This window comes from Amphibalanus amphitrite, unplaced genomic scaffold (genome assembly GCF_019059575.1).
Source record: "Amphibalanus amphitrite isolate SeventyFive unplaced genomic scaffold, NRLGWU_Aamphi_draft 002171F_arrow, whole genome shotgun sequence".
Taxonomy (NCBI): Eukaryota; Metazoa; Arthropoda; class Thecostraca; order Balanomorpha; family Balanidae; genus Amphibalanus; species Amphibalanus amphitrite.
The window spans coordinates 1-58,111 of NW_024883664.1; the positions used below are offsets into that span (position 1 = coordinate 1).

The 58,111-nt window shown below is 45.8% G+C and overlaps 1 protein-coding gene across 1 annotated transcript; it reads left to right on the forward strand.

Moving 5' to 3' along the window:
* Positions 1-10,907: 10,907 nt before the first annotated feature.
* Positions 10,908-52,507, forward strand: LOC122376504 (guanylate cyclase 32E-like; the record flags this gene model as incomplete). Its single annotated transcript, XM_043356394.1, has 12 exons — positions 10,908-11,030; positions 11,453-11,632; positions 13,866-13,983; positions 16,142-16,294; positions 36,071-36,191; positions 36,520-36,604; positions 37,045-37,197; positions 39,701-39,865; positions 40,229-40,407; positions 50,288-50,399; positions 50,692-50,775; positions 52,406-52,507. Coding segments are annotated over exons 1-12 (1,575 nt in total), but the record flags the coding sequence as incomplete, so codon positions are not given.
* Between the last annotated feature and the right edge of the window lie 5,604 nt (positions 52,508-58,111).

The window sequence follows — 58,111 nt, forward strand, 5'->3', positions numbered from 1 at the left end:
TACTACAATATTGACAATGATTAATGATTAACCCTCGCCCGCACATGCCATTTTCCCATCCTAGAACGCACAGGGGGGGGGGGGGGGTGGTTGCCACCCCCCCCGCGCCATTTCGTTCCTGTTGGAGATAGAGCTTAGCAGTAAGACCAAAAAGATTCTTTGGGAAGAGACGAATCCAATGATACCCAGTTTTACCTTCTCAGGTCAGTCATTGACCTTCCAGTCAGGTCAAACTAAAAAATGATGCTGTTTTGGGTCACCGTTGGATATCAAGTGCGCTGCTTATCAAATACCGATGACGATGCTGTTTTCTGGTGCCAAGCCAGCTAGAACCTCTTTGTCACACTATCCGACCAGAATTTTGCTGCTGAGGTCATTTCAGGTCAACTTAGGTCAAGGTCAATTATATGTTTGTATGTCTGTGTGTGTCTGTGTGTATACTGATGTGTGCACCGATGTTTTGGGTCCATATCACATGAAATCATGATCTGAGAAGCTTTTACCAAAAATGCAGTCAAAAAACTACACAAAAAGTAAATTCAGCTTGCCTAAAACGCAATTATCTTAGATGACCTAGGTTGACCTTGACCCTGACCTTGACCTCTGTACATCGTCGAACAACATGTTCCATGATAGGTGGGAGGTAAGACTGGCAAAAAAGGCCGAAATCAGGGTGTCAAAGCTCACAAGGCCCATGGCAAACGCAAGATGTTGAGAATTGGCCATTTGGGTCATGACATGACCTAAAAAACAAGGTCATATCTCCGAAACCAAAAATCACAGAAACTTGAAATTTTCAGTGGACATTAAGAAAGGATAGACGAGCAGCTATACGAAAAATCAGCCTTCTAGCTTTAAAAATGTTGAGTGCAGAGCAGAAAGACTGCCTGGGGGGGGGGGTGGCAACCACCCCCCCCCCCATGTGCGGGCGAGGGTTAATGACCTTACCCTCGTAGTTTGAAAAAGTTAGATCAAAACACTTGTTTATTAATAATTTCGAGCACAGCTCTTCATCAGAATACAAAGCTAAAAATGTCACGATAAAAATCCAATCTTTGACTGTTGGATTTTTATCGTGACATTTTTAGCTTTGTATTCTGATGAAGAGCTGTGCTCGAAATTATTAATAAACAAGTGTTTTGATCTAACTTTTTCAAACTACGAGGGTAAGGTCATTAATCATTAATCAAAATGCTTTAATATGATCCTCGCACAAGCACTGAGAAACTTAACCCTATTCCTGGCGGGCTCCGCCGGGACAAGAAACTGGCGGGGGGGGGCCGATTCGGCCCCCCCTGAGATCTCGAGAACGAAGCAAGATAGCGACAAGCGGTAAACGGCATCGGATACGCACGGCCAAGATCTACAATTTTTACTAAGGTCATTTTCAGGTCAGGTCAAAGATGACGTCACAGGGGTCGAAAAAGTCAAAATGGCGGCACTAGATATGGAGAGAGTTTTTCTCGAATAACTTTCGAATTAGTCAAGATAGGAACAAACTAAGGGCATCATCGTGATCCTCTCGTCAATCCGCATCGAATGATATATATGTTGACCTCGAAAGGTCAAGGTCAAAGGTTGACCTCAGGTCACGTGACCTCGAGGTCATCATGTATATCATTCGATGCGTCTTGACGAGCTGAACACAATGAGACCATCCACGCGTCTGTATCTTGTTCCTGTACGGAGTTATTGGCCAAAAACCTTTGGTGACCTTTGATGACGTCACATGACCTCACAGCTGCCCAACAGCAAAACAGACCTCAAGGTAGTGAAGGTTGATCGTATATGAAGTCATGTATGGTATATGGGGCCATTCCGACCCGTTTTAGTGGTAAAAACAGGGAGTTGATTTTTCCCCCATTGACTTATAATGGGGAGGTCGCGAAATTGACCTGACCTTAGGTCACCGATATCAATTAAATTCCGAGATATACAAATTGCACATACTGGTACCCTAACTAAACCCTGAAGAGAAGAAATTGATCGGTCAAAAACTCTAGCTCTGGCGTGATTGCAAACTTTTCTGAGGTAGCGTCACCAAACCGCCTCTGGTGACCTGACCTGAGGTCAGATCAACTCAAAATTTTCAGACATGTTGCGTAGAAGCCTTTTAGGAAAAGTCAGAAAATTTGAGCTTCCTAGCTCAACGCGTTTGGAAGATATAACCAAAAAACCTCAGGGGGGCTCCTGAGGCCCCCCCCCCCCCCCGCCAGGAATAGGGTTAAAGAATATTGACAATGCTTTTGCTTACAACACTTACAATACTTACGATGAGACCAGCAAGCACTCTGCCGTTACAGTTCTTACTTCTGCTTCGAAAAACGACGTTACACACATTCGCTGCCAGCATAACATGTATTGTTTGACAGTAACAAAATACAATTGACATCTGAACCCCAAACGGACCGCCATCCACTCAAATTTTATAACCCTGACCGGTCAGGGGGCGAATGGAGGTCATTTCCTGGGCATTACACTCAGCCCTTGCACAAAATATCTCACCTCACAGTTATCATTACCTACAACAATAGCACCGACTTGATAGTGGATTTCAAAGTACTTGCATCAGCTCTTCCTGCAATTGCAGACGATCATCTCCTCAGGGTAATGTTGTTCGGGACATGAACGAAGATCGTTTTCGGAGTTTCATAAGTGCTACTGCAACAGCCTGGCACAAACAGGACTTGTACGCTCTTCTCTGTACTTTGCCCTTCAGTATATCACAAAAGAATTGTTCAGAATCCATCTTACGCTTCTTTCACAGTCTCCCTTGCCACCGTAGGGCGTAGATAGATTGCTGTTGCTGGTAAGTTAAGGCACGGTAGATAGAAATTACCTCGGTTCTCAACGCCTTAAGTTATTTTCATAAAAAAGAACAAATAAATGATCAATAAGATGACAGGAATGTAAACATTTTAATCGTAAAGTAGTCCAAATATTGGAATGAGCTTTTGCTTTTCAGCATCCTCCGATTCATCATCTTTATCATTTGAAAATTCGAGGTACATAAAATGTTTATCACGCGCTCATGTTAAGTGGGAATATAGTACACGGCAGACGCATCAATTTTTGACACTGAACATTTCATCCGTAATGTTTTAGCATAATTTAAAGTTAAAAACAGCGCGAATGGCAGAGTGAAGCAAACAACATCTTTCACCCATTGATATAACATGTAATCTGTGGTGCGCCAGATGCGCCATTATTTGTCAACCGCAGAAGGTGACATGTGACGTAACAGCATCAAGAGCATCTTTTTTCAAGAACTTTTCAAAACAAGTTTCCTATCTTTCTTCCCCCATTTCTCTCAGCTTATTGATTTTATGAGGCAATGGTATGCACCATAAATTCTGTGAAAATAGTTTGATCATTTTCATGCATTCTTAAAAAATCGAGTTCCCAACCCCATTGTCTGACCGATGCGGTACTGGCTGATCAGTTGATGTCCAACTATCCGACCGAGTGTTGTCAACTACCTTGCTGGCTAGCTCTGACGCTAGAGCTATTTATATTATTTATAGTACCACAAAGTGCCTGATACTGGACATCAAGACGCAACGTAGAAATGGTGAATGCAGAATGCATATTGTTTTTACACTCACTATGAAGACGGATGTATGTGCGTTGTGCATGCCAGCGTTCAACATGGTGAAGGTGTGATCTGCTATATACGGTTTTGAGAATCACTTTAACCCTCGCCGGCACAGGGTGGTTGATGCAACCCCCCCCCCTAAGGTTTTTCGCGAATAACTCGCGTAAAAAGCGGCCGATCGCGACGAAACTTTCAGTACCCTCGCATTTATCAATTTTACACCTACCCTGAAAATTTCATGACCCTGACCCCAATGACCTTTGACATGTGACCTCTTTTCCGAGACCATGTTTGGCCGGAATCGCGATTCGGCGTATGTCGGCTCACATTAGCCGCGCGTTTGCAAGCTTTTTGTGGTTTCAAACTTTCAAACATGTAATTTGATGTCGCTTCCATACATTAGGGTGGGTGTCAAGGTCACCTGAAGGTCAGGCCAGGTCATTGACCTTTGGTGACCTCGGGTGACCTCGGTTCACTTTTTCGAGTTTTACATGTTTCTAGGCTAGTTTTTGGAGCTGAATTCGAATTTGGCAACCATTTGAACATTTACAAAGTAGTTTTGGTGCCTTCGTAACATGTTACGAAGCTGTCAGAGACGGTTGACACGTATTACGAATACCCGTCACAACCCCTACCGGTTGACCTGACCTGACCTGACCCGACCTGGTCTAAATGCTCAGAGACATCATCTCTGGTCAAAACTAACACGATATTCGTGATCAGCATCCCGGAAAACCACACAGCAGCCACAATTTACGACTTTCTAACAGGTCCCGATTTTCCCGGTTTTCGGGTCATTGACCTGACCTGTAAGGTCACCCGATGACCTAGGACCTTAAAATTGGGTATCATCGGCTTCGTCTCGTGACGGGCAACACGCTCGTTTTTTACGCGAAGCTCTAGCTCGATCAGGGGCCAAACGCGAGGGGGGGGGGGTCGTACCAACTTGTGCCGTCGAAGGACGCAAAATGGCCTGTGCCGGCGAGGGTTAAACTCACTAAATGTTGTCGAAGTAAACGTCAGCCTCAAGTTTTCGTAACGTTTTCGAAATTAGCATAGCATATGATTTTCTAAGTTCATTTTGTCCTTAGCTCTATAGATTTAAACGAATCAGATTTTCTCGAATACTCCTTCCGGCTAACTTCTAGTCATTCACATTGAAGCGATTTTTTGCAATGACCGATCGCCACCATTACCACCTCTGCCGCCACCATCACCGCCGTCACCGTCAACCGATCACCACCGTCACCATCGACCGATCACCATCTATCCCCCGGCTTTGGGAAGCACGTCCCAGCGGTGACCGAACACTGATTACTTCCCTGGAGAGATACGGTCGGACGTACGATCAGATGATGTCGGACGTTGGTGGCAATCGGCTGCTCGTGCGGCGTCAGCTTAGTACACAAAAAGTCGGGCTCAGAATTCAGATTATGGTAAGAAAAACGGAAACGGCTAGCATTTTGAAGTAAATTTTCAAATTTATTTTAGGACAATAAATCAAATGCCCTGCTATTTTGTAAGCATGGTTATGCATTGCATGCTATTAACTTTGGACCGTAACTTGCACCCGTTATCGAACGAAGACTAGACATCTTTAAAGTTTGAACCAGATTTAATGATACTATTTTTCTTGTTTCGGTCGGATAAGACACAGCATGCATTTTTTGTGGCACTCATAACTTACCAACTGTCACACATAATTCACACTGAACACGCAATTAGCAGGCGATACACACAACCACAGATAACAGTAGTACTAACTAAAACAGAACTAAACAGAACTAAAACCACCGTTTCTATGGGTACCTAGACGTTACGTCGATCAGCGCGTGCTTCTGCGTCTGACCACAGGACCACCCCGGGGGCGCCAGGTATGGATCCGCGCCCACTCTTTGTCCAGGATATCGGTGCTCGGGCCAGCCTGTCGGCGCTCGGGACCATTCTGTCGGCGCCAGAGGCGGGAAGAGGCTGGTGCATCGATCTCCGTCATGGGCAAAGGTGGTCGCCGGTTACGATGGCGGCAGCTGTGGCCATACGGTGGTGATGACAGCACGTTCGGACGGCGATGGGCTTAGGAGGATAGCCTCTTTCTCTTCCAGAATTTCCTGGAGCTGACAAAATGAATATTTTCTGGGTAGAAATAAGAAATGATCGTGTCAAAGGCATTGTGCAAAGACTTGCTGATAAATGCTGAAGGGATGAAAATATCTGTGATATTTGTTGACTGTTAGATGTTACTTCAGTGCACCCAATACCTATCCGCTCAGACCGGCCGGAGCTCGCTGGCACTGTTCCATGTTTACAGCTATTGATGTTCTTCGTCAACCTGTATTGATCAACGATTACATACAACTTTCAGAACACTTCACAAGTTCCGGAGTCATCTAGCTAGCTAGAAATAACATGTGCTTAATCAAAAGGCCAGGTGAGCCGTTCGGAGCAGGGTTTCGGCCTGAATCCACGCACGCTTCGGATGCTTGATGTCACTGTACTTAATACCCTGGAAATTTCGACTAATGGTGACGAAGGTATGAATCAATTATTCCCTCCTATGTGTCCACCTGTGTGAATGTCCCGCCTTGTAACCACTTAGCCCGTTGTTTGGGCGCCCATTGTCAGGAGCACGATGTAGGCCGACCCATTGTTACACCAAGTGGTGCCCGAATCGCTCGATTGGAATGCTGAGAACGCAGACAGAAAGAAATGCGTATTTAGGGCAGTTCTTTAGATGTTGAACTCCACTAGCTTCCAATTGACTTGAACTACTTCAGCTGCTGTGACGTTTTGCGTCTTCCTGGTAAGCACGTTGTCATGCTTCCTGGTTAGGGGTAAGGAAGCCTTTGATCCTCAGAACCCAACCTTTTAGCGCTCAAATACACCGAAACAACTCAAAGTCAAACTCAAATACAAATTGAACGGGTGATCATCAAAGACGACGAGAGCCAAACGCGGTCAGTCATTTCTTCACGCTGTAAGTTGTAACTGATGCACTGATATGTATACAAAACGCCCACTTCTCAAGCATTCGGACGCAAGCAAACAAGCTGCGTCACCTGTTGAAGTGCCTTTCCTGTTCGCTCCATCGTGCTATATTTTTGATTTAATGTTTTCTCGGAGACAATGACATTTCCGCTCAATGAAAGCGAGTAAGCCTTGAGGATTAGGGTATAAATAAAATGCAAATGCTAATGACTCAAGCTCAAATGCTGGGACGACAGGGGCTTCGCAACTTCGGCAGCAGTTGGGCAGTTTACGGCGCCTCTTCCGATCAATATGTTTCCTCACGCCGAGATCTGTAGACCATCCTTTCAAGATCAAAGATCGTTCTTCCTGCCGACTGGTCCAGCATAATTCCCCTATCTGAGCACGTCATCGGTCTCGCTAGGCTGAAGTTAAATCCAACAATGGTCTCTTTTATTGAACCCAGGAGCACTAATTTCAACTGAAGCGTGGTGTAATATAAGCGCCCCATCAATTTGCTTTCAATTTCCACAACAGGTTTCGTCAAATACTCGTACAAACGTTATTGCAATGGGAATTATGCCACTGTAAAAATACAAGAATCATGATAATTTATAATTGCTTGCAATGTCTTTTTCAGCCTATGTAGAAACTTCTTGCGCGATAAGTACACTTTTATAAGATATTGAATTAGAGATGGAGAGTATTTCAGGAAGACAGTGCACTAATGAAGATCGTGATGGCATAAAACAATCTGCTAAGAACTGGATTTGTTAAAAAAAAACGTAACATCTTAATATCACAATAGTTTGTTCATCATAAAAAAACAAATTCAAGCCATATCAATAAGGGAACAATGAGGGTGTGTGCACTGTAAAATGTACGTGGCTTCTGTTTGAGTGTGTTTTTAGGAAGGTGCGTGTTTGTGTGGCTAGACATTCAAGGCAGGTATATATTTATGGTTAACGGATCTTACCCTGAACGTTTCCTAATGGCGCTTGCCCCGGTGACAATTTTCCTTTTACGAGTTTTCCGATCAAACTCTCTCGGTCGTTTCATCTGACTCTTGTATCCAATTAGCGCGCTGCGGCCGGCGTAGTGCTGGTCCGGTAAACAGACTGCAGCGTGCGGTCACACATCTGACCTTTACCGCGCGGCATTAGGGCATGCAACAGGGCGACGCGCCGCCGACCTAACTACCTGACCTGGCGGCGCCCCACCTGCCGCTGACCTACCTGACATTGCGGCACCCGACACTCCAACCCGACCTACCTGACCTGGCGGCGCCCCACCCGCCGCCGACCTTCCTGACCTGGCGGCGCCCCACCCGCCGCTGACCTACCTGACCTGACGGCGCCCCACCCGCCGCCCACCTACCTGACCTGGCGGCACCCGACACTCCAACCCGACCTACCTGACCTGACGACGCCCCACCTGCCGCCGACCTGCCTGACCTGGCGGCACTCGATGTTCCACCCCGACCTACCTGACCTGGCGGCGCCCCACCTGCCGCTGACCTACCTGACCTAGCGGCACTCGATGTTCCACGGACTTACCTGACCTACAACCGACGCTCCACCGACCTGCCTACCCTGACGGCACCCCCGATGCTTCCCTTGGCGCTGGCCTACCTGACCTGGCGGTACCTCCGACGCTCTGCTGGGCGCTGGCCTTCCTGAACTGGCGTCGCCTGACGCTCTACCAACAGCCAGCACGGATACGATGAGATGAGTGATGACTGCGGATCATCTCCAATTTATAACCTTATAAGTGTGACCGTATTATTTGATTTGAGAGATACAAAATTGATTGCTTCCATAAACGGAGAGCTCGCAGCTTCAATTGCCTTGCGCTGACGGATCAACACGATTAATCTTGTCTAGATCTTATGATCTTATTATTTTTCAATGATCAATTCAGTGTGCAAATGCGAACAAAATCATCATGTCAAAGCCCGTGCTTATCTATGCAGGAGCTCTGTAAAGTACGTACAGGTAAAGCGCGAATTGGTCGGCTCGTCGGAGCCTTCAAGGGACCAGCAACTACAAAATGCCTACATCATTCGCTTGGCTCATGACGACCACTTCTACTCGTTTCTTTTTCTACTCGTACATACCTCGTTTCTGTTATCATGTTCAATGCTGATACATTCTGCCAATGTTGTGAGCAAGATATCGGTACAGATATAATTAAATAAGGTATTTTCATATTGTGCTGGGCTTTATCCGATCTAAGTAGATGCAAAGTACGCTTTTCTACAGCTAAGAACGGAATGGTGATGTGTTCATGGCCGTTCCGTGTTTGTAGGAAGCCTTTACATAGGTGCGCACTGCTCGTTAATCTAATTGAATCAATACACTCACTTTCCACACCGGATCCAAGCAGCTGATATTTCGTGAAAACTATCGACAGCCTCCGCTCCAGCCGGCTGATTCCCGTTTTAGGAGCGGCGAGCTCTGCTGGCAATCACCGGCCGACTGTGGTGCAGACCCGGTTCACAGACCTGCAGCTAACGCAATTTAGACGGCGCTAATGTCGCACTGGGATCGCGGTGACCGCCAGTGCCGCCCCCCGGGGCGCAATCGATTCATTGATGAGAGCGGGAGATAACAGCGGGTAGGCAGAATGGTGGATGAGAATGGGTTTGGGCACTTACTGGGCTACTACATATGTTAGGTGGCGCGGAGGTGGCCGTGCGTATGTGGAAATGTGACCCAGGCTTGATAATTCATCTGTTGAGACTGTTGCTGCTGTCAATTGGCAGCTATTTTATAATTTCTGCTATGCTATACATAAATGGGAATGCGGATAAAAATAGCTGAAGCTAGATCCCTGGAAATGCATAAGCACATGGGCATAGTCATTTGTGGATTGTTGATCGAGTTCCTACCTATGCCTCGCTATGGTGTTTGGGCGCATTCGCTCTGCACGCCGCAGTGTGAGCGCGTTCGGGTATTTCCGTTGACCGGGCCATGCCGCTGTTTATGCTGGCCTTATAGGCGCCCTGTCGCCATCCATGATAATGCGTCATTCCCGTAAGTTGATTACGCGTGACACCAGCTGAGCCCGCGGTGTGCGGCCCTCCTATCAGTCTCCACACTGCAGTCACCAAACGACCGCAAATGACTCTCTCAATATTGTGCGGACCGTGAACACCTCTGGATCAAACGTGCTAATGGCTAATTCTGAAAAGTAGCCGTGGCCCCAAATATATAAGCAAGTAAATGCATATCAGGAACGGATTTTCCTATCAGCTCCAAATTGTAATCAGCTTGTAATGCGCTTGTTCATGTGTAATTCGTTTGTAATACTTTGCCCATATATCTCCGATCATTGAATATGGTTTGTTGCCATTGGCGATGTTCTTCTTCATTATTATTTATTTTGTTTATTATTTTATTCCTCTAACTGACGTGACGCTGTACAACGTGTGCGTTATAGGTAAGGTATGTAAGGTAGTAGGTACGTATGTTAGACGGGATTTTGCAGGATATGGGGAAAATAGATCATTTTGGTTCGCGGAGACGTCTCTTTTATGATTTTTCGCCGCAAGCTATTTCAGCCATTTTGTGGTTAAGATGGCTGAAGTGGATTTGAGATTGATTCCAGAATGCAAAGGCGGAGCTGAGACGCCTGTTACGGAATGGCTGGCAAAGTCGGGCTTGTATATAAGCCGCGCGGTGTAACTGAGGAGCTCCACGAAGTGATACCGTTGAGACTGACGAGAGGGACGCTCGCCCGTCTTTCAGCAACTACCGGAATGTGTTATGTGATAAGGATGAAATGTAGAGAAAATTAAGGCGGCGCCTAGGACAGCATTCGTTGATAATACCTTTGTTGCTTTAGAAAAAATCGTCAGCTGTAAATTATCACCATCTGAATCAGCTGACGTCTATCTAGCGGAACTGCGCCGACTCTAGCTTGTTTGGAGGGTTTGCTAAAGCGTGGGACACATCTTTCAAGCGTGCATATCGCAAATTGACTCATACACACTAAGCTGCCAGTCGCGGGAGCGGAAAATATGCCACGTTTTTCGATGGAAAGTGCTGAGAAGGCATGTACCTAAATAGCGAAATGTGAAACAAACTGATCTCACTAATGCCCTATCTATATGAACACAATCGAACCAATTCTGCTGTACATCATTCCATAGAACTTTCCAGCTCAGCTCTTTCTTATCTTTTTACGCCATTGTACGTTCATATATTGAGTTGGTCTTCATTATTGTTTGTGACATGAGAGAGGCCAGCCTGGTGGAATAATTGTGTTCATAGCATGCTTCATGCTCCTTGCATCCTGGGACGGCACCATAGCGTGATCGTGTCATGGTGAGTTCCGTCCTGGCTGCATGGAGCGGAAGCTTTTACACGGTCTCTCAAGAGGCCGCGGCCTGATATTCAGACAGCAGAAAGATGGAGCGGCTGAGACAATCTCTGAGCAGAAAACGAAAAAGCAGAGGAAGGACATGAAAGTGAGAGGGATAGAGAGGGAGAGAGAGAGAGGGAGAGGGAGAGGGAGAGGGAGAGGGAGAGGGAGAGGGAAAGGAAGGGAGAGGGAGAGGGAGATAGATAGATAGAGAGAGAAAGAGAGAGAGAGAGAGAGAGAGAGAGAGAGAGAGAGAGAGAGAGAGAGAGAGAGAGAGAGAGAGAGAGAGAGAGAGAGAGAGAGAGAGAGAGAGAGAGAGATAAAGGGAGAGAGAGAGAGAGAGAGAGGGGGGGGGGAGGTTCAAGGGTGGTCGGAGAGGTGAGTGTTGTCGAAACTAGATCTGCTTTTTATTGCCATTTTCCATTTTCTAGTGCACATGCTCAAAATGGGTCAGGGAATCCAGAAAGCCAGAGGACTGCACCTCACCGCCACCAGCCGTATAACCCCACCCCCTCCCTGTACCCACAGCAATGCTCTGACCCGCGCGTCTCAGACAAGGAGACCTACCCGACGACGGCGCGCACCCGTCCGCCGTCCACCAAGATCTCCAAGTCGGTGGTGTCTCTGCTGCTGCGGTTCGGCTGGGACCGCATCGTCATGGTGCGCTCCACGAAGAAGGAGTGGAGCATGATCGCCGACGCGATCAGGGTGAGGATGACGTAAATTATCCCTCGGTTATATACGTAAATCACAACAGTTTGTTATCGAGGTACGTTCATTGCCACTTAAACCAACTTGCCACAAACACCAAACAAACAAACAAACCTCAGTTCATGGTATCTTGTTTTGTTCACTACGTTTCATTCAAACTGCGGCGAGAGAACCAGACATCGATCTTTACTCAAGTCCTTAATTACCCCAACCTTGGTCAACCTCTGGCGCAAGCGTTTCATCAGCGTTTTGTGTAACTACACACAAAAGCTGAGCAATCTGCGCCTGACGTGCGCAGACGCAGAGCCAGTGGCCATTCTATCCCCATAAGGCATGTACAGAAGCTCTGTGTGCGTCCTGTCATCTGCAGTCTCGTGCCAATGCCCGGTGACGTCATAGAATTGTTTGCCTCGCACCTCAGTAGATGGCTCTGTCACCTCGGGCACAGCTGCAAAGGCGCTACGCAATTGTCATATAACTAACATAAACGTTTTTTGTTCCATACTTCTTGTTAGTTTTTGGCCAGAAGTCCCTCCAACTGTTGTGTTTTTCACCATGTTTTTCACATAACTTTGCGCACTTTTAGTAAACTCGAAGTTCTGTTTCGCTTTGTTCACATCAATCTTGTGTGTGTGTGTACCTACTGCATTAACAACAACATATATAATCAACACAGTACACTATTTATCAGAAAGCGCGTTGTTGTCCTAATGCCAAGACATCATCGTCCAGGCTTCTGCTGTCATCATGTTTTTATTTTCTATGTAACGTTGGATAATTTTTGCATCCTTTAGTACGCAGCTGATAAAGAAAGGCTGCAGTGGCATCTGCGTGTCCAATATTAAATCTGTTAACCCTATTAGTGGCAGGCTCCTGGCTACCCCATATTAGTGGCAGGGGGGGGGGCTGTTTACGAACCCCCCCCTTGATATCTCGAGATCTAACCGGCTGATTTTCAAAATTCAAACGGCATTCAATTTGGCTCAACGAGATCTACATTTCTAAAAAAAATAAAATTAAAAAATGTCAATAGGGGGGTAGAGGGGGGTAAAAACGGGCAAATTGCAGATACATTTTAGACTGTTTATCACGGCCAGGTTTCTGAACCAATCTTAACGCAACTTTTGCCGATCGATAGAGAATGAACCAGGAATTCACATGGATCCTAAAAATATGCATTTTCAAAAATCATAGGCGGATACAGATCATTGAGATTGGGGGTACACAAAAAGTATAGTAAATAAGGTTTTTGTTGGTACTGTTTCTAAAAAGGGTGGCAATGGTCTTGTTATGTTACAATTTTCTTATGAGAGAATGACTAAAATTGTATTGGTCATGCATAGGCGGTGTCAGGGCACCTATGTTGGGAGGTAAAACATAACCCCCCTTTTTGGACGCCTGGATCCGCCTATTATAACAAAAACGTGTCAAAAGAGGATGCACAATAACTTTGTATATGTTATCACATGATACCTTTCATTCACTGTTCGTAAAACTGGTGCAGCATCGTGATCTTCGCCCAAATGACTCGCTTCACGAATAGGACCCCCAATTCCCAGTGCTCTGGAGCCGCCCCTGGTAAAGTTATGAACTTGAAATTTTCAGGGAATGTGCCCAATTTAGTTTTAGGAAAAGTCAGAAAATTTCAGCATCGTAGCTTCAGCTACGATGCTGAAATGTTTCGGAGATATTCCCGAAAAACCTGAGGGGTGGATAAAAACACCCCCCCCCCCCCCTGCCACTAATAGGGTTAAATCCTAAATGCAGCAATTAATAATCACCAGGTCTCTCCAAACACCAGGCAGGTGCTCAGCTGATAAAGACACCTGAAACCTTACTATCTCCAATTGAAGCCTATTTTCCGAGCCGTCCCGCCGAAAGAAATGCAAAACGCTGTTTTACTTGCCGGAAAAAAGGAGTTGCTTTATCCCCAAGAGGCAGCTCAGATTGAGGAAACAAAAGTCAAAACGGTTGCTGAATCGAAAGAATATCGTGGTAAATTAGCGTTGCTTACTCTAAAGTAGCTTTCTTATCTTTCTTGCTTTGGGACAAACATTTTCACCTGACAATAAAGTTCATAGAAGGTTAGTTACTAACTTATGCATGAAATCACAGTTTATAGCTGGCCTGTTTTGAGACTGCAATCCGACAAAAGTTCCTGTATAAGAACGCGCGGTAATGCTGAAATGGTTGCGGCGATGTCATATTTCAATGTGTCTCTGTTTCGCAGGATCTGGCACTAGCCCACGGAGTGGACGTTCATAAGTCTCACAACATCGGAAACTACCTCTCCTTCTCACACAAGGACACGCTGAATGAAATCGCTCGGACCCGGGAGAGCACTCGAGGTGAGTCTGAATGATCCCCCCCTCTCTCTATCTCTCTTTCCCACTCTGTCTTTCTCTCGGCTATCGATTGAAAGACGCAATTATATAATGCTGCATGACGTTAAATTGTTTATGCAATTGGCTGCGTCTGATGTAAGAGGTTTGTTTCCCGAAACCACTCTCATAATGTTTATCCGTCTTTACTCCCTATGTCTATAGATTCTCTTCTTTTTATTTTTATTATATTGTATTATTTTATATTGTATTATTTTTTCTTCTTTTTTTTGCTCCGGAATGCGGAGACCATCGTAATCGCTATTTTGCTCGAAACCGTACTCGTAATATTAGCGGGTTCCATGTTATATTTTAGCCATAGATACCAGACGATATCAGTCTGCAGTTGTTTCGTCCCTGGATGACTCTTCAGGACGCGTTTGCGGCTCACGCATTCAGTGATCGTATCGTTATTCATGAGGCGACCCTCGATTGGCGCAGCTCGAGCCCGGCGGCCGTGCGTCACGTCTTTCGTCAGGTGTGTGCTGCTATTTCAATAGCGGATCGGTGATCTACGGTGGCCCTACGGCACTTGGCATGCATTTGGTTGAGCCGTCCAGCGAAAGTGGAGATTTAGCCGATCCGCATCGATTGAAATAGATCGAGACGCCGCGAGGGCGGTCAGAGGTGTGAGATGGAGGATTCGGGCGCCGGAACTTTTAGTTACATGTCTGTGCAATATGCTGTCTTCATTTTGACGGATTTATGTTTTTATATCGTTTGCAATCTCGCAGAATTTCTGATTTTTGCGTGTAACATTTTCTTTATGACTCTCCTTTCTTTCAAACGATATTTTATTTTCCTGTTTTAAAGTTGAATGTTATTTTGTGATGTAAGAAGAGTGCATTACAATGATGGGATTCATTCTCATATAAAGCTGAATCTAATTTTTAAATATGCCTGCTGAAATTCGACAAATAATGTACGAAATATGCGTCGTAGGCTGTACCCAGACGGCACCAAGTGCAGGGCACTGTATGCCACTAGTACCAGTCGTCGCGTTTCTCTAAAGCATTTACCACGTGGAGAACACGTGGTGGCGTGTCCCATGGTACTGTAACATTCTGGGACTCGTACTCTATGCATGTCATGGGAGCATGAATCAAACCACATCAGCCCCACACGTAACACTTACAGGGTATATCTGCAGTAGTATTCCAACAGCCCTGAGTGGCTTGTGTTAAAACTTACATTGAAATACGACGTTCATGTGTGTCATGTCCAAATATATTTATGCATTTATGTGCTTGTTGACAGATCAACAACGCATATTGCATAGTTGCTAGAATACAACATTGAATAGGGGCTCTCGTTAACAAAAAACACGCACAAACAATTAATGTCTGTGTGCCTGCTATTATACATATGGTTATGAATAACTACCTTTACGTAAAAGTAAATATTCAAACAGGAAAAAACAGCTAGTTGCCGATAACCTACCAACCTAATCATTGGTTGTGATCTATTGATCACGGGTTTGGCCATGATGCCCCAAATTGTTTGGTTTCAGTCATTTGCTGTTTCAGTCATCGCGTTGGTCTAAGACAGGATGGCCATGTCCATTCTCGACAAGAATGGACATGGAAAAGCACATATACATTCAACATCCACGTGTGCAGCGTGCATTCTACAAGAGCACTACCACTGCGCAGTCAGCAGTGAGAAGACGGATTTTCTGCCATTTGCTAAAAAAACGGCAATGTCCATTGCCACCTTTCAGACGGAAAAGGTGGCGGAATTCTGGCCGTTTGTCTCCTTCAATCAGTCGTGTTCAGTCTGCACTCTATTCAGCAGTGTTGTGCTACCTAACGAACGGCTCAGAGGGGCCACACGCGTCCGGTAGCATTTCTGAGCCATTCACCGGTCACGGCACCATGATAAATGACCGCCCATTGCCAGGAGTGACCTTGTGACCGACCTCCGTAAAGACCGCCTGTGACCACCGCTGGCATTGTGAGTGGCCTCCGCAGCGGTCGGTGATGGTATTTATGAACATGGTAGTGACGGCATCCAATGACATTTCTGGTAAGGTAAGCGACCTTTGTAACGATGACCATCGACAAAACTAAACGAATGGTGAGTTGTCTGCGATATGTTCCCTCTGACAAATGTCTCTCCCTTTCAGTGTACGTTTTCGTTGGCGAACATATTCTCCTGGTGGACTTTGTGGAACATATGTACGTCTCCGGCTACTTGTCCACTGGAAAATACGCCATCATAGCAGTGGATGAGGAAATCTACGTACCTGATGTCAACCCTGAGTGGTACATGGTAAAAGGTGGGTAGATACCTGGTGAATACGCGGTGAAAGGTGGGTAACTCAGTGGTCAATGCGTGGCAAAAGGTAGGGGGCTCAGTGGTACTGCGAGTGAGAGATGTGATGGAATACAGGCCAAAAGATAAGTTCTCTAACGAATAACGATGCAGCGCAAAAGGCACAGGTAGCCCAAGTGAACTTCTTTTCAATTAAAGATGCGTATCGAATGCCCTGTACGGAATGCAGCATGCGCTGTCCCGTCCAAATTGTACTGTAAACATTTACAATCCTTGGCCAGTCGAGCGTTGTCACTCCATAGATGGGTATCCGTATGGTACAGTAGGTCTACTAAAAAAGTCCCCCGCTCCAGAGGCGGCCGGCCGGCCGAACCCCCGGATTCCAGCCCCGACTCTATTGTGCAGGCCGCGGCAGCGACACGGGTCAGGTCGCGGCGCCCGGCGAGTGGGTCAGTTGGCGGCGGCCGGCCGTGGAGTGAGGAAGCCGTGTGTGGGGCGCAGAGATGCTGCAGTGCAGAGGATTGGAAGATAATGCAAGGCCATATATAGGAGATAATGACTCTGCACGATGCCGGAAATGATGCCTTTGTGATCTAAATTAAACACCTGCAGTGCATATCCTCCCTTGCCCCATTCCTATTTTATCATAATCCTTCAATAATCCGTAATGGCCATTTAACGCAGGCAAGCAAACAAAACAACCCGTTTAGCGGCGACATCATCTCGTATAAAAAAGCGACAGTGATGATTAGAATAGACTTAGCGCGAGGGCAAATCGAGGGGTATCATAGGTGGAGAATTGTGACCAGCTGGGGGTGCTCGGACGCAGCAAATCCGCCGCCGCCTAGCGGTGACCTTGACCCGCGCCGCCCGGCCGCGGCTCCAAAGCCAAGCCGGCGTGGAATTGGAAGAGCTCGAGCACCCCCAGTCCAGCACAATTCTCCACCCGTGAGGGGTATAACTATATGTATCACATACCGAGTATTTTATTCCCATCTAGCGAATTCATTAAGATTGGGGATCTTGTCCAACAAGTCAGCGGCCGTTCTAGACACAGATAAATGCTTTTTTTTCGGTCGCATCATTATCTGCAAAAATTCGAAGCGAGGTTTAATTAACCCTCGCCGGCCGAGAAGAAGGGGTGGATGCCGCCACCATGTATTTTTTGCGGTAGCTCAAAGCACACTGAAGATAGACGGCTGACATTTCACACGCCTTACATTTCATTCAAGCCGGATCACTTGACATCAACCACGTTTTCAGGTCAGGTCACTTAACTATGACGTCTTAAAGGGACCCTCCCACCTTCAAAAAAGTTAATGAATTGCCATGAAAGTGATGTCGCTCGGTTCAGAAAGAGCGAAAACGAATATCTACCAAATTTCATCGAACAATATTCACCAGTTTTCAAGATATTAGACTTTTACTTTTGTTTACTTTTTGGGATCTCCGCTGTTCCTAGCGACTTTATTTGAAAGTGCGGCACTTGTTGCGCGCAAAGCAGCATATACCACCGCGTGCTACCAAACGCTTTAGTCAGGGTTACTTTTACAGGAAAAGTTGAGAGGGGGAATAAAGTTCGGGGCAAAGGCGGATCCAGGGGCATCTGAAAGGGGGGTGGGCGGCAATACCATTAGGTTTTTCGTTAGGATGGAGCCCGCAGAACCTTACCTACCCCCAAATCCTATTCTTTCCTCGGGTTTCAGCCACTTTATTTTGGAAGGTTGCCAAAAAATAATTTTGCTAAAAAATATACGCACCTACCTTGGCTGTAAGGGGCGGGGGAGGTCCCAACTTGACTGCGCCCTTGCAAATGCCAATCAGTAGTATCAACCTATCAGTGGTATCAATAACTAGTAGGTATACCCCGGCCAAACATTAAGTAACGCCTTTCTAAAGAGAGAGGTTAATCCGCGCCCTGATTGGAGGTCATTTTGGCCCCCATGTGGGTTTTCTTGAAAAGCGAAAAACGGCGGCGCGCAGCGCCGCCAAATTTTTAGTACCTTACCGGGCATCAATTTGAAACCTTCGCACAAAATTTCAAGTCTTAGGTCACCTTAGGTCAGGAGTAATTGATGTCAAACTGTTCGAGCAAAAATGAGCAAAAAACATGAAATTCTTAAACGCTCACAAAAGCTACAGTTAACGAGCAATTCCAAAGTTCTTTGTGTGGTCGTGTATGTAGAGAAACGACGGCGCTACAAAACTGCAATCTCTTCAACTACAAGGTGGGCAGTGATATCCGAACAAAAACTAATGAAGCACAAAACTTGAATTATTACTATTAGTATTAGTGAGCAGTGAAAGTTCCATTGGGAAAGCCGGCTGTGATGAGGTACATTTTTTTTGCGCCCTGCTCTGCATGCAAAGCAGATGAACGTGAATGCTGCATAAAGAGAAAAGTCATTTATTACTCAAAGCTTTAATGCCTATGGGCATAGGCGCGGGAGCCGGGGGGGGGCAGTGGGGGCAGCTTGCCCCCCCCAACTCTGGGGCCGGGGGGGCGGTGCCCCCACAGCTTTGAGACGGAATACCACACTTTTTTTGCAAATGTTTTCTTTTTTTTGTTGAAAAAGCCGAGGGGTAAAAAATAAGTGGCCTAAAACCGGTGAGAAAACTAGATTTGGGGGTACCCTAGGTTAATCTCTATTATGGTGTGCCCCCCCAGTCGGAAAGTAGTTCCCGCGCCCCTGCCTATGGGACAAAAATAACGTTGTTTTTCCTTCAATGATTCCGGTTTGGAGGATGGTTAAACACGGCCATTGTCATATTGGGACAAAAATTTTAGATGTCTGGCCTTGGCGTCGATGAAAAAGTGAAAATAATCGTGAATAAATGGGTCGTTTCTGAGAAAGAACACAGAATATAAAAGGGGCTCCAAAAGGGGGTCACCTTCTTTTTGCGTCAAAGGAGGGGCCATGGCCCATTGCCCCCCTCCCCCTGTATCCACCCTTGGTTCGGAGAGGTAATCCCGTCCCCCGCCGGTTTCTACGCCGACGCCTGTACCGATATGTCAGTGATTTACCCCGTTTACATGAGTCATTCAGCCTAAACGGAAATATCCGATTAGCCAGGGAACGGAAAAATGCGTTTCGGTGGCCCCGTTTACATGAGCCTTATCGGAAAAATCCGTTCCGGAACGGATAATTCCCTTTACGCCGGCAGCCCGAAAAATACGGATATTTTGCGCATTTTTACATGTCTGGCGCAGCTCCTATCAAGCATTATTTGTGCTTGTTTTAGGCTTAATTTACTTGATTCTTAAAAGTTTTGTATGTAGAATTGGAAATAATCATGGCACAAGCCATTATTTTACTTGTGTGCTGTAAAAGAAGTGTGATTAACTGTCAGAAAGCAAGTAAACAATTGAGGTCTTGGACAACATTGAAGAGCACATCTATATTGAAAGTCTTTTTGGTTTCAGAAAAAGGCTAAGACAGCTCATAATAGTCATAGCTCATCATGATGGACCTCCAGTAAGTTGACAAAATGAAAATGCATGAAAGGATGTGCAGGATGGTGCCACACTTCAGAAAACATTGGTATGAAAGTGGGTGATGCGGGATTGTGTATACATTTTTGGTTGACACATTTGAAGCACTTGAATATTTCAGCATTTTATTTTCATTTTTTGCTTTTAGCTGCTCAGTTCTTCAAAGACAGGGGTCAGATCAGTACTAGGTGAATTGTGTATAGTAGATGTGACCTGTGGGTGCATTGCTTGACTGTCGGGTGCAACCCAATATCCATCATTTCCAAGTGTTAAGTCATAACAGAAATTACATCTACTCACCACCAAACTTTAAGACACTATCAGTGCAATTTTCAAAATGCATAGAATAATCCACTCAATCACACCAGGTATAAGATGTGAAGATGAAGTCCGAGTGGTACCTAGGTATGTGATTTGGTAGGTTGGTTCACCTTGTAGAATGGTAGGAAGTGGTTTGGTATAATAGGTTGTAGGCATGTAGGCGTGTTTTTAGGATGGTAGGTTGAAAGTTAGGTTGGTAGGTAAGGTTAGGTATGATTCTACAAATTCCACAAAACTTGCCAGTTGCCTGCTTCCACCATCCGAGATTAACCAAACTTTCAGAGACCTTCCCACCACTGAAGAATCTACTTCTTTGGAACAATAAGGTGAACATTTAAATATTGCTGGGGGGGGGGGGGGGCAGATGGCAGTATCACTGAGTAAATTTTGTCTGTGTGTCTTGTGTATACTTTGGCATGCAGCCAAGTTTCTGTCCCAACCAGCCTGCATGCCCTGCCGTCTGGTGGCTGTTCGCTGAAGCATAAGCTATCTGAATCACTGCCAGAGGTGGAGATCTCGGGGGGGGGGGGGGGTCGGGGCCCCCCCTGAAAACGAATTACTGCTATGTAAGTTAATGGTACTGCATTCAGTCCGCCTCCATCTGCCCGGCCTGGACCCCCCCCCCTTGACAGATCTCCACCCCTGATCACTGCTAGGAAGTTTGAAGTACCAAGGTGGAGAAAATTGTTTGGGAGCATGTAGGTACTAAAGCAAAATAAATCAAGCACTATATCCAGTGTACCAAGCACTAAATGGCACTAGCATGCTGTTCCAAGTGGCTATAGGGAGCGACTGGCTGGGAAGGCTATGTTGGTTGCCCTGGAATTGAACCCTGATTGTTGAATCTAAGAAATAAGGAAATTAACCCTAAACTAGAATGCTTCCCTTTTGAAGCATAGGACGTTCCTCTCAACACTTATGTAGGTACTTTATGAATCTGCCACAATGGCGCGAAATCATGGACAAAAAGTGGATTTTTCATTGTCATTAGACCTACCATTCAAGATAAATATGTATTTTGATGTGTAAACTAAAAAATTTCATCTATAAAACATGCATATTCATGTCATTTTCTGCTAGATGCGCAAAAAATCCGTTTAGGCCTGACGTCCTAAACGGATATTTCCCATTAATTCATCGGATATTTCCGTTCCGCGTAATCGTCATTTTTGCGCGCCCAAACCAGTTTACATGAGTCGAAACTTGCGCACTTTTCGCTAAACGGAAATATCCGTTCTAAACGTCATTTTTGCTGACTCATGTAAACGGGGTAATTGCGAAAAGACGGAAGAGACTAAGACAAGAGACGGTCCCACCGACTATCCGATCGGTATCGGGTCAAATCTGGAGTTCCTGCTGCACTGAACGTAAAATGGTTGGATGGAACCGAAAATTGAAAATTAATAATTATCTTAACGCCAGCAACGTTGATTGATGACGAGAATCTGATTAACGATGGCTATAGAATCTGAATAGCGAATTGATTGAAAATGGGCTCCAAAATAAATTTGAAAGGGGGAAATTCCCCTTTCCCTCCCTAGCCGTTCAGACACGATTTGAAAGGGGGAGCGGAATTTTCGAAGGGGGGAAATTCCCCTCTTCCCCCCTTTAAAAGTAACCCTGGCTTTAGTGAAAGATTTAAAATCGTTAGATCTGCGCTGACGTCACAAATTCTAAGGGGGCATACCAAAGCATTAGCCCCTTAGAATCCGAAAACTGCAAGTTTGAAATTCCATATCTCCGAATTAAAACATTTTTCGATGTTGTGAGTGCCCAAACCGATATTTTCAGGCCATGGCCACCAATTTGGCTATCTCAACTCAAAACTAATGTTAAGGTGGGATGGTCCCTTTAAGTAAACCTCTGCACGGTTGTCGGTTATAAAATGATGCAATCCGCAATGCACTTAGTGTCTTATAAGCATAATGAGGAATTATTGAAACTGTTTATTTGGCATCGGAAATGATCTGAAACTATACCTCAAGCACATGAAATCGTGAATTCATACATTCTTGGCAAGGTCTAATGCTTCACTTTTGCATTGTTCACCTTGCGTGACGTCATTAATGACGTCACTAGGGTCATAGGAGTGCTTCGTCAATAACTCCCGATCAAAATGAGCTAGCCAGTCGGGACAGCCATCAATGGTCTTTGCAAGACTTGCCGAATCAAATGTTATGCAAATGTCCTCTTTCAACAGCTTCGTGACCTGCGTTGCCCTAACATGACATTGACCTGAGGTAAACATCCTAAATTGCTTCACGTAAACAAAAAAGCATATAAATCGACACGTCTGAAAACAAAAAACACGATGTATCGAAATGACTATAATGCGTTTAGTTATTTACCAAAAACTGATCAAATGCCTTGGGGCCCTTGACCTGCCCTAAGAGGTCACTGATATTTTAAAATGGGGTACCAGTCGCTGCGTCACGTAACGACGCAAGCGCTCGTTTTTTTCCGCGAGGCTCTAGCAGCTAACTCAATTATAGGAGCTAAACATGGGGTCGGGGAATCGCTCCCTTCTCACTCACTATTTGGCCGGGATAGTGTTTGCAATGATTGTTAAAATCTAGCATTTTAAGATTTCAAATGACCCATTTTCCCGCCCAAGTCTTTCAATTCAAGGTCATAACACCAGGTCACGTCAAGTGACCTTACCTCACGGAAAGTTCCTGTGCTCGTCATATATAAATACACCGACTAACCGATCGCTTCAGAACTTTCAGCGATTTTAATGGGCAACAGTATATGTATTTGAAACGTTAACTTTGCAAGTTTGACATAGATGACAGAAATGCCGCTCAATTTTGAGATCGCTCGAGTCAATGGGAGAAAATTGAACTGCGTTTTTTTTTTTTTTTTGACGGAACGCATAATAAACACTCTGAAAACATGTGGTGCTTGATGAGATACAATACTAAATGGGAAAATTGTTTGTTATGTTGGGGCCATCTTTTTCGGTCTGAAAAGGCCCTTGCAGAGCTATGACATAACCATGCTCTGGTGTAGTAATTGGGTTGTGCGAGCCAGCGACAGTGATCTGCGGAAGCGAGACTGTTCCCGTGGGACGATTGCCCTGTCGGGACAGTCCAGCCGTCTCCCAAACGGTCACCCGAAGAGGATTATGTGTCCTGGAATGGATCCGACATCAACTACAGGTTGGCTGGTGGGGTGACCTCCAGTCCAGAGAGGGAAGCATGAAGACTACTGACTAGGGGCGATGCGGATTGGTTTTTCCTGAGGATAGCGAGGACGGAAGGAATCCAGCACCCTTAATCCTTCCTTATACTGAATGTATCTCAGGCTGTTAAATCTCCTAAGCGCTTTTTCTCTACATCGTCAAGGTGTCATTAACCCGCGCATGACTGGGGGGGGGGGGGGGGGGCTCTACAGAGCCCCCCTCCCGTTTTTCAGCAATATCTTCTAAACCGTTTGACGGATCAACACGAAACTTGCGGTACCTTCAAAGGCATCAATTTTACACCTTTTGTTAAAATTTCAACTTTCTAGCTACCATAATTTAACCGGAAATGACGTCAGAGTGACGTCATGTCAGCCGATTTTCATGCAAAATACTGAATTACGGGAAACGCTCTCAAGAGCTCAGTTTTAAAGCTAGATCCATTTTCTTTGCATGAGTGGACTATAAATACACATAGCTATCAAACTGCCATCTCTAATTTTCGATATTTTGAAAATTTTGAAAAATATGTATTTACAATTACAAAAATATATTAAAGTTTTTTACTTTTCGCAAAAACCGGAATATATGTGATAGAACACACACTGATGAACTACATTTGCAAGTTTTAGCCCAATATCTTCAAAAATAGCCAAGTTATTCGCATTAATATCAAAATTTTACATTTTTTTCAAATCCATTTTTCAGGGACGCCATTTAATTGCGTCCCAGAAAAGCTATTTCTGGCACCTAAAAGCTGACTCGCCCCAAAATTGGTCCTCAGCACCTATTTGGTGGATACCAGCACCAATCATGGAAAATGACCTTAATTAGCTGTTTCTGGCACCTATTCATCGGTACGCCTTACTCTTTTTTCTGAATCTGGCACCTAAATGCTGAGCGTAGCACCAATCTAGTAGAAAAATGAACTACTGGCTGGTAGAATCATGTTGTTCTGGTATAATGACCCCTGGAGTCTAGCCTAAAGGTTGCCAGTGCAGCTACACTCTAAGACAGCCCCGTAGTGATCTCAGCATTGTATATGACGTTTAAGTAAGCAAATAATATTGATTTGTTCGAAAAAAACAATGTCATTTAAATATTTAAAAGTATTTATTTGTAATGCTGAAAGGGAAACATTTTTGTGAGTAATAGTCTCGATTTTCACCATTAAAACGGGTATTGCATTTTTTGACGTCATCAAATAGCTCCAAAAAAGAAATGTAATGTTTTCATTCCGTTCAAGGCCGCTGAAGAAACGCGAGATCTTGCGTGGGACATTGTCCGTTGTTTGTTTGCCGCGCAGAGTTGTGCCGTGGTTGTGCCTTTTTCATCCGTTTCTTACTTATGTGTGCATGAAGCTTTGATTTTGTTTTTGGTTATTGTGTGGCCGGTCAGTCAAACGCCCCTGTAGAAACCGGATGCTGCGTTTGATCGAGATGGAGTCAGACGATGATTGCAGAAAGCTATTGAAAAGAGGGCCGGTTGCGTGGCATGTCTGTTCAGAGTTGACATTTTGCTTTACTCCAGTTTATGACCTGAGAGCCTGGCTGGAAGTGACGGATCCAAACTTTTCACGTTAAAATGGCTGAGGGTGCAATAATCTCTACATAGCGGGCTGGTATAGGAGCGTCTTGCTATGCTGCACCATAGCTGGCTAGTGATTCTCTTTTGGCTAGAAATGGCATTAATCATTATCTCCACTCGCGAAAATGGCACTTGACATCACCGAATGCAACGTTCATGTTTGTTAGGATACATAAAATCAGGAAGATTACGCGAATTAGGTAGGCAAACGTGGAATAAAATAGGTGCTGGATGTTTTGGTTTTGGTGCTGAATCAGCAAACAGCAAATACGGAGTTCAACTAGACGATCTGGCAACTTTAGGCTGTGTGGAAGCAATTAGGTGCCAGATTCAGATATTAGGGTCGAGTAAGCATTTTGGGGCTGATCAGCAATTAGGTGCCAGAAACAGCTTTTTAGGGACCAGAAACAAATATTCCCCATTTTTCAGTACGTTTTTGACGTCTTACAGCAATATAAATGGCACCATCGTGTTCCTGAGCTCAAACTGATCTGATAGGCACCTTTTTTGTTGAACAACTTCATTTTCAAAATTTGACCTTTTCTGACCTGAAAGTGACCTGACTTCCGGTAAATTCAGCTGACAATGACCTCAAATGACACAGACAACACTATTTTCGAAATCTACGAGTAAAATAAACCATAAAACATGCGTCACGTGACCGATACATGATATAGGGGAGAGTGGGGTGGGTTGTATCAGTTTTTATTCCTAGACCCATAACCTCGTAACTATCCGTGATAAACTCATTATTTCCATACTTTCCCCTTCCTTGATTCTTCTGCTTTTTTGTGCAAAGTAACTTTTCCGCTACCTCTACCAGTTTTTCTTCTACGGTCTCCCGAATAGAACAATGTTTTTGATACAACTTGCCCCATGCCTTGGGTGAGTTGTATCACATGGTGGGGTAATTTGTGTCACTATTTCACGTTTCAGGGAGTGTGCTTGCTACTGGTTTTGAACATAACAACAACATTAAATGGGGTTAATACAATGCATAGGTATGCTCAAAGGCTTCATTTTATTAGACCAAACTTAGGTCAATGCAATCCGAACGAAACATCAACAGACTAGACGCAAAAGTGGCCCGTTAAGAGCAAAGAAGCCAACACATTGTGCCGAAATGGAACGAGCATTGACTAGCTATCTATGTACAAACGCGAGCCAGGGCTTAGCTTTCGCGATCAAAAGCAACATACCCATACATACATACATACATACATGTTACAACATACCTCACCCGGCTCTGATACAACATGTACCTAGCCGCCATCTTGGAAAAAAACATCCTCGTGCTCAAAAAACAGCGGACAGCTGGAGAAATCCGTTTTCACTCACGCAGCCTTAGAACCTACCCTCACAGGGGCGTCGCCACGGATTTTTGAGTGGGGGGGTCGGGTTTCTAGTCTTCACCCGATGGGTAGGGGTGTTTTTTTTTTTGCCACACTTCCCAGTTTTGTGCGTGCGTATGTGTGTGTGCGCGCGTGTAACAAATCGGCGCGCAGCGCCGCGAAATTTGGTATAACCTATTAGGTAGGTATACCTACCTACATCACTTGCGTAAAAATTATCACTGGTCACTTAAGGTCAGGTCGCCATGTCAAGTTCAGTTATACGGTATACCTCTATCAAACTTTCTCCTCTCGCCATTCTTGTAGCTTTTCTCCCATAACTTCGAAATTTGGTACACTATATACCTAATGTATGGGGTTATACGTATCAGCAATTCATTATTCTGAGTATTTGCATCTATGATCTGGAGGCAGGTCAAATACGTGACCTCATCATTAGAAAATAATGAGAAATTAGAAAAGCACGAATGCCTCCTGCTTTGAAAAAGTTCGTCAGAAACGCAAAATATCTTTGGAGCCATGACAAATCTGCTCATCATTGCCAGGGACAGGGTGCAACTTATAATGGCGAGTGATGTCTCGAAAGGTCATTAGTGGAAATGTCCATCGATGGCCACCAGCATTTTTTCTACAACTTTTGACGAAGACGCGGTAGAGCGATGACAGCACCTGGAAGGTGTTCACTGTTCAGCTCAACAACACGGATCCATTCATATGCAGCAGGAGGTCCTTTTTCGATCATGACATAACGTTGACCTGAGGTCGTTTTAACGTTAATTCTGAATGGTCAAATTTTAACTCATGTGACGCGTCTCAAAGAAATAAACACGGTGGTGACAAGACAACATATGTAAATACCAAACAAATTCACGGAATCTAAAGTTATTGCAAAGCAAATGTTTCGGCAGAATCTGTCCAGCTAGCTATTTGCCTTCTATGGGCAAAACATAGACCTGAGATGAAATCTGACGCGAAGCTAGCGAAAGAGCGTTGAAAGAGCTATCGAATATGTTTTCTGCTTCACTGTAGCCCTTCTATTGGTGGGTTCCCAGTCGCTAACGTATAACGTATACTAAAGTACCGCTGAGGTATGCTTTCGACCCCTGATCAATCTAGAGGTTTGCGGAAAAAAAGAGCATGCTGCCCGTGACGAGAGAAAGCCGATGATACCCATTTACAAGGTTTCGGGTAATCTCAGGACTCAGGTCATCGCCAATAAGTAGGGAAACTCGGGACCTGCTAGAACTTTGCGAATGTCAGTTGTGATGGTTTTTCGAGGTTCTGATTACGAATGTTACCTATCTTAGTTTTGAACGAAGACGATGACTCCATGCATTTGGGGTAGATCAGGTCAGGTCAGATCGACCAGTACCTAATAGTGGATGACCACCACCGATTGCTTCCTAACGTGTTATACCTACATATGTATAAGCAGCACAACTACTTCTTAAATGTTCAGATGGGCGCTAAGTTCAAAATCAGCTCCAAAATTTTTCCTATACCTAAATTAAAAGCATGTTATGAAAAAGTGAACCAAGGTCATCTTTATTTGAATCAGGGATATCGATTTATTTTTTAGTAGGTGATTAACTCGAGCGCACCGGAAGTTTCGTTGCAATCGGCTCCTTTTTGCGCGACTTCTTTGCGAAAGCCCGAGACGGTTTCATCTGACTCCCTTTCCCCTACATGTGCACTGTACAGCTAGTTGTGACGGTAGCCATGGGGCTGAGGCTAGTTTGTAGTTTTGTAGTTAGGTACTGATCCGACGAATCGACTGCGACCATTTTTTTTTTAACGATCAGACGAACGCTCGGGGCAGTTTTGGCGCGTCCAATCTTTTGAGGGATAAAAAGGTACAAGAATGGTGGCTACTTAAAAATATTGTTGTGCTGGTGTTCCCCGCCCATAGCTAAATGAACTTTAGGTAATTGGCTAATTGGCTTTAGGGAGCTCTTGAAGCGATTCTGAATCTGATGTATTTGTTGGTGTTGCTGACGCCTGCTTCACTGACATAAAAGCTAAAAAAGCATACTCAGCATCGCAAAAAGTGGGGGGGTCGACACCCCCAGTTTTCAAGAGTGGGGGGGTCACGACCCCCCCCGACCCCCCCGTCGGCGACGCCCCTGTACCCTCACCACCGCTACGGAGATCTTTCAAATTCGTGCACATCTAAATGCCCAGAACACACATTTTCTTGCAACTTATTTTTTTTAGAATGACATTAAAAAAACATAAAATCGGCTCTCACCTCGAGACGCGTCCACTCAGCCACAAGACAGAACAAGGAAAGATGGCGCCCGGAAAACCTCGTCGGCTGGTCGTGTCGCGAGCGCCATCCATTGGATAAGTTTGGCACAATTCGCCCTGATACAACTTGGACATGATACAACTCTCCCCGCTCTCCCCTACATACAATTTTCGTGACCTAGGATGACCTGGCCTTGACCTTAAAAATTCGAAGTAAAAGTTCGGTACCCTCAGGGTATCTAAGGCATCCGTCAAGGAGTGCGTAAACCAAAAATGAGCATGATCGGACCGGCCGTCCGGTGGTCAGAGCCTAAATTGTAAACTAGCAAAAATGTCGATAACTTTTACTGTGACCTGACCTGTGACGTCATCAGTGACCTCGAGGTCAATGAAAATAGGTTTCGCTCGACAGTTTTTCCAGGGCTATCAGACGCCGTTTGAATTTTGACGATCGGCCCAGTAGTTTCGGAGATAGGAGGGGGGCTCTGGAGAGACCCCTCCCCAGTCACTTGCGTTATGGAAAATACCTACCCCAGTCATGCGTGGGTTAACAAAAATATGAAATCCGGGAGGATAAATTAAATATAGAAATTGTGGCCAACAGAACATTATCAGTTGCGTTCAACATACTCGTAAGCATATTCACACACCCAGCTTACATATGAGCCATGTAATGATTATTTTTGATAAACATGCTTAAGTTATGAAATCATCTGAAGTGTTTGTAAAGTTCCACGATACGGATCTAATGTCCTGCTATGCATTATGACCATTTCTGGTCAGGTCATGTCTTCGAACATAGGCCAAATTTTTCAAATGACCTTTAAAGATCAACTTTTGACTCATTCGAAGCGTTTTGATAAGAGGAACACGAGGCTGGTAAAATTAATTTCATGCAAGTTTCAAGCTAACAACTCTTTTAAGTGTTAGTGGAAAAGCAATTGGTTTTCTCATAATACCGATGGTGGCAGCTGTTGTTATTTACATGCTAAGCCGTTGACCTTAATTGAATCTGACAATATTGTTCAGAAATAGCGGTAAACGAGCTGATTGTTGTGTTAGGTTAGGCTCTTTCGGTCGATATCAGAGTGGGAAGGATGATGGGAATTAGGGGGAGACCTGGGCGGTAGTCCTGGACCTCATGCTCCGCTGGGGCCGAGCCCAACACGTGGGTTGGATTGCCCTGACACATGGATAGCCCTAGGCGGTGTTTCATGGCTCCGCGCTGCAGCACGCTGCGCTGCGCTGCTGCATTGTTGCGGCGGTTGATATGAATTCGGCTCCACGCTAGCGTTGCGAGCTTCCGAGTCTGTTGATGTTTCCATTGAAATTGGAAACCCAATGCACCGCGCGGTGCGCGCAACGCACCCTGTCTAGGCAAAATTTTACCTTCGATGACCTCTAAAGACATACCTCTGGCTATGACCCGATCCAAAGTTGGCTGAAGTATTGTTTTCTTCTTTTTGCTACTTTTGACGCTACTTCGAATACCACTTAAATGCCCAAAGCCGAGTTAGGTATAAGAATGATGCTCAATCCCCATTTCCCTCCAACAGAGCGTGAGAGTCTAGGTATTCCTGTGGGGCACGGGCTAACAATGACTATCTCATAATCATTGTGGCCATGAACATCTACTGCCATTCTTTAACACCGGTTTCGCTGCGCTAAGCGGTGGCCGTCCCGTTTGTTGGATTCTACAGCTGGCTGGCGGAAAGCGTTACCGGCCGGCCGTCCACCGCCCGCGGGCCGGACCGAGCGGTCCCGCTGACCCTACCTGACCTGAGCCTGGCGCGATATGGGACAGGCAGACGGGGGTTCGGCTCAGCGAAGGCAGCGCCCACTGGTGCTGGGGACTTTTTTAATAGACCTACTGTACCGCCCATTCCCATACCCATATAGGATGCACGGCGAAAACCAAAGTCTGCCCTCCAATTGGTGCATGAGTGCGTTGGTGCGTTGTCCCACTTATCTGTCCGAATTACGCAGCATAATTAACCAGTGTGCACTGGTGTGGCGTCGGAAGTCGTGTCCAGACATCTGGATGGTTGGATTCATGTCTATCCGGGGTGCAATTTCATGCACTGGTATCACAGGCCACTGATGAAGGTGTTTAATGAGATCTCAGTGTGCGTAATTTAAATTAAATGCTGCAGATGTGTGTTTAAAATGAAATGAAATTTAAACTAGAAAATGTGTTAATTGTTGAAGAGACAATGGAAAACATTTCTCTCTTCTTGTATGTCCCTGCAGTGACACTGCCTGAAATAGCCTACGCCCAATCTTCTAAAGTGCCGTACTATTCTATACACGCATTTAGTAACATATATAAAAATACCGGTCTATAATAGCAATGGCGTATCCGAGTCAAGGCTGAAACAACTCTTTACGCAGTCAAGAAATCGCATGCGATCGCATGCGGAAGAACGAACGCATCAATCGCACGCCGCATGCGATTGATGCGGGGAGAATTATAATGTATTTGAATAGGCTCTCGCATGCGATTTCCGGAACGCGGGAAGAGTCTTTTCGGGTTTAAAGGGAACTATTAACGCGGCCGTCATTAAAACATGGACTTAAATGCGTTGAAACAATTTTTGTATTTGATAGCCATTAATTCTAGCTGAACTCAGGCAATGCTGCCAAATTCTTGCTACGGTATTTGAAAGATTGGACCTGGGAACGAACAATCACGCACATTTTGGTGCTACGTGCGAACGGTACCTTCATTGACAGTTTTTGAGCATACCCAAGCTTATCCCCACTCGAAAAATCACGAGTAGTGCCACGTCCGTTTCTATCATTGACGCTAGATCCCGGGGCTGAGCTGCAATGGTAGACTGTGCCGCACTACATACCTGTAATGCGGCGCAGTGCGCGCACAGGAAAACGGCTGCGGCGCGCGCCGGCATATGTAGGCGAACGTATGTAGCGAAGAGATGCTACAGCTTTGCAGATTGTGTTCGTTTGCACCGTTGAAATTTATCTTTAAAAGGGTACTAATAAGATAGACTGATTAATTGTTTAGTGATACATGCGAAAAAGCGTGTTTAACAATACTATTTCACGTCTTCCACATCGTAAGCCATCAGTGGATTACAGTAATCTCTTCCATTATTTATCTATGTTGAATTTCTGTTCCCATGCCTCATACTAACGGCACGGAAATCCCTGCTTTTCTGACGCTATTAGGCTAGGTGGCTTTAGCTGAATTATTCGTGAGTCAGGCCGTTAGGAAGGTTTCAGTCAACAGCTAGGTATGTTTTCATCTGCTAACACCCGGATGGCACCTCCCCTCCATCTTTCCGTTGAGCTCCCCTCTCAGCCGGTGGACCTGGGTGTTATTTTCTGCTAAACCTTACTGACCATCCTCCTTCTTCGTCCTTTGCCGCCAGGGCTGGGTCAGGCCCGGCTCTTATCCCGGAGCCCGGTCTATTCCTGCCACCGCGCCGTCCCAGGTCCCGGCATATGCAAACGATCTGTTGGAAGGAGGTCCGCCAACCATGTCCACTCCGAAATAGGACGGGAAATGTGTCCTCTCTCTCTCTCTCTCTCTCTCTCTCTCTCTCTCTCTCTCTCTCTCTCTCTCTCTCTCTCTCTCTCTCTCTCTCTCTCTCTCTCTCTCCCTCTCTCTCTCCCCCTCTCTCTCTCTCTCTCTCCCTCTCTCTCTCTCTCTCTCTCTCTCTCTCTCTCTCTCTCTCTCCCTTTTTCTCTCTCTCCCTTTTTCTCTCTCTCCCTTTTTCTCTCTCTCTTTCTCTCTGCTGGTGGGTCATTCAACGGTAATTGAATGCATGTCTAACTTAGTCTAGAGGGCTTTCAGCATTCTTTTGCCATTATACTGTTGAAAATAAACATCGATCCTCCAAAATGAAACAGGTTTTACTAGTTTAATTTCCATGCTGACTAGAGGGCCCTTTCAGTAGGTCGTAGTTCGTCGACGTTGCAATTTAATGAGCTCGTTAGGCTTGTAATTTCCGAATTAGAAACTTGATACCACCAATATATCGGCCAACATTGACATCGAAGTATCAAATTAATTAATGATGCATTTCTTCTCTAATGCTACATCCATACGCGATTGCAATTAGTGCTGGTAAGTGTGTGAGGTGTTTATTGAAGCGGCTGAAATTTTGATGATGTAAGGTGCTAACGCGGACATAAGTTGAAGTCCATGGTTGTTAGCTGTTCAGAAATTGTTGGCTTGCAAAAATGTCATTAATGCGTCAGCTAATGGTTTAACTTGCTCGAAGCACAATACAAGATCAAAACGGCTGAAGGCACAATTACACAATTTCTGAATTAATTAGTAGTTTCGTGGAGGCGTCATCTATATAACACTTTTACATTTAAACACTTTTAACAACAAATACCAGATCATCGCATGCTTTTGATCAATTAGGTATTCAGTTTCTCGACCATATCCTAGGAATCAGCTGATTCCTGGGCTGACCCAGGAATCAGCCCACCATTTAATTTTCGTTGTCCTTAACTTCGAGCCGACTCCAGCGAGCCCGACGGCTGTCCACGCTGTAGTTCGATCGCTGCGGCTGAAACGAGTCGGACTCTATTTGGTGTGCGAGGCTGGGCCGCCGGAACTCGAAGGCAATTTTACCGCAGAGCGGCGTCAGTGCCAGGGTCAGAGGTTGACCTACCAAATCTGCCCGAGGTGGGGGGGGGGGGGGCGCAGTTCTCTGGCTCAGTCTCTCGGTGGTCTGCGCTAATTGGAGTTAGAATGGAGGGCTTTTGTAGAATTTGTTGCCGACCAGTTGCAATATTTGTACGATGCTCACCCACTGTCATTATATTCAAGTTTTTGCAATTGTTGTTGATTGAAATAGTGTCTATCGCTAGGAAATGCATCTTATGGTGATAGTTGCAAGGTTCGAAGCTGAGGGTTCCGATTTCGTTTTATTTTTCTTCTGATTCGGCTAAAGGAAACAATAAACATTTTGCATATGAAAGAAGATTTTCCAGCTCATCGTTGCATTCAAAACTTGAAACCGCGACGCTTGAAGTTGCCGTTCTTGGGAAGTTATGTCCGAATAACTGGCAACAAGTAGCAAGAAATCAAAACAGCTCCGTCACTTTTGCATTTTATTTGTCCGGCTAAGCTAAGGAATGCCGATCCTTTTCATATTGCATGATGCAGTTTGATTTTCGCAACACTAAAGATCAATGATGCCTTCATCGACGATGTGTTTTACCTCGGGACCATCCCATCAAATATATTTATGGATACGATGCATATGTATAAGCATGTTCACTATACATGGCCACAGCAAATGCAGTTGTTTTGTGAGTCGCTAGAACTGCCAGTTGACAAAGGCGTGGCCCAATAGCTCAGGATAGAATGCTTGCGATATTATGAGACTTTCTACGGAAACTACCGAGCGTACTTACATGGTGGAGACAGATGGGGCCTGGGGGAAAAGATACAGATGCATGGGGAATATTAACCCGCGCCCCGTTGGGCTCTGCCGAGCAACGCGCCCGGTTGGGGGGGGGGGGCATTTTGGCCCCCCCCTAAGATCTCGAGAACCACGCAACATAGCGACAAGCGGTAAACGGCGTTGGATAGCCCCAACGGGGAACTACCTTGTGACCCAATTTTATTGACCTAGGTCAAACCGATGACGTCACAGGTCAGGTCAAAGGTCCAATTTTCACCGTTTACAGGTACTTCAAGAAATGCGTTGTAAAATCGAGTAAAATGCATTTCATTGAAAATCATCGATGGGGAAATGTTCTTCAAACACATATTTTGCTATTTGAGGTCACTGATACCAGGTCAGGTCACAGAGGTCAGGTCACGGGGGGTCACAATATGAAAGTGTCGTGTGATACATGTTTTATGGTCCATTTCACATGACAAATGCGATTATATGGGTCAGGCAGCCTTTGAGGCCAGCTTAGATCACGTTTTGGTCAAGGTCAGGTCAAGGTCAGGTCAAGGTCAGGTCAAATTAGGTCAAATTTAAAAGTTAATATTTTTGCATAAAATGGGTATCGAATCGATGCAGCTCGTCACGGGGAGTTCAATGGTGGTCTTTGTTTTGCCGTACGAGGTCTAGAATTGCTAAAAATTGAGTTCAAAAATTTGACGTCATCATTTTTGAACAGTTTTTTCGCTATAACTTGGCCAAAAAACGAGATATCGATCTGAAATTTGGTATGTATATAGAAGAGCGCTGGGACTATCACATATATTCCGGTTTTTTCGAAATTCGGAAAATTTTGGATTTTTTCAAAGTTTTTCTAAAAAAATCAATTTTTTGATTTTTTTGGGTCAAAAACCAAAAATTTTGAAAATCCGAGATAGCAGTTTTGTAGCGCCGCCTTTTGTCTACTAGACCATATAAAGAACTTTGAAATTGCTTAATAACTGTAGATTTGGTGAGCGTTTCAAGATTGCATGTTTTTTGCTCATTTTTGCTCGAACATGACCTCAGTTTGACCTCAATAACTCCTGACCTAAGGTGACCTAAGACTTGAAATTTGGTGTGAAGGTGTCAAATTGATGCCCGGGAAGGTACTGAAAATTTGGCGGCGCTGCGCGCCGCCGTTTTCTTGCTATTCAGGAAAAACCACAGGGGGGGGGCCAAAATGGCCCCCCCCAACGGGGCGAGGGTTAACCCTCGCATGTGTGCGGCGTTTGCCAGCTTCTAATGTGTAGGGGGGGGTCGGTTGGACCCCCCCCCTTGCCGTTTGGCCCCTGATCGAGCTAGAGCTTCGCGGAAAAAACGAGCGTGTTGCCCGTGACGAGAGGAAGCCGATGATACCCAATTTTAAGGTCCTAGGTCATTGGTTGACCTTCCAGGTCAGGTCAATGACCCAAAGTCGGGAAAATCGGGACCTGTTAGAAAGTCGTAAAGTGTGGCTGCTAAGGGGTTTTTCGGGGTGCTGATCACGAATATCGTGTTAGTTTTGATCACAGATGATGTCTTGAAGCATTTAGACCAGGTCGGGTCAGGTCAGGTCAGGTCAACCAGTAGGCGTCGTGACGGGTATTCGTAGTACGTGTCAACCGCCTCTGACAGCTTCGTAACATGTTACGAAGTCACCAAAACTACTTCGTAAATGTTCAAATGATTGCTAAATTCGAATTCAGCTCCAAAAACTAGCCTAGAAACATGTAAAACTCGAAAAAGTGACCCGAGGTCACCCGAGGTCACCAAAGGTCAATGACCTGACCTGACCTTCAGGTGACCTTGACACACACGGGAGTAACATCAAATCACATGTTTGAACGTTTGAAACCACGAAAAGTTTGCAAACACGCGGCTAGTGCGAGCCGACATACGCGAAATCGCGATTCCGGCCAAACATGGTCTCGGAAAAGAGGTCACAGGTCAAAGGTCATTTGGGTCAGGGTCATGAAATTTTCAGGGTAGGTGTATAATTGATCAATGGGAGGGTACTGAAAGTTTCGTTGCGATCGGCCGCTTTTTACGCGAGTTATTCGCGAAAAACCATGGCGGGGTCCATCCGACCCCCCCCCCTACACATGCGAGGGTTAACATGCATCGACTGTTTAGTGTAAACATGCGTTTAGTCGCTAAGCGCATATAATAATGCTGATTGTTTTTTATGTTCCTACAGGCTATGCCAACCCGCTGAGAGACAATCGGACATTGGACAAAGAGGCGCTGAAAAATATCTACGAGCCTTGGAGAAGTGTGCTCAAACTAACTCCAAGCCATCCCACCAGAGCAGACTACAAGTAAGCATTGACTTTCGCATTGCATACAGTGAATCGATGGTAAATATAACCCACTGCAACGCATTGAAACCAGAGCGCAATGCATGCTTAGTAACCAGTTGTATGAAGTTGAAAAAAGTGATGTAACTGTTTTCCGTTTGCTTTATTTTTCTACTAATAAGCTTCAAGCACTTATTCTGTTAAACATTTGTAAAACATTGATTCTTGAGCACACTGGTACGAAATACAGGGGCATTCAAAGTACTGATGAAAAGTATTGTTAAGTGAATAAGCTTCAATTTGTCCTGAGTGTATCAGTCTGTTAGCTTGAGTTCTTTCATGGTTGCAGAGAAATCATGAACAAAATAAAGAATGCGTCACGGGAGGACCCATTCAACGTTCCAATTCACCCGACCATTCTGAAATCAATGAAGGTAAGTTGATGGGATCGTTGTAAAACTTATGTTTCTGCAGCGCGCTTTTAGAGCTTCTGCATGCATTTGATTTCCTTCATGTGCAAATTATCATCAATCCTGAGAGCGATGGAAGTCATTAGTATTTACTTTCACCGCACACACTGAGACGTTACGCTGCTAAATGTCTTCTGAACTTGACCAGATTATTTACCAGGTACCCGTGTCTACTACGCTTGACCTCATCTCTGTGACCTGTGACCTTTGCTGCTCTTCTACGTTGACCTATTATCATTTGCCTAGGACGGCTGTGAATGACATTATACCTCCTGGCTACATGCCTTCTAACGTTGATTTCATTGCAGTATCTTTTTATGTCAGTCGCCCATGACCTCACGAGCTGTGTGTAACCTGTGGCCTGTGACCGTGACCTGTGACGTCCGATCTTGACCTGACATCAGGTACCTGTATCGGCCGCGCATGCCTACGACGCTGTCCTCATGTACGCCCGAGCTGTCACTGAAGTGCTCGCCGCCAAAGACGACCCCACCAACGGCACGGCGGTGCTGCAGAGGATACGCGGCCACAACTTCATGTCGCTACGCGGATACACGGTGAGCGAAACCGACTGCGACCCGGAGTTCTGGAGGAAGGTGGAATGGGCGGCTGCAACTCCATTTAGCGTATGCGCACGGCGAAATTTGTGGTTGCTGCACCGCGATTAAGTTAGCTCTTTCTGTTGCATATGCCATCATACATGCTCACAGACATTCTCGTATTAGTATGCAAAGAATGTGGCATACATTTCTCGGGCAGAATCTGCTCCTATTCCCCATGCTGAGCTGACCCTTCCCCCTCCCACACCACTTAACCACTCGCCACCGCAATACGATACGGTATGTGTGACCATCAATCTTCATGAGCGTGCTCCTTTATATATCTAATAGCTCTTTCCAAGGTGCCGGACGAAAAGATCGTTGGTGGCATGTGCGCAGCGCGCGCTGAGGTATGCTGAGTGCTTATGATGATAAGGATTTTTCCTATATGTGGTTTTTACCTATCCCGTGTCCGTATTGACTGTGTAGTGTGTGCTGCCTCGGGAGAGTTGGTGGAGATGCAGCCAAGGCAAATAAAATCGAAAACGGCGAATGATTTCAGTCAGGAATGGACCATTAGTGGTTTGGAGATGATATGAGCAAAATTACCCTCACAGGTTTACGTATTTATTCCTAAGACCAAAAATAAAGTATATTTCTTTCAGGATCCCCAAACCGTTTCTGAAAATCCACACAGCGGAACAGTATGTCCGTGCGGTGATCTGCAGCCGGTCCCCTCGCCATGTCCGCTCACCCCGTGACGATGGCCACTGGGCAGTGCGTGCGCCGTGTCGTCTGACAGTGACCCGACAAACTGAACTCACACACGAACAACATCATCACGAAAGGGACGCGGCTGTAGAATGACAGCTGTGTCATTTTGTTCTATTCTGGTGGTAGTTGAGTTTGAAGTGGCAGCTCTGCGGTACGGTGTTTTCTTGCGTGGTGCTTATGTCGAACATATGCATCTATTGAAATGTCATTGGTGAATATGAGTGTCGTTTTTCGTTCCTCTGGTAACACCCGTGCACAAACTAATCATTTTGGTATTTTGACGTGAAGCTTGTGGCGTTTGATGATTTAACCCGCGCCCCGCTGGGCTATTCAGCCATACGCGCCCTGCTGGGGGGGGGGGGGCAGATTCTGCCCCCCCTGTCTAACTTCCGAACCGATGGTCGTAGAAAGACGGGGAAAACGGCAATCGAAAGCTCTCAACAAGGCGGATCTTAAGAGCCCAAATTTTTTTGCTTAAGTAGGTCAGAGGTCAGGTCAAGGTCAGGTCAAGGGTACAAAATGCAAGTTTCTACAGTATTGGCCTTGCACCGTAGTTGCCGAAGAATGGAATGAGACTGATTGCCCAAAACGTGTTCATAGACTACCAAGACAATATTCGTTGCACACAATGTCATTCAAAGGTCAAGGTCAAGGTCAGGTCAGGTCAGGTCAGGTCACCAAAAACAAAATAATGAAAAGGGCATGTGCGACACATGTTTTATGGGTCATTTTACTCATGGAATTCAATAGGCACACTCAATAAGTGATATGGACCACCTCTGGATGAATTTCAGGTCGAGGTCAGGTCAAGGTCAGGTCAAGTGAGGTCAAATTTTGAAGTTGGTTGTTAAGGCCTAAAAAGGTGTCTATCCGATGCAGTTTTTCACGGCGAATCGAATGGTGCTATTTGTATTTCCGTACGAGGTCTAGAACTTCCAAAAAAATCATTTTTCAAAATTTTTGTGTGTCGTGACGTCATAAAATTTTGAATAACTCCCACATTTTTGAACCGATTCTTCTAAAAATTGGTATGTAGGTGCATATAGACCACTTCTTTGACATATATTCCGGTTTTTTCGATAAACTCAAAATTTTGGATTTTATAAATATTTTCCCAAAAAAGTCAGTTTTTTGGAAAAATTTTGGCCAAAATCCAAAATTTTCAAAAAACCGAGATAGCCATTTGATAGACAAAGTAGAATCACGTATAACCTTTTTTGTTACGTCTTGATTCCTTTAAAAATGAAGAAGTTAGCGGCGTTTGAAATTTTGCCGTTTTTTAGGCGAAAATGGCGAACATGACGTCACTAAAACGTCAATTTCTCAAAAACTTTCCGACGGATTTCGCTCAAATTTTCAGGGAACGTGTCAAATTGATGTATGATAAGGTACTGAAAGTTTGACGTCGCTGGCGTAACGCGTTTAGAAGTTATTGGCGAAAAACGGGAGGGGGGGCAGATTCTGCCCCCCCCCCCAGCGGGGCGCGGGTTAAATGGCTACGGTATCATAAAATTAACTGTTGAATCCCGTACCATTCAATTTCGAAAAGGTTACGTCAGTGGATACACAGCTATTTCAATCACGCAAAGCTGTTTTGAAAGCTGAAAACTAAATAGAGTATTACAAGGAATAATAACTGTTTTCGACACCGCTGAGGCCCAGCTTTGCCATCACTTGATTATAGCACATGTTTTCGACAGTTCGTAAAACAAAGATGAGTGTTATATGACGGTAAAAACATCTACAGGTTCATGTGGATGAAAACGGCGACGCCGAGGGAAACTACTCGGTGGTGTCGCTGCTGCCAGATGAATCTGGTAACAGCACCCTGCCCTACCGGATGTTGCCAGTTGGCTATTTTTCTACCAAGGACGGTCAGAACACGTCTTCCGGGCCGGCCAGCGATCTTCCGGTGAGAAAATTGCGAAAATGGCCGCATGATGCTGACTAATTTTTTGGTAGGAGTATTGTTAACACCGTCATACCGTTCGCCACAATTGCTAATGCTTCTTTTTGCTGTGGAAATGACATGTTTTGGTCAATGAATGTTTAGATATCTGTTACAACCAAACAATTTTACCCATATTACTGAATTGTTTCATCGATAATACAAACATAAGTATGTGGCAGTGTAACACAACCTTGTGTTCTGATTAAGTTCATTGGGTCTTGTTTGTTTTGTTGTAGGGCTTCATTTCTTCTTTTCCTACTTTTCCCTGTTCAGCTTTCTTCTCACCCAGCATTTTCACTGTTCTCTCCACCCTTCTCACCACAGGAGTTCCGCTACCTGAACCCCAGTCAGGGCATCCAGTGGGTGCTGGGCCACCCTCCCGAGGCGCACCCACCGTGCGGCTTCGACGGCAAGCGGTGCTCCATCGACCCGGACCCCATGACCATAGTCCTGCTGACTCTGGCCGTGTGCGTCGTCCTGGTGGCAGCCATCTTCGCCTTCAGGTCAGTACAGTCACGTGACCGGTCAAAGTCGGTTCAGAGCTGAAGTTAGTGGAGTCACGTGATCAGCGTGGATAGTGTGATCACTGATAAGTCATGCCATTGAAGTAACGTGGTTAGGGTTCGATAGTGAGGTAAGTCATTGAAGTCACGTGGTGGTTTTGGACACGCTGTTCGATCAGCAGTGGTATCACATGGTCATCACGTGAACTTTGTTCATTTAGGTCAGTGGAGTCACGTGACCAACATGTGTAGGCTGGCCAGTCAGGTAGCTGCAGTCACGTGACCGGTAAGGGCAGTGAAGTCGCATGTTCAGCGTGTGTTATTGTGATAAACTCATTAAACTCACGTGATATGATCATTGTGGGCAGCCTGTTCGATTAGGTTAGTGAAGTCACGTGACACACATGTGAACTTTTGTTCGTTCAATTCAGTGGAGTCACGTGATCATCGCCTGTTGATATTGATTATTTTGCACGCCACTACATATAATATGTACCTACTGGACTGGACAAAAATAATGGACGATTGCCAATGCAAGGCAGGAAGTTAAAAATTTCATAGCCAATTCTGTTATGCTTAGCGGAATTAGACCAGACCTCATCTCGACTAGAGGCGGTCTAAGTTGAGTGGCAACGATGCTATTGGAATATCGCTTTTTTATTAAAAGTTCCTTGAATATTGTTGATTACTTATATCGTAATTGATACGTTATTTGGTAGGTGTCAGATTTGCAGTAATGAGTAAGCCAATACCTGAGCTCTCGGCATTTTAAGGCACACGCGCTATCCTGTGGCTGTTATACATATCACTCATCCCCATGAAAGGCTGACATCCCATTGAAGTATATTTGTATCTTCCGTATCAGCTAAGCCTCCCACGCATTGAGATAACGAAATGCATGGCGCCGATGCCAAGACATGCCAACCACGCGTCCACTAATTTGGAGTCGAGGTCGGCTGAATGAATCCCTTTGATAATGATACGCTTTGATTGATCAACTAGAAAGAAGCCTTATGACGCTATTTGAGCACCACGCTATGCATGAAATTGACTCAATAATACACTTAGCAATTCAATCGAGCGCGACTTTTGATGGATTCTTGCGCTTCGATGGTGCGGTTTGAAAGGAATACCAGGAAGGGAGAAATCAGCTGCGAACACCAAAGATGATGTTAGCCCCGCCTGCGTAATGGTTGAGCGGTAGGGAGTTTTACTAGTCAGTCACGTTATTTGAACGTAGATTCATGCTACTTTGTAACCAGATAACTAAATAAATACTAACATTTCGTTATTGTTACACGAAATTGAGACGTTTAATTGATGTTCAATGCTCAATTCAACAGTTTACTACCTCTTGCAAGCACCCGCTGAAAGCACACATGCTTGCCTGCAGTTTCTTGGGTTTTCAGGATTTGTTTTATTTATACCAGCTTCATGCATACATGGATGACGCCTCTGGTTCCCATCATGAATTCCTTTTCTGCTGACATTTAAGGCATTCAGCTACGGAGGCGACACATAATGATGGGAGTTTTTACACCACGTTTTTTCACCTCCAGTGCAGAACATCTTATATCGAGTGTCCACTTACGTGCCCTGAGCCTCTGCGGATTCACCAGCGTCTCCTCATTGCTATCAGATGACGCTAATACCCCGCGTCATTTCACGCATCGCCGGCCACGTCATTACACCAGGAAAATTGGTATTCCTGGTAAGACCCGCCGTCGCGAGATTCCCAAGAAGTGCATGCTTTTTGAGAGCATATCAAAGAATCAGAGATGTGTTGCTAAATACGCCTTTTTAGTCTACAATGCTCTCGGCGGGTTCTGCGCTTAATGGAATTCATATCACACAGCCATATTGACTCGAAAAACTGTGTCTGCTCGGATGTGCTTCCATTCTCAAACTCAATAGGTTAGTTTGACATATGGGGTCAAAAATTCGAATATTTGGCTTGTTTTGGTCCACATTCACGAAGTCTGCTCCAATTTTGTCTTTTCCATATCCTTTTCAAGTTCTTATTAATGACAGTTTCACCGACAGACTGGTTTCTGGACATAGTTATAAGTCTCTGCACAAAAAATGGCGATTGCTGATATATTCCCAGTGGCGCAGCCAGGATTTCGTTTCGGGGGGGTCATGGCTTCCAAAGCGGGCCCCCTAGTGTGCGGGCCCCCACCCATTTTTCAGAATCTCTCCATATTTCATACGCATTCTGCTGGGCGGGCCCCCTTTACCTGCACGATAACCCTGAGCGAGTTTCAATCAGAAAATTTGCATAGAACAGTAGCTCGGTAATCACCCGGTCTTCACTTTTTACGCAAATTGACCACGACAGAAATATGTTACTATGACGTATGACTTCGTATCTTTCGAGTCCGATATGAGCCCCAATTCCGCAATATGCATAGCATATTATATGCAATCGGAACTGTTGCCTGCTTCTGTCGCACAAGATTTAAAAGTAGTCCCATGTGCCTGTCCTAAGTCATCTATTGGCTGTTGTAGTAGATTGTGCTTTTATTCTTCTTCATTACGTGAATTCGCTCGTAAGAAGTTTTAACCCTCGCCGGCACAGGGGGGAGGGGTTGATGCAACCCCTAAGGTTTTTTTCGCGAAGAACTCGCGTAAAAAAGCGGCTGATCGCGACGTAACTTCCATAGTGCGCTGAAATTCGCGCAACTTATAGAACAAGGATGGGTAACGTGCCTGTGAAGAGTCACAGCTCGATCGGGCCGGTGGTGAGCACATGGCGCGTGCTCAAAAAGTGCTGTAGTGTCTGAGTGTATTAAGTGCCGTGCCGGCCTGTCCGCACTGTAGCGAGTGGCGCCCCGCCCTCCTCTGTGATCACGTGATCTTGTGACCGCCGACCAATTCCTGGCCGGCTGGGTCAGTCGGTGCCGGGCAGCCAGCCAATACAGGCCTATCGAGGACGCGGACTTTACAAGTGCAAATTCGCGTCATAGACTTTACATGCATAAATCGGCTTGCAAAAATGGGCGACAATGGCTCAACTTGCCCGACACGGGTCCGGTCCCCGTGCAGTATCTCGGTAACCGTGGGTCCGATCGGCACGAGGAACACAGTATCGTGCATGAGAATCGAACGGGCTATCGAATGGTGTGAGGTGCAGGGATGGCACGCGCCACGTGCACCCGTGAGGGCACTTATGCTTGAAAAAATTGACGTTTTGGACGGATTTTGGACTTAGTGCTATTTTTGGGTGACTGTCAGACGGAGCGGGTTCAAACAACGCTTGTTAGCAAGAGAAATGTAAGTACCTACCGCCTCTCATGGGAAAATTGTGAAAAGCTAATTGATCAAAAACAAGGTGGAACAAATTGCTGGAGAAAATAGCATTTGCTTATGACTTAATTAATTACAGGGGTTTTGCTACATAACCTGGTATGTTTGACAATTGAAATGGGCATAGATTGGAAGAGCATTCAATTGTGACCAAGGTCCAATCATCGCTTTTGCATGACGAGCAACAATATTCTTAAGAATATAAATGTTTCAAACCTCTACATAGTAATTCATCGATGGCTTTCACTCTTCAATAACCTACGCCAACCTACTAGGGTTGACTATTAAGTAATGGAAGTGCCTTAACCCTCGCCGGCCGAGGGGGGGGGGGCGGGTGCCGCCCCCCCCCCATAGGGTTTTTTCGCGATAGCTCCGAACACGCTGGCGATAGAGAGCTGAAACTTGGCATACCTGACCTTTGATCCAAGCCGCATCTTTTGACACCAACCGCATTTTTGGGTCAGGTCAGGTCACTGACCTATGACGTCATAAGTGAACCTCTGCACGGTCTTCAGATGTCGCAACTTCGCAACGCCCTCACTGCCAGAGGAGATGTCACAGGGAAATGAAACTTGCAGGATCTAATATCCATTATGAGTCCCACAACTTGTATATCTCGGATTTTTCCTAAAGGTCATATGAGGTCAGGTCATTTTCGTGACCTCACCATTATAAGTCAATGGGGAAAAATTCAAACTGCTATTCTGACGCCGGGAACGATCTCCAACTATCTCAAGCACACAGAATCGTGATTTGATGCACTCCTTGCAAGGTTAGATGCGTCACTTTTGCAATGTTGACCTTGCGTGACGTCATTTATGACGTCATCAAGGTCATATTAGTTTTTCGTCAATAACTCCTGATCAAATTGAGCTAGCGAGTCGGGAAAGCCACCAATGGACTCAGGAAGACCTGCCGAATCGAATGATATGCGACATGACCCCTTTAGACCAACTTCGTGACCTGGGGGTGCTGACCTGACCTTGACCTGAGGTCAACACCCCAAATTGACCTGACCCTGACAAAAAGTATATCATTCGACGCGCCTGAGCGAGACGAACACGATGCTGCCAAAATCGGCGCTCTGCGGCCGTTTTTTGCGAAGTTATTCACCAAAAACTGAACCGTACCTTGGGGCACTTGACCTGACCTCAGAGGTCACCGGTTGACCTAGGACCTTAAAATCGGGTACCAATCTCTGCGTCTCGTAACGGCGCACACGCTCGTTTTTTTCGCGACGCGCTAGCTCCACCAGGGGCGAAACGGCGAGGGGGGGGGTCGTACCCGCCCCCCCCCCCCCTCGGCCGGCGCGTATGTAGAAAACCAATAGGTCCGGCGAGGGTTAAGCAATTAAACGGGTTTGCACGTGCACACATTATTTAGGTGTCATTTCATGCGCCGATCTTTTTTCTATCCAATGGTGAAGACCACATGTCCCTAGCTACTTTTTGCTATAAGCTATCGTCGTTTTCCCAAGAGACCTCCCGAACCTGTGGCGCACCACCTGGCAATGGCTAAAGCCGCGCGCCAGCGCCGAGTGCAAGGTCATTAGAGCCCAGTTTGTCGTAGGGAAAAGGCCTACCAATATCAGAAAAATTATTTTCTAAGTGTATGGAGCGACGCAGCCTCCCCACAGACGATATGTCGGTGGTTTCATCGGTTTGAGAAAGAAAGCGCCGATCAGTCTTCTGGCGGCGTTCCAGGAGTGGGTCAAGACGAGGCTGGAATGGTGTGTGATGCTTGAAGGCGATTATGTGGAGTAGTGTATGCTGTCATTTATCGTGCCAATGTGTATTGTTTTGATGAAAATATAGAAATTGTCCATTGTGTAGCCATAACAATAAGCCAATAAGCTCTGATGACCTCGCGCTGGCGCTTGGCGCGCGATTTTGGCAATTGCCAGACTCCTTTTTCATGGTGCGCCGCAGGTTCGGGTGGTCTCTTGGGAAAACGACGATAGCTTGGAGCAAGAAGTAGCTAAGGACATGTGGTCTTCACCATTGGATAGAAAAAACATCGGCGCATGAAATGACACCAAGAAAACATGTGCACGTGCAAAAACGTTTAATTGCTTAAGGCACTTCCATTACTTAATAGTCAACCCTAGTATGTCATGAAATACACTTGGCATGTTCTATAGTAGAACGCATGGTTATTATCAGACACGAGCACCTCGATGCGATGGATATTTTTTCCCAAAACCAAAATGCTTAGCCGTCAAAAGGCAATCGACCGTAATGCATACATAACCCACAGACACAAGACCAACCAAACGCCCACCGATCGAAAATACCCCTTATTGGCGTTGCGAAGCAAGCGGGTCACCCTAGCGGGCCCCATTCACCCGGGGGCTCGGGCCCTATCCACATGGGGGACCAAGCCCTATCCATACGGGGGCCCGGGCCACGTTCACCTGGGCTCCGGGCCGCAAATTCCCAATAGTGCTACACGCTACGCACAGCCCAGGCGGGTGACGTCACGGTGTCGTCACTCGCGTCCGGGGCATGCGATTGCGCATGGGGGCCGCTCGGCTCTGGAGGCGCCGGCGGCAGGCGGCTCAGAGAGATCTGCACGGCCGATGGGAGCGGGTTCCGAGATGTGCACGGCCGATGGGAGGGCTCGAAGAAGACCACTGCTCTGATGCCTTTAATAGTCAACTACACTGCGAACGATTTATCGGGCATATCCGACGCAGAAGTTGCGGCGAAAGAACCTGAGGCTGTTGCGTCATGCAGCATTATGGTAAACGAAATGTGCTCTGCTCGTGCGAGGGTTTAGAGTTGTGGCTTGGTGGAACAGATTCCTGTGCCCATCGCCACTTGCTAGTAGTCTGAAGCTGTTCAGAGTAGTTGAGGTAGAAGAACAGTAAATTTCAAGCCAGTTTCTGAACTCTTCTCCGGTTTTGACGTCCTACATCCCAAAGTCAAGGTTGAGGTATTATCTTTGCAGTTCACGTCGACGCTCGATGTTTGAAAAGCCTGAAGATTCAAATTTTTTTCCGAGAAAAAAACACATCTTTTTCCATCTTGCACCACAGGTACAGAAACAACACCACCCACAAATCCAACACAAATTACAGTCTAATAGGTGTAACACCAACACGGCCTTCAAATCCAACATCCAGCGCCAGGGCTGCGGAGTCGGAGTCGGAGTCGGAGTCGGTCGGAGTCGACAGATCTGCCCGGAGTCGAGTCGGAGTCGGAGTCGATTTTGGAAACCGTATCTGGAGTCGGAGTTGGAGTCACCGAAAATCAATCGACTCCGCAGTCCTGGCAGTGCTGCGGAGTCGGAGTCGGGAGTTGGAGTCGGTCGGAGTCGACAGTTCTGCGCGGAGTCGGAGTCGGGGTCCGAGTTGGTTTTTGAAAGTCGGAGTCGGAGTCGGAGTCAGAGTCGCCTAAAATCCATCGACTCCGCAGCTCTGTCCAGTCCAGCGCACTCGGCCAAGGCCATCAATCAAGGCCGTAATTCTATATACCCTGGTATGAGGCCCTTGAATTCGCGCCTTAGGTCCGCGTGTGATTCGTGCATAGACTCGTATATTGTCGTCATAGACTTTCCTTAACCTGTATCTGAACTAGCGAATAGATCCCCACCTCGTCTGACTATTGGCTGATGGATGTGACGTCACATAACCCCCAGGCCAATGAGCGTGGGCGTCAGGTTATGACGTCATCTCCCGCGAAAACCAGCCAGTCAGCGCTGGAGGTGCGTAGCGTGTAGCATGATTGGGAATTTGCCTCCGGGCCTCGTCCACCCGAGGCTCCGGGGCCCGCCCACCAGGGGGCCCGGGCCCCATCCAGCCGGGGGCCCGGGCCCCGTCCACCCGGGGTCTGGGGTCCGTACTCCCGGGGGCCCGGACCCATCCATCGGGGGCCCTGGCCCCATCTACCCGGGGGGCCGTGCCCCATCCACCTAAGGGGCCCGGGCCCGTTCTCCCGGGGCCCGGGCCCCATCCACCCGGGGGCCTGTGCCCTATCCACCCAGGGGCCCGTGCCCTATCCACCCAGGGGGCCCGGGCCCGTTCTCCCGGGGCCCGGGCCCCATCCAAATGGGGGTCCGGCCCCGTCCACCCGGGGCTCAGGGCCGTTCTCCCGGGGGCCCGGGCCCCATCCAGCCGGGGGCCCGGGCCCACTCCACCCAGGGGGCCCGGGCCCGCTCTCCCGGAGCCTCGGGCCCCATCCACCCGAGGGGCCTGGACCCGTTCCCGCGGGACCCGGGGGTCCGGGCCCCGTCCACCCGGGGCCCGTTCTCCCGGTGGCTCGGATCCATCCACCGGGGCCCCATCCGCCGGGGGGCCCGGGCCCTATCCACCCGGGGGCCCGGACCCATCTACAGGGGGCCCGGGTCCCATCCACCCAGGGGGCCGGGCCCGTTCTCCTGGGGGCCCGGGCCCTGTCCACCTGGGGCCCCAGGCCGACCCCTCACCCGAGGTGTCGCAGTGGGCATTTCTCGAAGCGGGCTCGTCCGATTAGATTAGGACCTCTCTCTCTCTCCTCTCTCTCTCTCTCTCTCTCTCTCTCTCTCTCTCTCTCTCTCTCTCTCTCTCTCTCTCTCTCTCTCTCTCTCTCTCTCACTCTCTCTCTCGAGCGGGCCCCTGACAGAAATTTCGGGGGGGTCAGCTGACCCTCTGCCCCCCCCTGGCTGCGCCACTGTATATTCCCCTCGCCCCGTTGGGGGGGGCATTTTTGCCCCCCCCCCCCCCTGTGGTTTTTCCTGAATAGCAAGAAAACGGCGGCGCGCAGCGCCGCCAAATTTTTAGTACCTTCCCGGGCATCAATTTGACACCTTCACACCAAATTTCGAGTCTTAGGTCACCTTAGGTCAGGAGTTATTGAGGTCAAACTGAGGTCATGTTCGAGCAAAAATGAGCAAACAACATGCAATTTTGAAACGCTCACCAAATCTACAGTTATCAAGCAATTTCAAAGTTCTTTATATGGTCTAGTAGACAAAAAGCGGCGCTACAAAACTGCTATCTCAGATTTTCAAAATTTTGGGTTTTTGATCCCAAAAATGCAAAAAATTGATTTTTTTTTAGAAAAACGTAAAAAAATCCAAAAAATTTCCGAATTTCGAAAACACTGGAATATGTCTGATAGTCCCTTCGCTCTTCTATATACATATCAAATTTCAGATCGATATCTCGTTTTGTGGACAAGTTATAGCGAAAAAAACTGTTCAAAAATGATGACGTCAAATTTTTGAACTCAATTTTTAGCGATTCTAGACCACGTACGGCAAAACAAAGACCACCATTGAACTTCCCGTGACGAGCTGCATCGATTCAATACCCATTTCATGCAAAAATATTAACTTTGAAATTTGACCTAATTTGACCCGACCTTGACCTGACCTTGACCTGACCTTGACCAAAACGTGACCTAAGCTGGCCCCAAAGGCTGCCTGACCCACATAATCGCATTTGTCATGTAAAATGGACCATAAAACATGTATCACACGACACTTTCATATTGTGACCCCCCCCCCGTGACCTGACCTCTGTGACCTGACCTGGTATCAGTGACCTCAAATAGCAAAATATATTTCCCCATCGATTATTTTCAATGAAATGCATTTTACTCGATTTTACAACGCATTTCTTGAAATGCCTGTAAACGGTGAAAAATTGACCTAGGTCATCGGTTTGACCTAGGTCAATAAAATTAGGTCACAAGGTAGTTCCCTGATAGGGCTATCCAACACCGTTTGCCGCTTGTCGCTAGGTTGCGTGGTTCTCGAGATCTTAGGGGGGGGGGGACCAAAATGCCCCCCCCCCAACGGGGCGCGTTGCTCGGCAGAGCCCAACGGGGCGCGGGTTAACAAGCATATGATCACAATCATTTGATTAATCTAAAGATATTTATATATCTTTATATCTATCTATCTATATATCTAAGATATATTCATATATCCGAATCTGTCACCTTCTTCTTATTTAATTTTTACTCTCAGTTTCTGACCATTGAAGTTCCTGAAATTAGAGATGTTACAGATGTGTTCTCCCACCTTTGGAGCGCATAATTCTCGCACTCATCCTTTCCAGAGAGCGTTTCAGCCGCTTACGTTGGCGCTAAGCCGATGTGAATACCGCTTCAGCTCGGATTGTTTTGCGCCGGGATTCTCTCCAGCTGCTCCCGTTGGACCAATTGTCGCTCTTTCTGCTGGTCACGACGTCAGCAGCAGCTTCTGTCGGGATTTGACTAGATCTAGCCTTCCCTGAATGAGTCCATCACGGCTCCTTTCATCGCCTCTCGCTCTATTTGTGGTTGCTGATTGTGCAGTGTCGTTTGAAGTTGTCGTTCAGCAAATATCCTGTTAGCGATTTATATTGTCGGATGCGAGGGACAAGAAACGCACGCAGAACGTTTTTAAAAGCTCAAGCTTACATAAAGACAGGTAGACCTCAGCAGGGAGACAGGCGGACCAACGGGCAGACTGGCTGACCGACAGACTGACAATTAGCTTTTGAAGCTGGAAAGCACCCTTTGTCATACATCAATGTGTTTAACATTGAGGGGCGAGGTATATGCTGGCCGGATTGGTCACGAAATACAGCTTTGTGTTTAATTGACAGGCACTACCGTCACGAACTGAAGCTGGCGTGTCTTCTGTGGAAAATCGATCTGAGAAGCGTGCAGCTGCTGGAAGCTAACAGCAATGACAACTTCGGAGGACAGCAATTCAAGGTAAGGCGAAGTTATCGAATCACCTCTGTCAGCAGCAATGGAGTGTTTTTCCGACTGTTTGCGCCCGATTGCTATCTGTCGCATCACATAGAATCTGTTGGCGGGATATTGTTTCAATCGTGCGAGCATCTTAAATTGAACTCAATACAAAATGTTTGATGTATATCCTAATCATAAATATCGTATATATCTTATATATCGTAAAATCGTATATGGAACTGTATATCCTAAAATGTTTGATGGAGCTACGTTGACTGTCTTTGATGTGAACGATGCTTTTATCGTACCACAGCCGGCGACAGGGTGCATTCACCAGCGCGCTGGAAATGATGCCAGAGAGGAGGCGCGCTCAGGAACTGATGCCACCTATTGCAGGGTAGGTGAGACCGAGGATCTGCTTAGGGTGCTCTGTAACTAAGTAGCCTAAACTGTGACCAACTTGGCATGATTATCAATCTTTTTTTCCTGAGGACGCTAACGTTTATTAGTTCATTAAGCCGCGCCCGGCTGGGGGTCCTGGATTTCCACGCCCTGCTGGGGGGGGGGTGTTTGAACACCCCCGCCCTTGTAACTCGGCTCCTGGGCCACGTAGCGATACGCAGAAGGCGGCGTTCGAAAGAGCGTCAAAAATAATGACGAAATCACTTCAGTCAATTTTTTGGTCAGGTCAAAGGTCAGGTCACCAGAGGTCATTAAAGGCAAAATTTCGCCGATTTCCAGGTCGAATGTCGAAAACTTCCAAGAAGCCAACGCATAACTCGGGAACCAATAGAGCTACAGCGCCGCGGAAAAGCGCATTCGATAGCCCTATTAACGCCTTTTCTGATTAATACTTTCAGATTTGACCTAACGTCAACGGTTTTGCCTGCAGGGGGCAAAAACGGCAAAAATAGCCGATTTTTTCGGAAACAGTTTTTCTGCAATAACTTTTGACCCAAGTCTTGTACGAGCTTACTTTCACCGGCATCGTGTTCCTCTCGTCAAGACGCATCGAATGAACTATAACTTGACCTTGAAAAGTCAACTTGAAAATTTGACCTAAGGTCAAGGTCATGACCTGACCGGAAAGGGTCATGTTGCATATCAGTCGATCTGTATCGTCGAGCTGAACACATCTAAGGCGTTTTCATCGCTCTAGCATGCCTATATCAAAAGTTATTTGCGAAAAACTGTTAGATACCATTCGTGACCTAAGATGACCTCAGGGCATAAACAAGGGTCTCGGACACCATTTTCATGTTCAGTGTGTCTAAACCACTTGTAATTCGGTGTTTGGGAGTGTTTATAATGTCTTTTGTCCAAAAGAGGCGCATTTCAATTTTCTCCCATTGACTTATAATGGGGAGGTCGCAAAATTGACCTGACCTTAGGTCATGGATATCAAAATTCTGAGATATACATTTTGTACAGCTATTGCTCTTAGCAATCGCTGAAAGTTTTAAAGCGATTGGTCACTCGGTGTAGCTATGACAGACATTGAAACTTTTTATGAGGTGAGGTCACTTCAAGTGACCTGCTGTCCTGACCTTGAAAGATCTTGGTCTGAAATTTTCATAACATGTGTAGAATTGATGTATGATAAGGTGTACCAAAAACGGCGGCGTTCTGCGCCGCCGTTTTTGAGATATTTGCGAAAAACCACAAGGGGGTGTTCAAACACCCCCCAGCAGGGCGCGGGTTAATAGAAATTTAAATTGTATATGGTTTATTTTTTTTGGTATATGAATAGAATTGGGCTGATTTTTAAAATAAGTGTATAATGAAAACATTTTACTTGTTCAGAGCCGTGCAGGGCTGATCTTTTCGTTAATGAAGTCCTAAATATTGTTTTAGCGTATTTTGGAATATATATTTATTCCATTGATTCGACCATAACTGGCCAATTGATTCAATCGATCAAAACATAAGCCATGTTTTAATATTTTAACACGTCACTGCAGCCAATACAGTTGTCGTAAATATTCCATTATCACTAGTATTGAAGAACTTTTCGTCGCTTTTCTCAGATTGGCATATACAAGGGAACTATTGTGGCTGTCAAGTTCATCAACAAGAAAAGTGTCGATCTGACCAGGAGCATTAGGAAAGAGCTCAAGCTGGTAAGTCGCGTCAGATGATGTCAGACAGAGTCATCAAAAAGGATGGGACCTTCAAATATCACATAGTGCCTTTGCTAGGAGCATGAATGAATAATTAGTATAATTTAAGCGACCTTCTCCTTGAAAATTCCGAATCCGAATAATATACATTATACATACATCCGATTTTGGGCTGTGCCCGCCCCGAACACACATGTAAAACAGCATTTTACTTTTCGGAATTTTCAAGGAGAAGATGGGACCTTCACTTGTATATCTTATGAATATCCCATTTAACGTGACGTTCAATAAGTTCTATTCAAATTAATTATTGGAACAAAAGCGTTACAGGAAACTTTGTGAACAACAAATTTTCGGCATCGGCTTCTTGTCTTCTACAAAGTCCTAAAGAATGAGGCGGAAATCTTGCATACACATGTCCCTGATCTTTCATTGTAGCTTTAGCTTTAGAAGCCAATCACATCTTCAGGCTAGGCCAGATCACTAACTTACGAGTGACGTCATATGTGACCCTCCGCAGTCTGCATGGCTCACAAATGGCGCAGCTTCGCAACGCTCTCAATTTCAATGATTCTCTCAAAGACAATGTAACTTTCAGATAGGAATCAGTAAACTTTAGCCCTTATGTAAATACAATTTGTTCACCTACCTCGGATTCTCACAACGTCAATCTGAGGCCAAGTCGGTAACCTGGCCCTTATTACGAGGTCGAGTCCTCGCTTTCTTCGCGGCCCACAACTACAAATGTACAGTGTAGACTTTGGAACCAAGCACCATGGTGATCGAGTCAACCAGTACCAGTCTGTAAACATCTCGAAACGGCATGGTTGTTTCCTTGCAAAGTAACTTGGAATTCTACAGTCGTGTTTCAACTTCGCTCGTGACCACCTCTGGGTGTTTTAGGCGGAAAAGTCCGATTTGAAACAGTTCCCCTGGCAAATACCTACAACTGCGCGCGCTGGGAATTGTTCCTCGTAAATCGACCTCTACGCAGCGACTGTTTTCGAGTTGGGTCCTTGTTTTGATGAGGTCACCCGTCCCTATACGACCCAGGGGAGCGAACAAAGACGCATCAGCAAACAACGAGACCCAGGGGCACACCACATCACGAGAAATGAAACGGAATGTGAAACAGAGATGCTAGACTAAACCAGACCTTACTTGATCATTGAGCTCGTTTTGTTCATCACATTGAACCTCGAAATACGACGCTAAAAATCGATGCCCTATTTGATAATATCAACGGAGTTGACCTGAGGTGAAATGGGCCTCAGAGGTCGTAAGGTAGAAAAAGGTTGTTTTTTGTAATACAGATCTATCAAAGTAATTTTAACCCTAGAACGCCTAGGGGGGGGGGGTTGTATCAACCCCCCCCCTGAGGTTTTTTCGAAATGCACGCTAAACGGCTTGTCGTAGCGGGCTGAAATTTTCAATACCCTCTGGGGCAACCTTTGCGCATCTTTTGCCGAAAAAAAAAATTGATCGGGTCATGTCAGGTCACGGAGTTATGACGTCATAAGAGGTACAGCCTCCGGCCGGATTTTCACAAACTGAGTGCCAACGCCCGAGGTTTCCTGCCGGTGGTACGGACATCGGTTGATGGATCGTGATGAAACTTCCCATGCATGTTGGGGCAAGTATTGGCTATCATATGGTATAAGAAATTTGACCGGGTCAGGTCAGGTCACGGAGCTATGACGTCACAAGAGGAACAGCGTCCGGTACTATTTTTGAAAAGCGCCCGAACCACTATTTTGCTAATTCTTGTCACCTCAATGGGAATATGCAGCAATAGTAGCTTCTATAGGGAGCAAATAGACCTCCCAAATCCAAAAATACAATCAGATTTCAAAAATTTAAATTTTGATTTTTCGAATTTCTGCCGCCGACTGTGACCTTGCCGACTTCCGGCGCTCCCAACGAGCCATTTTTAGAGCTAGGGAAACGAAATACATACCAAACGATAGAGAATTGATCAAGGAACACGATAGTGAAGGTTTCAAGTCGATATCTCCCACCGTTTTGCCGCAATCGCGCCGCCGAAAGTTGAAAAAAGTCTATTTTTCCGAAAATTTGACATTTGACCGGTCAAAAGTAGGTCAAATGTTGACCTAGGACCAAAAATATACCACCAATCGCGAGATCTCGTTGAGAGCAATCCGTTGTTTTTTTCCGCTAAGCTCTACGACCTTCCGTTTCGAAACGCCAGGGGGGGGTCGTAACAACCCCCCCCCCCCCCTGGTCGTTCGTGTTATGAGAAATGGCCTGGTCGTGCGAGGGTTAAGTGGTGAAAATTGGGAACAGCCATAAACAAGTCATGCGCGAACAGTCAACTATGGTAACTGCATATTACTTGTTTATTTAATATCTGCTGTTAGCGAATTCCTGTAAGATCTATTTCTATATACATTATACATGATTATACATATTCATAACATATGCCCATTAACCTTCGCCCCAGTGGGGGGGGGGGCATATGTTACCACCCAGTCGCGTTTTTTGCGTGTGAATAAAAAACCGCGGCGCGTAGCGCCGTGCCGCTTGGGTTAGCTTTTGGTACATCAATTTTGGACAATGTGTAAAATTTTTGACCCCAGGTTATGTCAGGTCAGGTCACCAGGTCAAGTTAACTGACCAAGCCTAAAAAAAAGTTTGCAATCATGTCCAGCCTGCAGTGGTTGTCAGAAAGGTTTCAAACTTGGTGGATTGCATGCTGTTATGGGCGCCTACAATTTGTATATCTCGGATTTTTTATATCCGTGACCTAAGGTCAGCTCAGTGGCGTGACCTTTCCATTACAAGTCAATGGAGAAAAATGAAAATGCCTCTAGATCCGTGTGTACGCATCGGAACAGTCCAAATATTTCAGAATCACAATGATTTAGTCCACTCGTGATGACCAAGGTGTCATTTTTGCTGATAGCTTCTAGACAGGTCATCCGAGGTCACTTGAGGCTACAAACAGTTTTTTGCCCATAACTCGCGATTGGAAAGAGATAGAACGCTGGGGATGGTCTCATTGTGTTTGTCTTGTTGAGACGCATCGACTGATATGCAACATGACCTTTTCCGGTCAGGTCATGACCTTGACCTGAGGTCAAATTTTCAAGTTGACCTTTCAAGGTCAAATTATAGTTCATTCGACGCGTCTCGGCGAGGGGAACACGATTCTGGCAATAGAAATGTCGTGGCTTTTTGTAGTCGAAAGTTATTGTCGAAAAACACTTTTCGTAAAAACAGCCATTTTTGGAGTTTTTGCCCTCTGGAAGCTAAACCGGTGACCTGAGGTCAATATTGATAATGACCTTTTCAAAAGAAGAGTGCAAAAGCTATCGTTTGCTGTTCCGTGCGTTTTCTAGCTACCATAGTTCCTGAGATAGCGGCATGTTTTCTGAAAAAATATAATGACAATTGGCAAATTTTGACCTTTGATGACCTCTGGTGACCCCAATATTGCTCTAAGGTGAAAAATGGCCGAAATACTTTCAAACGTACGCATTGAGAGCTATCGACTGATTTTTACTGCGTCTTTCTAGCCCTCTTAGTTTTTGAGTTAGAGGTGGGTGGTAACATATGCCCCCCCTCACTAGGGCGAAGTTGGCTGAGACCGCCACTGGGGCGCGGGTTAAAATATTTTAATCAAAATGAGATTGAAATTATAGAATGTATTACTGAGCTATCCCTGTAATAGACTGAACAGATAGAAGAACGCTGTGCCAGATCGGCAATCACAACTATATTTTTTTTTAATTGCCGGACATCGGTAAAACGGGAAGGCAGCTGCCTCGCCAGTCGGCAGTCTGCCTCCCGTCTGTTGATGGTTCGATTCGAAGGCTTCAGCGGCAGAATTGGTTCAAATCCAGTGTAAATCCCGTTTGGCACGACGCTGAACGAATCATTTTCCACTAGAGCAGTTCGTCTGTCATTTGCGGGACCGATAACTGAGGGGAACTCGTATTTGACTCCTCATCAATCGTATTTGTCTTCCTGAACTATCTCCAATATATGAAATTTTCACTCGAATTTAGTTTAACTCGTGAACCTTAATTTACAAAGTAAATAAATAAATACATGCCTACATAAATGGACCCAGGCAGATAACGAAGCCGGCGTTTTCTGATCAGATTCCTCGTGAACTCGCACCCGTTTTGGAATCTGTAGGAGTGTAGACCCAGGGAGCTCCGATGTCCAAACATACCGCTGATAGGACATCAGGATTATTGCCAAAGTTTGCGGCGAGGTTAGTTATAAACTGCCGCGGGGATGATAAGCGTCCCAAACTATGACTCGATTCCGAGGCCTTGTCAGCGCAAAGCGGACATCTTGTCATTAGTTCTCCGACACTGAAGGTCATAGCAGTTACGTCTTATGTCGTGCAGTCGTTCAACGGCAGGGCGCGCGGGCTGTGCCAATTCATATGAAGAGCTAGATTGATGCGCGAGCCGCCTCGATTTGATAGATTAGATCTTGACTTATATCTAGTTTGGAGGATTTAACCCGCGCGGGGCTGGGGGGGTAAATTTTACCCCACCTCGCGAATTTTTGCGATATCTCAATAACGGCGGCGCGCAGCGCCGCCAAACTTTCAGTACCTTTTCTTACATCAATTTGACACGTTCCCTAAAAATTTGAGCGAAATCCGTCGGAAATTTTTTGAGAAATTGACGTTTTAGTGACGTCATGTTCGCCATTTTCGCCTCAAAAACGGCAAAAGTTCAAACGCCGCTAACATCTTCATTTTTAAAGGAATCAAGACGTAACAAAAAAGGTTATACGTAATTTTACTTTGTCTATCAAATGGCTATCTCGGTTTTTTGAAAATTTTGGATTTTGGCCTAATTTTTTTCAAAAAACTGATTTTTTTGGGAAAATCATTATAAAATCCAAATTTTGAGTCTATCGAAAAAACCGGAATGTATGTCAGAGAAGTGGTCTATGTGCACCGACATACCAAATTTTAGAAGAATCGGTTCAAAAATGTGGGAGTTATTCAAAATTTTATGACGTCACGACACACAAAATTTTTGAAAAATGACTTTTTTGGATGTTTTAGACCTCGTACGGAAACAAAAATAGCACCATTCGATTCGCCGTGAAAAACTGCATCAGATAGACACCTTTTTAGGCCTTAACAACCAACTTCAAAATTTGACCTCACTTGACCTGACTTTGACCTGACCTCGACCTGAAATTCATCCAGAGGTGGTCCATATCACTTATTGAGTGTGCCTATTGAATTCTATGAGTAAAATGACCCATAAAACATGTGTCGCACATGCCCTTTTCTATATTTGTTTTTTAGTGACCTTACCTGACCTGACCTGACCTTGACCTTGACCTCTGAATGATAGTATGCAACGAATATTGTCTTGGTAGCCTAAGAACACGTTTTGGGCGATCAGTCTCAGTCCATGACTCCATTTTCGGCAACTACGGTGCAAGGCCGATACTGTGGAAACTTGCAATTTGTACCCTTGACCTGACCTTGACCTTGACCTCAAACATTAAATTAAGTACATGTTTATAGTATTCGTGATGAGAGCTTTCGATTGGCGTTTGAATTTTCCAAATCGGACCATTAGTTCGGGAGAAACAGGGGGGATAAAATTTTCC